Source organism: Peromyscus maniculatus, chromosome 5 (genome assembly GCF_049852395.1).
Source record: "Peromyscus maniculatus bairdii isolate BWxNUB_F1_BW_parent chromosome 5, HU_Pman_BW_mat_3.1, whole genome shotgun sequence".
Taxonomy (NCBI): domain Eukaryota; kingdom Metazoa; phylum Chordata; class Mammalia; order Rodentia; family Cricetidae; genus Peromyscus; species Peromyscus maniculatus.
In genome coordinates, this window is record NC_134856.1 from 36,868,147 (window position 1) to 36,939,898 (window position 71,752).

A 71,752-nucleotide genomic window follows, 5' to 3' on the forward strand; every position below is an offset into this window, starting at 1 on the left:
GTTTCTCAAAAGCAGAGTGTTTTTCTTGTAAGGCCAACTGGGGTTCAATACAACTTCCTAAACGGAGTTGAATCACATTCAGTTTCACGTTCTAGCATTTAGTGTTAATTCAGGGTAAGAACACCACTATTTTGCTATTGTATCCATAAACCGTGCAAATAGCACTCGTGTCTGTTCTCAGCGAGTACAGAGTACTGGACTGAAGAGAAACTCCTGTTTTACTTAGTTTCCAATATTGAGTTGAACTAGACATGCCCCGTTTGTGTAGGAAGCACAGTTCTTTTGTTCTGAGCTAGCTCACTGTACTGGCCCTATAGGAAACACAGTAGAGTGCAAGAGTGCCTTTTTCTCAAATTCAGAGTGTTTTTCTTGTAAGGCCAACTGGGGTTCAATACAACTTCCTAAACGGAGTTGAATCACATTCAGTTGCACATTCTAGCATTTAGTGTTAATTCAGGGTAAGAACACCACTATTGTGCTATTCTGGCCATAAACAGTGCAAATATCACTCGCGTCTGTTCCCAGCGAGTACAGTGTATTGGACTGAAGAGAAGCTCCTGTTTGCTTAGTGTCCAATACTGAGTTCAACTATATATGCCCCGTTTGTGTAGGAAGCACAGTTTTTTGTTCTGAGCTAGCTCACTGTACTGGCCCTATAGGAAACACAGTAGAGTGCAAGAATGCCTGTTTCTCAAAAGCAGAGTGTTTTTCTTGTAAGGCCAATTGGGGTTCAATACAACTTCCTAAATGGAGTTGAATCACATTCAGTTTCACGTTCTAGCATTTAGTGTTAATTCAGGGTAAGAACACCACTATTGTGCTATTCTGGACATAAACAGTGGAAATAGCACTCGCGTATGTTCCCAGCGAGTACAGTGTACTGGACTGAAGAGAAGCTCCTGTTTTACTTAGTTTCCAATACTGAGTTGAACTAGATATGCCCCGTTTGTGTAGGAAGCACAATTCTTTTGTTCTGAGCTAGCTCACTGAACTGGCCCTATAGGAAACACATTAGAGTGCAAGGGTGCCTGTTTCTCAAAAGCAGAGTGTTTTTCTTGTAAGGCCAACTGGGGTTCAATACAACTTCCTAAACGGAGTTGATTCACATTCAGTTTCACGTTCTAGCATTTAGTGTTAATTCAGGGAAGACCACGACTATTGTGCTATTCTGGCCATAAACAGTGCAAATAGCACTCGCGTCTGTTCCCAGCAAGTGCAGTGTATTAGACTGAAGAGAAGCTCCTGTTTTACTTAGTTTCCAATTCTGAGTTGAACTAGATATGCCCCATTTCTGTAGGACGCACAGTTCTTTTGTTCTGAGCTAGCTCACTGTACTGGCCCTATAGGAAACACAATAGAGTGCAAGAGTGCCTGTTTCTCAAAAGCAGAGTGTTTTTCTTGTTAGGCCAACTGGGGTTCAATACAACTTCCTAAACTGAGTTCAATCACATTCAGTTTTACGTTCTAGCATTTAGTGTTAATTCAGGGTAAGAACACCACTATTGTGCTATTCTGGCCATAAACAGTGCAAATAGCACTCGCGTCTGTTCCCAGCGAGTACAGAGTACTGGACTGAAGAGAAGCTCCTGTTTTACTTAGTTTCCAATACTGAGTTGTACTAGATATGCCCCGTTTGTGTAGGAAGCACAGTTCTTTTGTTCTGAGCTAGCTCACTGTACTGGCCCTATAGGAAACACAGTAGAGGGCAAGAGTTCCTGTTTCTCAAAAGCAGAGTGTTTTTCTTGTAAGGCCAAATGAGGTTCAATACAACTTCCTAAATGGAGTTGAATCACATTCAGTTTCACGTTCTAGCATTTAGTGTTAATTCAGGGTAAGAACACCACTATTGTGGTATTCTGGCCATAAACAGTGCAAATAGCACTCGCGTCTGTTCCCAGCGAGTACAGTGTATTGGACTGAAGAGAAGCTCCTGTTTTACTTATTGTCCAATACTGAGTTCAACTAAATATGCCCCGTTTGTGTAGGAAGCACAGTTTTTTGTTCTGAGCTAATTCACTGTACTGGCCCTATAGGAAACACAGTAGAGTGCAAGAGTGCCTGTTTCTCAAAAGCAGAGTGTTTTTCTTGTAAGGCCAACTGGGGTTCAATACAACTTCCTAAACGGAGTTGAATCACATTCAATTTCACGTTCTAGCATTTAGTGTTAATTCAGGGTAAGAACACCACTACTGTGCTATTCTGGCCATAAACAGTGCAAATAGCACTCGCGTCTGTTCCCAGCAAGTGCAGTGTGTTGGACTGAAGAGAAGCTCCTGTTTGCTTAGTGTCCAATACTGAGTTCAACTAGATATGCCCTGTGTGTGTAGGAAGCACAGTTTTTTGTTCTGAGCTAGCTCACTGTACTGGCCCTATAGGAAACGCAGTAGAGGGCAAGAGTGCCTGTTTCTCAAAAGCAGAGTGTTTTTCTTGTAAGGCCGACTGGGGTTCAATACAACTTCCTAAACGGAGTTGAATCACATTCAGTTTCACGTTCTAGCATTTAGTGTTAATTCAGGGAAAGAACACCACTATTTTGCTATTGTATCCATAAACCGTGCAAATAGCACTCGCGTCTGTTCCCAGCGAGTACAGAGTACTGGACTGAAGAGAAACTCCTGTTTTACTTAGTTTCCAATATTGAGTTGAACTAGATATGCCCCGTTTGTGTAGGAAGCACAGTTCTTTTGTTCTGAGCTAGCTCACTGTACTGGCCCTATAGGAAACACAGTAGAGTGCAAGAGTGCCTGTTTCTCAAAAGCAGTGTGTTTTTCTTTTAAGGCCAACTGGGGTTCAATACAACTTCCTAAACGGAGTTGAATCACATTCAGTTTCACATTCTAGCATTTAGTGTTAATTCAGGGTAAGAACACCACTATTGTGCTATTCTGGCCATGGAACAGTGCAAATAGCACTCGCGTCTGTTCCCAGCGAGTACAGTGTATTGGACTGAAGAGAAGCTCCTGTTTGCTTAGTGTCCAATACTGAGTTCAACTATATATGCCCCGTTTGTGTAGGAAGCACAGTTCTTTTGTTCTGAGCTAGCTCACTGTACTGGCCCTATAGGAAACACAATAGAGTGCAAGAGTGCCTGTTTCTCAAAAGCAGAGTGTTTTTCTTGTAAGGCCAACCGGGGTTCAATACAACTTCCTAAACGGAGTTGAATCACATTCAGTTTCACGTTCTAGCATTTAGTGTTAATTCAGGGTAAGAACACCACTATTGTGCTATTCTGGCCATAAACAGTGCAAATAGCACTCGCGTCTGTTCCCAGCAAGTGCAGTGTATTGTACTGAAGAGAGGCTCCTGTTTTACTTAGTTTCCAATACTGAGTTGAACTAGATATGCCCCGTTTGTGTAGGAAGCACAATTCTTTTGTTCTGAGCTAGCTCACTGAACTGGCCCTATAGGAAACACATTAGAGTGCAAGGGTGCCTGTTTCTCAAAAGCAGAGTGTTTTTCTTGTAAGGCCAACTGGGGTTCAATACAACTTCCTAAACGGAGTTGAATCACATTCAGTTTCACATTCTAGCATTTAGTGTTAATTCAGGGTAAGAACACCAATATTGTGCTATTCTGGCCATAAACAGTGCAAATAGCACTCCCGTCTGTTCCCAGCGAGTACAGTGTATTGGACTGAAGAGAAGCTCCTGTTTGCTTAGTGTCCAATACTGAGTTCAACTATGTATGCCCCGTTTGTGTAGGAAGCACAGTTTTTTGTTCTGAGCTAGCTCACTGTACTGGCCCTATAGGAAACACAGTAGAGTGCAAGAATGCCTGTTTCTCAAAAGCAGAGTGTTTTTCTTGTAAGGCCAACTGGGGTTCAATACAACTTCCTAAATGGAGTTGAATCACATTCAGTTTCACGTTCTAGCACTTAGTGTTAATTCAGGGTAAGAACACCACTATTTTGCTATTGTATCCATAAACCGTGCAAATAGCACTCGTGTCTGTTCTCAGCGAGTACAGAGTACTGGACTGAAGAGAAACTCCTGTTTTACTTAGTTTCCAATATTGAGTTGAACTAGATATGCCCCGTTTGTGTAGGAAGCACAGTTCTTTTGTTCTGAGCTAGCTCACTGTACTGGCCCTATAGGAAACACAGTAGAGTGCAAGAGTGCCTGTTTCTCAAATCAGAGTGTTTTTCTTGTAAGGCCAACTGGGGTTCAATACAACTTCCTAAACGGAGTTGAATCACATTCAGTTTCACATTCTAGCATTTAGTGTTAATTCAGGGTAAGAACACCACTATTGTGCTATTCTGGCCATAAACAGTGCAAACAGCACTCGCGTCTGTTCCCAGCGAGTACTGTGTATTGGACTGAAGAGAAGCTCCTGTTTGCTTAGTGTCCAATACTGAGTTCAACTATATATGCCCCGTTTGTGTAGGAAGCACAGTTTTTTGTTCTGAGCTAGCTCACTGTACTGGCCCTATAGGAAACACAGTAGAGTGCAAGAATGCCTGTTTCTCAAAAGCAGAGTGTTTTTCTTGTAAGGCCAACTGGGGTTCAATACAACTTCCTAAATGGAGTTGAATCACATTCAGTTTCACGTTCTAGCATTTAGTGTTAATTCAGGGTAAGAACACCACTATTGTGCTATTCTGGACATAAACAGTGGAAATAGCACTCGCGTATGTTCCCAGCGAGTACAGTGTACTGGACTGAAGAGAAGCTCCTGTTTTACTTAGTTTCCAATACTGAGTTGAACTAGATATGCCCCGTTTGTGTAGGAAGCACAATTCTTTTGTTCTGAGCTAGCTCACTGAACTGGCCCTATAGGAAACACATTAGAGTGCAAGGGTGCCTGTTTCTCAAAAGCAGAGTGTTTTTCTTGTAAGGCCAACTGGGGTTCAATACAACTTCCTAAACGGAGTTGATTCACATTCAGTTTCACGTTCTAGCATTTAGTGTTAATTCAGGGAAGACCACGACTATTGTGCTATTGTGTCCATAAACAGTGCAAATAGCACTCGCGTCTGTTCCCAGCAAGTGCAGTGTATTAGACTGAAGAGAAGCTCCTGTTTTACTTAGTTTCAAATTCTGAGTTGAACTAGATATGCCCCATTTCTGTAGGACGCACAGTTCTTTTGTTCTGAGCTAGCTCACTGTACTGGCCCTATAGGAAACACAGTAGAGTGCAAGAGTGCCTGTTTCTCAAAAGCAGAGTGTTTTTCTTGTAAGGCCAACTTGGGTTCAATACAACTTCCTAAACGGAGTTGAATCACATTCAATTTCACGTTCTAGCATTTAGTGTTAATTCAGGGTAAGAACACCACTACTGTGCTATTCTGGCCATAAACAGTGCAAATAGCACTCGCGTCTGTTCCCAGCAAGTGCAGTGTGTTGGACTGAAGAGAAGCTCCTGTTTGCTTAGTGTCCAATACTGAGTTCAACTAGATATGCCCTGTTTGTGTAGGAAGCACAGTTTTTTGTTCTGAGCTAGCTCACTGTACTGGCCCTATAGGAAACGCAGTAGAGGGCAAGAGTGCCTGTTTCTCAAAAGCAGAGTGTTTTTCTTGTAAGGCCAACTGGGGTTCAATACAACTTCCTAAACGGAGTTGAATCACATTCAGTTTCACGTTCTAGCATTTAGTGTTAATTCAGGGAAAGAACACCACTATTTTGCTACTGTATCCATAAACCGTGCAAATAGCACTCGCGTCTGTTCCCAGCGAGTACAGAGTACTGGACTGAAGAGAAACTCCTGTTTTACTTAGTTTCCAATATTGAGTTGAACTAGATATGCCCCGTTTGTGTAGGAAGCACAGTTCTTTTGTTCTGAGCTAGCTCACTGTACTGGCCCTATAGGAAACACAGTAGAGTGCAAGAGTGCCTGTTTCTCAAATCAGAGTGTTTTTCTTGTAAGGCCAACTGGGGTTCAATACAACTTCCTAAACGGAGTTGAATCACATTCAGTTTCACATTCTAGCATTTAGTGTTAATTCAGGGTAAGAACACCACTATTGTGCTATTCTGGCCATAAACAGTGCAAATAGCACTCGCGTCTGTTCCCAGCGAGTACAGTGTATTGGACTGAAGAGAAGCTCCTGTTTTCTTAGTGTCCAATACTGAGTTCAACTATATATGCCCCGTTTGTGTAGGAAGCACAGTTTTTTGTTCTGAGCTAGCTCACTGTACTGGCCCTATAGGAAACACAGTAGAGTGCAAGAATGCCTGTTTCTCAAAAGCAGAGTGTTTTTCTTGTAAGGCCAAGTGGGGTTCAATACAACTTCCTAAATGGAGTTGAATCACATTCAGTTTCACGTTCTAGCATTTAGTGTTAATTCAGGGTAAGAACACCACTACTGTGCTATTCTGGACATAAACAGTGCAAATAGCACTCGCGTCTGTTCCCAGCAAGTGCAGTGTGTTGGACTGAAGAGAAGCTCCTATTTGCTTAGTGTCCAATACTGAGTTCAACTAGATATGCCCTGTTTGTGTAGGAAGCACAGTTTTTTGTTCTGAGCTAGCTCACTGTACTGGCCCTATAGGAAACACAGTAGAGGGCAAGAGTGCCTGTTTCTCAAAAGCAGAGTGTTTTTCTTGTAAGGCCAACTGGGGTTCAATACAACTTCCTAAACGGAGTTGAATCACATTCAGTTTCACGTTCTAGCATTTAGTGTTAATTCAGGGTAAGAACACCACTATTTTGCTATTGTATCCATAAACCATGCAAATAGCACTCGTGTCTGTTCTCAGCGAGTACAGAGTACTGGACTGAAGAGAAACTCCTGTTTTACTTAGTTTCCAATATTGAGTTGAACTAGATATGCCCCGTTTGTGTAGGAAGCACAGTTCTTTTGTTCTGAGCTAGCTCACTGTACTGGCCCTATAGGAAACACAGTAGAGTGCAAGAGTGCCTGTTTCTCAAATCAGAGTGTTTTTCTTGTAAGGCCAACTGGGGTTCAATACAACTTCCTAAACGGAGTTGAATCACATTCAGTTTCACATTCTAGCATTTAGTGTTAATTCAGGGTAAGAACACCACTATTGTGCTATTCTGGCCATGGAACAGTGCAAATAGCACTCGCGTCTGTTCCCAGCGAGTACAGTGTATTGGACTGAAGAGAAGCTCCTGTTTGCTTAGTGTCCAATACTGAGTTCAACTATATATGCCCCGTTTGTGTAGGAAGCACAGTTCTTTTGTTCTGAGCTAGCTCACTGTACTGGCCCTATAGGAAACACAATAGAGTGCAAGAGTGCCTGTTTCTCAAAAGCAGAGTGTTTTTCTTGTAAGGCCAACCGGGGTTCAATACAACTTCCTAAACGGAGTTGAATCACATTCAGTTTCACGTTCTAGCATTTAGTGTTAATTCAGGGTAAGAACACCACTATTGTGCTATTCTGGCCATAAACAGTGCAAATAGCACTCGCGTCTGTTCCCAGCAAGTGCAGTGTATTGTACTGAAGAGAGGCTCCTGTTTTACTTAGTTTCCAATACTGAGTTGAACTAGATATGCCCCGTTTGTGTAGGAAGCACAATTCTTTTGTTCTGAGCTAGCTCACTGAACTGGCCCTATAGGAAACACATTAGAGTGCAAGGGTGCCTGTTTCTCAAAAGCAGAGTGTTTTTCTTGTAAGGCCAACTGGGGTTCAATACAACTTCCTAAACGGAGTTGAATCACATTCAGTTTCACATTCTAGCATTTAGTGTTAATTCAGGGTAAGAACACCACTATTGTGCTATTCTGGCCATAAACAGTGCAAATAGCACTCCCGTCTGTTCCCAGCGAGTACAGTGTATTGGACTGAAGAGAAGCTCCTGTTTGCTTAGTGTCCAATACTGAGTTCAACTATGTATGCCCCGTTTGTGTAGGAAGCACAGTTTTTTGTTCTGAGCTAGCTCACTGTACTGGCCCTATAGGAAACACAGTAGAGTGCAAGAATGCCTGTTTCTCAAAAGCAGAGTGTTTTTCTTGTAAGGCCAACTGGGGTTCAATACAACTTCCTAAATGGAGTTGAATCACATTCAGTTTCACGTTCTAGCATTTAGTGTTAATTCAGGGTAAGAACACCACTACTGTGCTATTCTGGACATAAACAGTGCAAATAGCACTCGCGTCTGTTCCCAGCAAGTGCAGTGTGTTGGACTGAAGAGAAGCTCCTATTTGCTTAGTGTCCAATACTGAGTTCAACTAGATATGCCCTGTTTGTGTAGGAAGCACAGTTTTTTGTTCTGAGCTAGCTCACTGTACTGGCCCTATAGGAAACGCAGTAGAGGGCAAGAGTGCCTGTTTCTCAAAAGCAGAGTGTTTTTCTTGTAAGGCCAACTGGGGTTCAATACAACTTCCTAAACGGAGTTGAATCACATTCAGTTTCACGTTCTAGCACTTAGTGTTAATTCAGGGTAAGAACACCACTATTTTGCTATTGTATCCATAAACCGTGCAAATAGCACTCGTGTCTGTTCTCAGCGAGTACAGAGTACTGGACTGAAGAGAAACTCCTGTTTTACTTAGTTTCCAATATTGAGTTGAACTAGATATGCCCCGTTTGTGTAGGAAGCACAGTTCTTTTGTTCTGAGCTAGCTCACTGTACTGGCCCTATAGGAAACACAGTAGAGTGCAAGAGTGCCTGTTTCTCAAATCAGAGTGTTTTTCTTGTAAGGCCAACTGGGGTTCAATACAACTTCCTAAACGGAGTTGAATCACATTCAGTTTCACATTCTAGCATTTAGTGTTAATTCAGGGTAAGAACACCACTATTGTGCTATTCTGGCCATAAACAGTGCAAACAGCACTCGCGTCTGTTCCCAGCGAGTACAGTGTATTGGACTGAAGAGAAGCTCCTGTTTGCTTAGTGTCCAATACTGAGTTCAACTATATATGCCCCGTTTGTGTAGGAAGCACAGTTTTTTGTTCTGAGCTAGCTCACTGTACTGGCCCTATAGGAAACATAGTAGAGTGCAAGAATGCCTGTTTCTCAAAAGCAGAGTGTTTTTCTTGTAAGGCCAACTGGGGTTCAATACAACTTCCTAAATGGAGTTGAATCACATTCAGTTTCACGTTCTAGCATTTAGTGTTAATTCAGGGTAAGAACACCACTATTGTGCTATTCTGGACATAAACAGTGGAAATAGCACTCGCGTATGTTCCCAGCGAGTACAGTGTACTGGACTGAAGAGAAGCTCCTGTTTTACTTAGTTTCCAATACTGAGTTGAACTAGATATGCCCCGTTTGTGTAGGAAGCACAATTCTTTTGTTCTGAGCTAGCTCACTGAACTGGCCCTATAGGAAACACAGTGGAGTACAAGAGTGCCTGTTTCTCAAAAGCAGAGTGTTTTTCTTGTAAGGCCAACTGGGGTTCACTACAACTTCCTAAACGGAGTTGATTCACATTCAGTTTCACGTTCTAGCATTTAGTGTTAATTCAGGGAAGACCACGACTATTGTGCTATTGTGGCCATAAACAGTGCAAATAGCACTCGCGTCTGTTCCCAGCAAGTGCAGTGTATTAGACTGAAGAGAAGCTCCTGTTTTACTTAGTTTCCAATTCTGAGTTGAACTAGATATGCCCCATTTCAGTAGGACGCACAGTTCTTTTGTTCTGAGCTAGCTCACTGTACTGGCCCTATAGGAAACACAGTAGAGTGCAAGAGTGCCTGTTTCTCAAAAGCAGAGTGTTTTTCTTGTAAGGCCAACTTGGGTTCAATACAACTTCCTAAACGGAGTTGAATCACATTCAATTTCACGTTCTAGCATTTAGTGTTAATTCAGGGTAAGAACACCACTACTGTGCTATTCTGGCCATAAACAGTGCAAATAGCACTCGCGTCTGTTCCCAGCAAGTGCAGTGTGTTGGACTGAAGAGAAGCTCCTGTTTGCTTAGTGTCCAATACTGAGTTCAACTAGATATGCCCTGTTTGTGTAGGAAGCACAGTTTTTTGTTCTGAGCTAGCTCACTGTACTGGCCCTATAGGAAACGCAGTAGAGGGCAAGAGTGCCTGTTTCTCAAAAGCAGAGTGTTTTTCTTGTAAGGCCAACTGGGGTTCAATACAACTTCCTAAACGGAGTTGAATCACATTCAGTTTCACGTTCTAGCATTTAGTGTTAATTCAGGGAAAGAACACCACTATTTTGCTATTGTATCCATAAACCGTGCAAATAGCACTCGCGTCTGTTCCCAGCGAGTACAGAGTACTGGACTGAAGAGAAACTCCTGTTTTACTTAGTTTCCAATATTGAGTTGAACTAGATATGCCCCGTTTGTGTAGGAAGCACAGTTCTTTTGTTCTGAGCTAGCTCACTGTACTGGCCCTATAGGAAACACAGTAGAGTGCAAGAGTGCCTGTTTCTCAAATCAGAGTGTTTTTCTTGTAAGGCCAACTGGGGTTCAATACAACTTCCTAAACGGAGTTGAATCACATTCAGTTTCACATTCTAGCATTTAGTGTTAATTCAGGGTAAGAACACCACTATTGTGCTATTCTGGCCATAAACAGTGCAAATAGCACTCGCGTCTGTTCCCAGCGAGTACAGTGTATTGGACTGAAGAGAAGCTCCTGTTTTCTTAGTGTCCAATACTGAGTTCAACTATATATGCCCCGTTTGTGTAGGAAGCACAGTTTTTTGTTCTGAGCTAGCTCACTGTACTGGCCCTATAGGAAACACAGTAGAGTGCAAGAATGCCTGTTTCTCAAAAGCAGAGTGTTTTTCTTGTAAGGCCAACTGGGGTTCAATACAACTTCCTAAATGGAGTTGAATCACATTCAGTTTCACGTTCTAGCATTTAGTGTTAATTCAGGGTAAGAACACCACTACTGTGCTATTCTGGACATAAACAGTGCAAATAGCACTCGCGTCTGTTCCCAGCAAGTGCAGTGTGTTGGACTGAAGAGAAGCTCCTATTTGCTTAGTGTCCAATACTGAGTTCAACTAGATATGCCCTGTTTGTGTAGGAAGCACAGTTTTTTGTTCTGAGCTAGCTCACTGTACTGGCCCTATAGGAAACACAGTAGAGGGCAAGAGTGCCTGTTTCTCAAAAGCAGAGTGTTTTTCTTGTAAGGCCAACTGGGGTTCAATACAACTTCCTAAACGGAGTTGAATCACATTCAGTTTCACGTTCTAGCATTTAGTGTTAATTCAGGGTAAGAACACCACTATTTTGCTATTGTATCCATAAACCATGCAAATAGCACTCGTGTCTGTTCTCAGCGAGTACAGAGTACTGGACTGAAGAGAAACTCCTGTTTTACTTAGTTTCCAATATTGAGTTGAACTAGATATGCCCCGTTTGTGTAGGAAGCACAGTTCTTTTGTTCTGAGCTAGCTCACTGTACTGGCCCTATAGGAAATACAGTAGAGTGCAAGAGTGCCTGTTTCTCAAATCAGAGTGTTTTTCTTGTAAGGCCAACTGGGGTTCAATACAACTTCCTAAACGGAGTTGAATCACATTCAGTTTCACATTCTAGCATTTAGTGTTAATTCAGGGTAAGAACACCACTATTGTGCTATTCTGGCCATAAACAGTGCAAATAGCACTCGTGTCTGTTCCCAGCGAGTACAGTGTATTGGACTGAAGAGAAGCTCCTGTTTGCTTAGTGTCCAATACTGAGTTCAACTATATATGCCCCGTTTGTGTAGGAAGCACAGTTTTTTGTTCTGAGCTAGCTCACTGTACTGGCCCTATAGGAAACACAGTAGAGTGCAAGAATGCCTGTTTCTCAAAAGCAGAGTGTTTTTCTTGTAAGGCCAACTGGGGTTCAATACAACTTCCTAAATGGAGTTGAATCACATTCAGTTTCACGTTCTAGCATTTAGTGTTAATTCAGGGTAAGAACACCACTATTGTGCTATTCTGGACATAAACAGTGGAAATAGCACTCGCGTATGTTCCCAGCGAGTACAGTGTACTGGACTGAAGAGAAGCTCCTGTTTTACTTAGTTTCCAATACTGAGTTGAACTAGATATGCTCCGTTTGTGTAGGAAGCACAGTTCTTTTGTTCTGAGCTAGCTCACTGTACTGGCCCTATAGGAAACACAGTAGAGTGCAAGAGTGCCTGTTTCTCAAAAGCAGAGTGTTTTTCTTGTAAGGACAACTGGGGTTCAATACAACTTCCTAAACGGAGTTGAATCACATTCAGTTTCACGTTCTAGCATTTAGTGTTAATTCAGGGTAAGAACACCACTATTGTGCTATTCTGGCCATAAACAGTGCAAATAGCACTCGCGTCTGTTCCCAGCGAGTGCAGTGTATTGGACTGAAGAAAAGCTCCTGTTTTACGTAGTTTCCAATACTGAGTTGAACTAGATATGCCCCGTTTGTGTAGGACGCACAGTTCTTTTGTTCTGAGCTAGCTCACTGTACTGGCCCTATAGGAAACACAGTAGAGTGCAAGAGTGCCTATTTCTCAAAAGCAGAGTGTTTTTCTTGTAAGGCCAACTGGGGTTCAATACAACTTCCTAAACTGAGTTCAATCACATTCAGTTTTACGTTCTAGCATTTAGTGTTAATTCAGGGTAAGAACACCACTATTGTGCTATTCTGGCCATAAACAGTGCAAATAGCACTCGCGTCTGTTCCCAGCAAGTGCAGTGTATTGTACTGAAGAGAAGCTCCTGATTTACTTAGTTTCAAATACTGAGTTGAACTAGATATGTCCCGTTTGTGTAGGAAGCACAATTCTTTTGTTCTGAGCTAGCTCACTGAACTGGCCCTATAGGAAACACAGTAGAGTGCAAGGGTGCCTGTTTCTCAAAAGCAGAGTGTTTTTCTTGTAAGGCCAACTGGGGTTCAATACAACTTCCTAAACGGGGTTGAATCACATTCAGTTTCACGTTCTAGCATTTAGTGTTAATTCAGGGAAGACCACGACTATTGTGCTATTGTGGCCATAAACAGTGCAAATAGCACTCGCGTCTGTTCCCAGCGAGTACAGAGTACTGGACTGAAGAGAAGCTCCTGTTTTACTTAGTTTCCAATACTGAGTTGAACTAGATATGCCCCGTTTGTGTAGGAAGCACAGTTCTTTTGTTCTGAGCTAGCTCACTGTACTGGCCCTATAGGAAACACAGTAGAGTGCAAGAGTGCCTGTTTCTCAAATCAGAGTGTTTTTCTTGTAAGGCCAACTGGGGTTCAATACAACTTCCTAAACGGAGTTGAATCACATTCAGTTTCACATTCTAGCATTTAGTGTTATTTCAGGGTAAGAACACCACTATTGTGCTATTCTGGCCATAAACAGTGCAAATAGCACTCGCGTCTGTTCCCAGCGAGTACAGTGTATTGGACTGAAGAGAAGCTCCTGTTTGCTTAGTGTCCAATACTGAGTTCAACTATATATGCCCCGTTTGTGTAGGAAGCACAGTTTTTTGTTCTGAGCTAGCTCACTGTACTGGCCCTATAGGAAACACAGTAGAGTGCAAGAATGCCTGTTTCTCAAAAGCAGAGTGTTTTTCTTGTAAGGCCAACTGGGGTTCAATACAACTTCCTAAATGGAGTTGAATCACATTCAGTTTCACGTTCTAGCATTTAGTGTTAATTCAGGGTAAGAACACCACTACTGTGCTATTCTGGACATAAACAGTGCAAATAGCACTCGCGTCTGTTCCCAGCAAGTGTAGTGTGTTGGACTGAAGAGAAGCTCCTATTTGCTTAGTGTCCAATACTGAGTTCAACTAGATATGCCCTGTTTGTGTAGGAAGCACAGTTTTTTGTTCTGAGCTAGCTCACTGTACTGGCCCTATAGGAAACGCAGTAGAGGGCAAGAGTGCCTGTTTCTCAATAGCAGAGTGTTTTTCTTGTAAGGCCAACTGGGGTTCAATACAACTTCCTAAACGGAGTTGAATCACATTCAGTTTCACGTTCTAGCATTTAGTGTTAATTCAGGGAAAGAACACCACTATTTTGCTATTGTATCCATAAACCGTGCAAATAGCACTCGCGTCTGTTCCCAGCGAGTACAGAGTACTGGACTGAAGAGAAACTCCTGTTTTACTTAGTTTCCAATATTGAGTTGAACTAGATATGCCCCGTTTGTGTAGGAAGCACAGTTCTTTTGTTCTGAGCTAGCTCACTGAACTGGCCCTATAGGAAACACAGTAGAGTGCAAGGGTGCCTGTTTCTCAAAAGCAGAGTGTTTTTCTTGTAAGGCCAACTGGGGTTCAATACAACTTACTAAACGGAGTTGAATCATATTCAGTTTCACGTTCTATCATTTAGTGTTAATTCAGGGTAAGAACACCACTATTGTGCTATTCTGGCAATAAACACTTCAAATAGCTCTCGCGTCTGTTCCCAGCGAGTGCAATGTATTGGACTGAAGAGAAGCTCCTGTTTTACTTAGTTTCCAATACTGAGTTGAACTAGATATGCCCCGTTTGTGTAGGAAGCACAGTTCTTTTGTTCTGAGCTAGCTCACTGTAATGGCCCAATAGGAAACACAGTAGAGTGCAAGAGTGTCTGTATCTCAAAAGCAGAGTGTTTTTCTTGTAAGGCCAACTGGGGTTCAATACAAATTACTAAACGGAGTTGAATCACATTCAGTTTCACGTTCTAGCATTTAGTGTTAATTCAGGGTAAGAACACCACTGTTGTGCTCTTCTGGCCTTAAACAGTGCAAATAGCACTCGCGTCTGTTCCCAGCGAGTGCAGTGTATTGGACTGAAGAGAAGCTCCTGTTTTACTTAGTTTCCAATACTGAGTTGAACTAGATATGCCCCGTTTGTGTAGGAAGCACAGTTCTTTTGTTCTGAGCTAGCTCACTGTACTGGCCCTATAGGAAACACAGTAGAGTGCAAGAGTGCCTGTTTCTCAAATGCAGAGTGTTTTTCTTGTAAGGCCAACTGGGGTTCAATACAACTTCCTAAACGGAGTTGAATCACATTCAGTTTCACGTTCTAGCATTTAGTGTTAATTCAGGGTAAGAACACCACTATTGTGCTATTCTGGCCATAAACAGTGCAAATAGCACTCGCGTCTGTTCCCAGCGAGTACAGAGTACTGGACTGAAGAGAAGCTCCTGTTTTACTTAGTTTCCAATACTGAGTTGAACTAGATATGCCCCGTTTGTGTAGGAAGCACAGTTCTTTTGTTCTGAGCTAGCTCACTGTACTGGCCCAATAGGAAACACAGTAGAGTGCAAGAGTGCCTGTTTCTCAAAAGCAGAGTGTTTCTCTTGTAAGGCCGACTGGGGTTCAATACAACTTCCTACAAGGAGTTGAATCACATTCAGTTTCACGTTCTAGCATTTAGTGTTAATTCAGAGTAAGAACACCACTGTTGTGCTCTTCTGGCCTTAAACAGTGCAAATAGCACTGGCGTCTGTTCCCAGCGAGTGCAGAGTTCTGGAATGAAGAGAAGCTCCTGTTTTACTTAGTTTCTAATACTGAGTTGAACTAGATATGCCCCGTTTGTGTAGGAAGCACAGTTCTTTTGTTCTGAGCTAGCTCACTGTACTGGCCCTATAGGAAACACAGTGGAGTACAAGAGTGCCTGTTTCTCAAAAGCAGAGTGTTTTTCTTGTAAGGCCAACTGGGGTTCAATACAACTTCCTAAACGGAGTTGAATCACATTCAGTTTCACGTTCTAGCATTTATTGTTAATTCAGGGTAAGAACACCACTATTGTGCTATTCTGGCCATAAACAGTGCAAATAGCTCTCGCGTCTGTTCCCAGGGAGTGCAGTGTATTGGACTGAGGAGAAGCTCCTGTTTTACTTAGTTTCCAATACTGAGTTGAACTAGATATGCCCCGTTTGTGTAGGAAGCACAGTTCTTTTGTCTGTGCTAGCTCACTGTACTGGCCCTATAGGAAACACAGTAGAGTGCAAGAGTGCCTGTTTCTCAAAAGCAGAGTGTTTTTCTTGTAAGGCCAACTGGGGTTCAATACAACTTCCTAAACGGAGTTGAATCACATTCAGTTTCACGTTCTAGCATTTAGTGTTAATTCAGGGAAGACCACGACTATTGTGCTATTCTGGCCATAAACAGTGCAAATAGCACTCGCGTCTGTTCCCAGCGAGTGCAGTGTATTGGACTGAAGAGAAGCTCCTGTTTTACTTAGTTTCCAATACTGAGTTGAACTACATATGCCCCGTTTGTGTAGGAAGCACAGTTCTTTTGTCTGTGCTAGCTCACTGTACTGGCCCTATAGGAAACACAGTAGAGTGCAAGAGTGCCTGTTTCTCAAAAGCAGAGTGTTTTTCTTGTAAGGCCAACTGGGGTTCAATACAACTTCCTAAACGGAGTTGAATCACATTCAGTTTCACGTTCTAGCATTTAGTGTTAATTCAGGGTAAGAACACCACTGTTGTGCTATTCTGGCCTTAAACAGTGCAAATAGCACTCGCGTCTGTTCCCAGCGAGTGCAGTGTATTGGACTGAAGAGAAGCTCCTGTTTTACTTAGTTTCCAATACTGAGTTGAACTAGATATGCCCCGTTTGTGTAGGAAGCACAGTTCTTTTGTTCTGAGCTAGTTCACTGTACTGGCCCTATAGGAAACACAGTAGAGTGCAAGAGTGACTGTTTCTCAAAAGCAGAGTGTTTTTCTTGTAAGGCCAACTGGGGTTCAATACAACTTCCTAAACGGAGTTGAATCACATTCAGTTTCACGTTCTAGCATTTAGTGTTAATTCAGGGTAAGAACACCACTATTGTGCTATTCTGGCCATAAACAGTGCAAATAGCACTCGCGTCTGTTCCCAGCGAGTACAGAATACTGGACTGAAGAGAAGCTCCTGTTTTACTTAGTTTCCAATACTGAGTTGAACTAGATATGCCCCGTTTGTGTAGGAAGCACAGTTCTTTTGTTCTGAGCTAGCTCACTGTACTGGCCCAATAGGAAACACAGTAGAGTGCAAGAGTGCCTGTTTCTGAAAAGCAGAGTGTTTTTCTTGTAAGGCCAATTGGGGTTCAATACAACTTCCTAAACGGAGTTGAATCACATTCAGTTTCACGTTCTAGCATTTAGTGTTAATTCAGGGTAAGAATAACATATTGTGCTATTCTGGCCATAAACAGTGCAAATAGCCCTCGCGTCTGTTCCCAGCGACTACAGAGTTCTGGAATGAAGAGAAGCTCCTGTTTTACTTAGTTTCTAATACTGAGTTGAACTAGATATGCCCCGTTTGTGTAGGAAGCACAGTTCTTTTGTTCTGAGCAAGCTCACTGTACTGGCCCTATAGGAAACACAGTAGAGTGCAAGAGTGCCTGTTTCTCAAAAGCAGAGTGTTTTTCTTGTAAGGCCAACTGGGGTTCAATACAACTTCCTAAACGGAGTTGAATCACATTCAGTTTCACGTTCTAGCATTTAGTGTTAATTCAGGGTAAGAACACCACTATTGTGCTATTCTGGCCATAAACAGTGCTAATAGCTCTCGCGTCTGTTCCCAGGGAGTGCAGTGTATTGGACTGAGGAGAAGCTCCTGTTTTACTTAGTTTCCAATACTGAGTTGAACTAGATATGCCCCGTTTGTGTAGGAAGCACAGTTCTTTTGTTCTGAGCTAGCTCACTGTACTGGCCCTATAGGAAACACAGTAGAGTGCAAGAGTGTCTGTTTCTCAAAAGCAGAGTGTTTTTCTTGTAAGGCAAACTGGGGTTCAATACAAATTCCTTAACGGAGTCGAATCACATTCAGTTTCACGTTCTAGCATTTAGTGTTAATTCAGGGTAAGAACACCACTATTGTGCTATTCTGGCCATAAACAGTGCAAATAGCACTCGCGTCTGTTCCCAGCGAGTACAGAGTACTGGACTGAAGAGAAGCTCCTGTTTTACTTAGTTTCCAATACTGAGTTGAACTAGATATGCCCCGTTTGTGTAGGAAGCACAGTTCTTTTGTTCTGAGCTAGCTCACTGTACTGGCCCTATAGGAAACACAGTAGAGTGCAAGAGTGCCTGTTTCTCAAAAGCAGAGTGTTTTTCTTGTAAGGCCAATTGGGGTTCAATACAACTTCCTAAACGGAGTTGAATCACATTCAGTTTCACGTTCTAGCATTTAGTGTTAATTCAGGGTAAGAATACCATATTGTGCTATTGTGGCCATAAAAAGTGCAAATAGCCCTCGCGTCTGTTCCCAGCGAGTACAGAGTTCTGGAATGAAGAGAAGCTCCTGTTTTACTTAGTGTCCAATACTGAGTTCAACTAGATATGCCCCGTTTGTGTAGGAAGCACAGTTCTTTTGTTCTGAGCTAGCTCACTGTACTGGCCCTATAGGAAACACAGTAGAGTGCAAGAGTGCCTGTTTCTCAAAAGCAGAGTGTTTTTCTTGTAAGGCCAATTGGGGTTCAATACAACTTCCTAAACGGAGTTGAATCACATTCAGTTTCACGTTCTAGCATTTAGTGTTAATTCAGGGTAAGAATACCATATTGTGCTATTCTGGCCATAAACAGTGCAAATAGCACTCGGGTCTGTTCCCAGCGAGTACAGTGTATTGGACTGAAGAGAAGCTCCTGTTTTACTTAGTTTCCAATACTGAGTTGAACTAGATATGCCCTGTTTGTGTAGGAAGCACAGTTCTTTTGTTCTGAGCTAGCTCACTGTACTGGCCCTATTGGAAACACAGTAGAGTGCAAGAGTGCCTGTTTCTCAAAAGCAGAGTGTTTTTCTTGTAAGGCCAACTGGGTTTCAATACAACTTCCTAAACGGAGTTGAATCACATTCAGTTTCACGTTCTAGCATTTAGTGTTAATTCAGGGTAAGAACACCACTATTGTGCTATTATGGCCATAAACAGTGCAAATAGCACTCGCGTCTGTTTCCAGTGAGTACAGAGTACTGGACTGAAGAGAAGCTCCTGTTTTACTTAGTTTCCAATACTGTGTTGAACTAGATATGCCCCGTTTGTGTAGGAAGCACAGTTCTTTTGTTCTGAGCTAGCTCACTGTACTGGCCCTATAGGAAACACAGTAGAGTGCAAGAGTGCCTGTTTCTCAAAAGCAGAGCGTTTTTCTTGTAAGGCAAATTGGGGTTCAATACAACTTCCTTAACGGAGTTGAATCACATTCAGTTTCACGTTCTAGCATTTAGTGTTAATTCAGGGTAAGAATACCATATTGTGCTATTGTGGCCATAAACAGTGCAAATAGCCCTCGCGTCTGTTCCCAGCGAGTACAGAGTTCTGGAATGAAGAGAAGCTCCTGTTTTACTTAGTTTCCAATACTGAGTTGAACTAGATATGCCCCGTTTGTGTAGGAAGCACAGTTCTTTTGTTCTGAGCTAGCTCACTGTACTGGCCCTATAGGAAACACAGTAGAGTGCAAGAGTGCCTGTTTCTCAAAAGCAGAGTGTTTTTCTTGTAAGGCCAATTGGGGTTCAATACAACTTCCTAAACGGAGTTGAATCACATTCAGTTTCACGTTCTAGCATTTAGTGTTAATTCAGGGTAAGAATACCATATTGTGCTATTGTGGCCATAAACAGTGCAAATAGCCCTCGCGTCTGTGCCCAGCGAGTACAGAGTTCTGGAATGAAGAGAAGCTCCTGTTTTACTTAGTTTCTAATACTGAGTTGAACTAGATATGCCCCGTTTGTGTAGGAAGCACAGTTCTTTTGTTCTGAGATAGCTCACTGTACTGGCCCTATAGGAAACACAGTAGAGTGCAAGAGTGCCTGTTTCTCAAAAGCAGAGTGTTTTTCTTGTAAGGCCAACTGGGGTTCAATACAACTTCCTAAACGGAGTTGAATCACATTCAGTTTCACGTTCTAGCATTTAGTGTTAATTCAGGGTAAGAACACCACTATTGTGCTATTCTGGCCATAAACAGTGCAAATAGCTCTAGCGTCTGTTGCCAGCGAGTGCAGTGTATTGGACTGAAGAGAAGCTCCTGTTTTACTTAGTTTCCAATACTGAGTTGAACTAGATATGCCCCGTATGTGTAGGAAGCACAGTCTTTTGTTCTGAGCTAGCTCACTGTACTGGCCCTATAGGAAACACAGTAGAGTGCAAGAGTGTCTGTTTCTCAAAAGCACAGTGTTTTTCTTGTAAGGCAAACTGGGGTTCAATACAAATTCCTAAACGGAGTTGAATCACATTCAGTTTCAAGTTCTAGCATTTAGTGTTAATTCAGGGTAAGAACACCACTATTGTGCTATTCTGGCCATAAACAGTGCAAATAGCACTCGCGTCTGTTCCCAGGGAGTGCAGAGTACTGGACTGAAGAGAAGCTCCTGTTTTACTTAGTTTCCAATACTGAGTTGAACTACATATGATCCGTTTGTGTAGGAAGCACAGTTCTTTTGTCTGTGCTAGCTAACTGTACTAGCCTTATAGGAAACACAGTAGAGTGCAAGAGTGCCAGTTTCTCAAAAGCAGAGTGTTTTTCTTGTAAGGCCAACTGGGGTTCAATACAACTTCCTAAACGGAGTTGAATCACATTCAGTTTCACGTTCTAGCATTTAGTGTTAATTCAGGATAAGAACACCACTGTTGTGCTCTTCTGGCCTTAAAAAGTGCAAATAGCACTCGCGTCTGTTCCCAGCGACTGCAGTGTATTGGACTGAAGAGAAGCTCCTGTTTTACTTAGTTTCCAATACTGAGTTGAACTAGATATGCCCCGTTTGTGTAGGAAGCACAGTTCTTTTGTTCTGAGATAGCTCACTGTACTGGCCCTATAGGAAACACAGTAGAGTGCAAGAGTGCCTGTTTCTCAAAAGCAGAGTGTTTTTCTTGTAAGGCCAACTGGGGTTCAATACAACTTCCTAAACGGATTTGAATCAAATTCAGTTTCACGTTCTAGCATTTAGTGTTAATTCAGGGTAAGAACACCACTATTGTGCTGTTCTGGCCATAAACAGTGCAAATAGCACTCGCGTCTGTTCCCAGCGAGTACAGAGTACTGGACTGAAGAGAAGCTCCTGTTTTACTTAGTTTCCAATACTGAGTTGAACTAGATATGCCCCGTTTGTGTAGGAAGCACAGTTCTTTTGTTCTGAGCTAGCTCACTGTACTGGCCCAATAGGAAACACAGTAGAGTGCAAGAGTGCCTGTTTCTCAAAAGCAGAGTGTTTTTCTTGTAAGGCCAATTGGGGTTCAATACAACTTCCTAAACGGAGTTGAATCACATTCAGTTTCACGTTCTAGCATTTAGTGTTAATTCAGGGTAAGAATAACATATTGTGCTATTCTGGCCATAAACAGTGCAAATAGCCCTCGCGTCTGTTCCCAGCGACTACAGAGTTCTGAAATGAAGAGAAGCTCCTGTTTTACTTTGTTTCTAATACTGAGTTGAACTAGATATGCCCCGTTTGTGTAGGAAGCACAGTTCTTTTGTTCTGAGCTAGCTCACTGTACTGGCCCTATAGGAAACACAGTAGAGTGCAAGAGTGCCTGTTTCTCAAAAGCAGAGTGTTTTTCTTGTAAGGCCAACTGGGGTTCAATACAACTTCCTAAACGGAGTTGAATCACATTCAGTTTCACGTTCTAGCATTTAGTGTTAATTCAGGGTAAGAACACCACTATTGTGCTATTCTGGCCATAAACAGTGCAAATAGCTCTAGCGTCTGTTGCCAGCGAGTGCAGTGTATTGGACTGAAGAGAAGCTCCTGTTTTACTTAGTTTCCAATACTGAGTTGAACTAGATATGCCCCGTATGTGTAGGAAGCACAGTCTTTTGTTCTGAGCTAGCTCACTGTACTGGCCCTATAGGAAACACAGTAGAGTGCAAGAGTGTCTGTTTCTCAAAAGCAGAGTGTTTTTCTTGTAAGGCAAACTGGGGTTCAATACAAATTCCTAAACGGAGTTGAATCACATTCAGTTTCAAGTTCTAGCATTTAGTGTTAATTCAGGGTAAGAACACCACTATTGTGCTATTCTGGCCATAAACAGTGCAAATAGCACTCGCGTCTGTTCCCAGGGAGTGCAGTGTATTGGACTGAAGAGAAGCTCCTGTTTTACTTAGTTTCCAATACTGAGTTGAACTACATATGATCCGTTTGTGTAGGAAGCACAGTTCTTTTGTCTGTGCTAGCTAACTGTACTAGCCTTATAGGAAACACAGTAGAGTGCAAGAGTGCCAGTTTCTCAAAAGCAGAGTGTTTTTCTTGTAAGGCCAACTGGGGTTCAATACAACTTCCTAAACGGAGTTGAATCACATTCAGTTTCACGTTCTAGCATTTAGTGTTAATTCAGGGTAAGAACACCACTGTTGTGCTCTTCTGGCCTTAAAAAGTGCAAATAGCACTCGCGTCTGTTCCCAGCGAGTGCAGTGTATTGGACTGAAGAGAAGCTCCTGTTTTACTTAGTTTCCAATACTGAGTTGAACTAGATATGCCCCGTTTGTGTAGGAAGCACAGTTCTTTTGTTCTGAGATAGCTCACTGTACTGGCCCTATAGGAAACACAGTAGAGTGCAAGAGTGCCTGTTTCTCAAAAGCAGAGTGTTTTTCTTGTAAGGCCAACTGGGGTTCAATACAACTTCCTAAACGGATTTGAATCACATTCAGTTTCACGTTCTAGCATTTAGTGTTAATTCAGGGTAAGAACACCACTATTGTGCTATTATGGCCATAAACAGTGCAAATAGCACTCGCGTCTGTTTCCAGTGAGTACAGAGTACTGGACTGAAGAGAAGCTCCTGTTTTACTTAGTTTCCAATACTGTGTTGAACTAGATATGCCCCGTTTGTGTAGGAAGCACAGTTCTTTTGTTCTGAGCTAGCTCACTGTACTGGCCCTATAGGAAACACAGTAGAGTGCAAGAGTGCCTGTTTCTCAAAAGCAGAGCGTTTTTCTTGTAAGGCAAATTGGGGTTCAATACAACTTCCTTAACGGAGTTGAATCACATTCAGTTTCACGTTCTAGCATTTAGTGTTAATTCAGGGTAAGAATACCATATTGTGCTATTGTGGCCATAAACAGTGCAAATAGCCCTCGCGTCTGTTCCCAGCGAGTACAGAGTTCTGGAATGAAGAGAAGCTCCTGTTTTACTTAGTTTCCAATACTGAGTTGAACTAGATATGCCCCGTTTGTGTAGGAAGCACAGTTCTTTTGTTCTGAGCTAGCTCACTGTACTGGCCCTATAGGAAACACAGTAGAGTGCAAGAGTGCCTGTTTCTCAAAAGCAGAGTGTTTTTCTTGTAAGGCCAATTGGGGTTCAATACAACTTCCTAAACGGAGTTGAATCACATTCAGTTTCACGTTCTAGCATTTAGTGTTAATTCAGGGTAAGAATACCATATTGTGCTATTGTGGCCATAAACAGTGCAAATAGCCCTCGCGTCTGTGCCCAGCGAGTACAGAGTTCTGGAATGAAGAGAAGCTCCTGTTTTACTTAGTTTCTAATACTGAGTTGAACTAGATATGCCCCGTTTGTGTAGGAAGCACAGTTCTTTTGTTCTGAGATAGCTCACTGTACTGGCCCTATAGGAAACACAGTAGAGTGCAAGAGTGCCTGTTTCTCAAAAGCAGAGTGTTTTTCTTGTAAGGCCAACTGGGGTTCAATACAACTTCCTAAACGGAGTTGAATCACATTCAGTTTCACGTTCTAGCATTTAGTGTTAATTCAGGGTAAGAACACCACTATTGTGCTATTCTGGCCATAAACAGTGCAAATAGCTCTAGCGTCTGTTGCCAGCGAGTGCAGTGTATTGGACTGAAGAGAAGCTCCTGTTTTACTTAGTTTCCAATACTGAGTTGAACTAGATATGCCCCGTATGTGTAGGAAGCACAGTCTTTTGTTCTGAGCTAGCTCACTGTACTGGCCCTATAGGAAACACAGTAGAGTGCAAGAGTGTCTGTTTCTCAAAAGCACAGTGTTTTTCTTGTAAGGCAAACTGGGGTTCAATACAAATTCCTAAACGGAGTTGAATCACATTCAGTTTCAAGTTCTAGCATTTAGTGTTAATTCAGGGTAAGAACACCACTATTGTGCTATTCTGGCCATAAACAGTGCAAATAGCACTCGCGTCTGTTCCCAGGGAGTGCAGTGTATTGGACTGAAGAGAAGCTCCTGTTTTACTTAGTTTCCAATACTGAGTTGAACTACATATGATCCGTTTGTGTAGGAAGCACAGTTCTTTTGTCTGTGCTAGCTAACTGTACTAGCCTTATAGGAAACACAGTAGAGTGCAAGAGTGCCAGTTTCTCAAAAGCAGAGTGTTTTTCTTGTAAGGCCAACTGGGGTTCAATACAACTTCCTAAACGGAGTTGAATCACATTCAGTTTCACGTTCTAGCATTTAGTGTTAATTCAGGGTAAGAACACCACTGTTGTGCTCTTCTGGCCTTAAAAAGTGCAAATAGCACTCGCGTCTGTTCCCAGCGAGTGCAGTGTATTGGACTGAAGAGAAGCTCCTGTTTTACTTAGTTTCCAATACTGAGTTGAACTAGATATGCCCCGTTTGTGTAGGAAGCACAGTTCTTTTGTTCTGAGATAGCTCACTGTACTGGCCCTATAGGAAACACAGTAGAGTGCAAGAGTGCCTGTTTCTCAAAAGCAGAGTGTTTTTCTTGTAAGGCCAACTGGGGTTCAATACAACTTCCTAAACGGATTTGAATCACATTCAGTTTCACGTTCTAGCATTTAGTGTTAATTCAGGGTAAGAACACCACTATTGTGCTCTTCTGGCCATAAACAGTGCAAATAGCACTCGCGTCTGTTCCCAGCGAGTACAGAGTACTGGACTGAAGAGAAGCTCCTGTTTTACTTAGTTTCCAATACTGAGTTGAACTAGATATGCCCCGTTTGTGTAGGAAGCACAGTTCTTTTGTTCTGAGCTAGCTCACTGTACTGGCCCAATAGGAAACACAGTAGAGTGCAAGAGTGCCTGTTTCTCAAAAGCAGAGTGTTTTCCTTGTAAGGCCAATTGGGGTTCAATACAACTTCCTAAACGGAGTTGAATCACATTCAGTTTCACGTTCTAGCATTTAGTGTTAATTCAGGGTAAGAATACCATATTGTGCTATTGTGGCCATAAAAAGTGCAAATAGCCCTCGCGTCTGTTCCCAGCGAGTACAGAGTTCTGGAATGAAGAGAAGCTCCTGTTTTACTTAGTGTCCAATACTGAGTTCAACTAGATATGCCCCGTTTGTGTAGGAAGCACAGTTCTTTTGTTCTGAGCTAGCTCACTGTACTGGCCCTATAGGAAACACAGTAGAGTGCAAGAGTGCCTGTTTCTCAAAAGCAGAGTGTTTTTCTTGTAAGGCCAATTGGGGTTCAATACAACTTCCTAAACGGAGTTGAATCACATTCAGTTTCACGTTCTAGCATTTAGTGTTAATTCAGGGTAAGAATACCATATTGTGCTATTCTGGCCATAAACAGTGCAAATAGCACTCGGGTCTGTTCCCAGCGAGTACAGTGTATTGGACTGAAGAGAAGCTCCTGTTTTACTTAGTTTCCAATACTGAGTTGAACTAGATATGCCCTGTTTGTGTAGGAAGCACAGTTCTTTTGTTCTGAGCTAGCTCACTGTACTGGCCCTATTGGAAACACAGTAGAGTGCAAGAGTGCCTGTTTCTCAAAAGCAGAGTGTTTTTCTTGTAAGGCCAACTGGGTTTCAATACAACTTCCTAAACGGAGTTGAATCACATTCAGTTTCACGTTCTAGCATTTAGTGTTAATTCAGGGTAAGAACACCACTATTGTGCTATTATGGCCATAAACAGTGCAAATAGCACTCGCGTCTGTTTCCAGTGAGTACAGAGTACTGGACTGAAGAGAAGCTCCTGTTTTACTTAGTTTCCAATACTGTGTTGAACTAGATATGCCCCGTTTGTGTAGGAAGCACAGTTCTTTTGTTCTGAGCTAGCTCACTGTACTGGCCCTATAGGAAACACAGTAGAGTGCAAGAGTGCCTGTTTCTCAAAAGCAGAGCGTTTTTCTTGTAAGGCAAATTGGGGTTCAATACAACTTCCTTAACGGAGTTGAATCACATTCAGTTTCACGTTCTAGCATTTAGTGTTAATTCAGGGTAAGAATACCATATTGTGCTATTGTGGCCATAAACAGTGCAAATAGCCCTCGCGTCTGTTCCCAGCGAGTACAGAGTTCTGGAATGAAGAGAAGCTCCTGTTTTACTTAGTTTCCAATACTGAGTTGAACTAGATATGCCCCGTTTGTGTAGGAAGCACAGTTCTTTTGTTCTGAGCTAGCTCACTGTACTGGCCCTATAGGAAACACAGTAGAGTGCAAGAGTGCCTGTTTCTCAAAAGCAGAGTGTTTTTCTTGTAAGGCCAATTGGGGTTCAATACAACTTCCTAAACGGAGTTGAATCACATTCAGTTTCACGTTCTAGCATTTAGTGTTAATTCAGGGTAAGAATACCATATTGTGCTATTGTGGCCATAAACAGTGCAAATAGCCCTCGCGTCTGTGCCCAGCGAGTACAGAGTTCTGGAATGAAGAGAAGCTCCTGTTTTACTTAGTTTCTAATACTGAGTTGAACTAGATATGCCCCGTTTGTGTAGGAAGCACAGTTCTTTTGTTCTGAGATAGCTCACTGTACTGGCCCTATAGGAAACACAGTAGAGTGCAAGAGTGCCTGTTTCTCAAAAGCAGAGTGTTTTTCTTGTAAGGCCAACTGGGGTTCAATACAACTTCCTAAACGGAGTTGAATCACATTCAGTTTCACGTTCTAGCATTTAGTGTTAATTCAGGGTAAGAACACCACTATTGTGCTATTCTGGCCATAAACAGGGCAAATAGCTCTAGCGTCTGTTGCCAGCGAGTGCAGTGTATTGGACTGAAGAGAAGCTCCTGTTTTACTTAGTTTCCAATACTGAGTTGAACTAGATATGCCCCGTATGTGTAGGAAGCACAGTCTTTTGTTCTGAGCTAGCTCACTGTACTGGCCCTATAGGAAACACAGTAGAGTGCAAGAGTGTCTGTTTCTCAAAAGCACAGTGTTTTTCTTGTAAGGCAAACTGGGGTTCAATACAAATTCCTAAACGGAGTTGAATCACATTCAGTTTCAAGTTCTAGCATTTAGTGTTAATTCAGGGTAAGAACACCACTATTGTGCTATTCTGGCCATAAACAGTGCAAATAGCACTCGCGTCTGTTCCCAGGGAGTGCAGAGTACTGGACTGAAGAGAAGCTCCTGTTTTACTTAGTTTCCAATACTGAGTTGAACTACATATGATCCGTTTGTGTAGGAAGCACAGTTCTTTTGTCTGTGCTAGCTAACTGTACTAGCCTTATAGGAAACACAGTAGAGTGCAAGAGTGCCAGTTTCTCAAAAGCAGAGTGTTTTTCTTGTAAGGCCAACTGGGGTTCAATACAACTTCCTAAACGGAGTTGAATCACATTCAGTTTCACGTTCTAGCATTTAGTGTTAATTCAGGATAAGAACACCACTGTTGTGCTCTTCTGGCCTTAAAAAGTGCAAATAGCACTCGCGTCTGTTCCCAGCGACTGCAGTGTATTGGACTGAAGAGAAGCTCCTGTTTTACTTAGTTTCCAATACTGAGTTGAACTAGATATGCCCCGTTTGTGTAGGAAGCACAGTTCTTTTGTTCTGAGATAGCTCACTGTACTGGCCCTATAGGAAACACAGTAGAGTGCAAGAGTGCCTGTTTCTCAAAAGCAGAGTGTTTTTCTTGTAAGGCCAACTGGGGTTCAATACAACTTCCTAAACGGATTTGAATCAAATTCAGTTTCACGTTCTAGCATTTAGTGTTAATTCAGGGTAAGAACACCACTATTGTGCTGTTCTGGCCATAAACAGTGCAAATAGCACTCGCGTCTGTTCCCAGCGAGTACAGAGTACTGGACTGAAGAGAAGCTCCTGTTTTACTTAGTTTCCAATACTGAGTTGAACTAGATATGCCCCGTTTGTGTAGGAAGCACAGTTCTTTTGTTCTGAGCTAGCTCACTGTACTGGCCCAATAGGAAACACAGTAGAGTGCAAGAGTGCCTGTTTCTCAAAAGCAGAGTGTTTTTCTTGTAAGGCCAATTGGGGTTCAATACAACTTCCTAAACGGAGTTGAATCACATTCAGTTTCACGTTCTAGCATTTAGTGTTAATTCAGGGTAAGAATAACATATTGTGCTATTCTGGCCATAAACAGTGCAAATAGCCCTCGCGTCTGTTCCCAGCGACTACAGAGTTCTGAAATGAAGAGAAGCTCCTGTTTTACTTTGTTTCTAATACTGAGTTGAACTAGATATGCCCCGTTTGTGTAGGAAGCACAGTTCTTTTGTTCTGAGCTAGCTCACTGTACTGGCCCTATAGGAAACACAGTAGAGTGCAAGAGTGCCTGTTTCTCAAAAGCAGAGTGTTTTTCTTGTAAGGCCAACTGGGGTTCAATACAACTTCCTAAACGGAGTTGAATCACATTCAGTTTCACGTTCTAGCATTTAGTGTTAATTCAGGGTAAGAACACCACTATTGTGCTATTCTGGCCATAAACAGTGCAAATAGCTCTAGCGTCTGTTGCCAGCGAGTGCAGTGTATTGGACTGAAGAGAAGCTCCTGTTTTACTTAGTTTCCAATACTGAGTTGAACTAGATATGCCCCGTATGTGTAGGAAGCACAGTCTTTTGTTCTGAGCTAGCTCACTGTACTGGCCCTATAGGAAACACAGTAGAGTGCAAGAGTGTCTGTTTCTCAAAAGCAGAGTGTTTTTCTTGTAAGGCAAACTGGGGTTCAATACAAATTCCTAAACGGAGTTGAATCACATTCAGTTTCAAGTTCTAGCATTTAGTGTTAATTCAGGGTAAGAACACCACTATTGTGCTATTCTGGCCATAAACAGTGCAAATAGCACTCGCGTCTGTTCCCAGGGAGTGCAGTGTATTGGACTGAAGAGAAGCTCCTGTTTTACTTAGTTTCCAATACTGAGTTGAACTACATATGATCCGTTTGTGTAGGAAGCACAGTTCTTTTGTCTGTGCTAGCTAACTGTACTAGCCTTATAGGAAACACAGTAGAGTGCAAGAGTGCCAGTTTCTCAAAAGCAGAGTGTTTTTCTTGTAAGGCCAACTGGGGTTCAATACAACTTCCTAAACGGAGTTGAATCACATTCAGTTTCACGTTCTAGCATTTAGTGTTAATTCAGGGTAAGAACACCACTGTTGTGCTCTTCTGGCCTTAAAAAGTGCAAATAGCACTCGCGTCTGTTCCCAGCGAGTGCAGTGTATTGGACTGAAGAGAAGCTCCTGTTTTACTTAGTTTCCAATACTGAGTTGAACTAGATATGCCCCGTTTGTGTAGGAAGCACAGTTCTTTTGTTCTGAGATAGCTCACTGTACTGGCCCTATAGGAAACACAGTAGAGTGCAAGAGTGCCTGTTTCTCAAAAGCAGAGTGTTTTTCTTGTAAGGCCAACTGGGGTTCAATACAACTTCCTAAACGGATTTGAATCACATTCAGTTTCACGTTCTAGCATTTAGTGTTAATTCAGGGTAAGAACACCACTATTGTGCTATTATGGCCATAAACAGTGCAAATAGCACTCGCGTCTGTTTCCAGTGAGTACAGAGTACTGGACTGAAGAGAAGCTCCTGTTTTACTTAGTTTCCAATACTGTGTTGAACTAGATATGCCCCGTTTGTGTAGGAAGCACAGTTCTTTTGTTCTGAGCTAGCTCACTGTACTGGCCCTATAGGAAACACAGTAGAGTGCAAGAGTGCCTGTTTCTCAAAAGCAGAGCGTTTTTCTTGTAAGGCAAATTGGGGTTCAATACAACTTCCTTAACGGAGTTGAATCACATTCAGTTTCACGTTCTAGCATTTAGTGTTAATTCAGGGTAAGAATACCATATTGTGCTATTGTGGCCATAAACAGTGCAAATAGCCCTCGCGTCTGTTCCCAGCGAGTACAGAGTTCTGGAATGAAGAGAAGCTCCTGTTTTACTTAGTTTCCAATACTGAGTTGAACTAGATATGCCCCGTTTGTGTAGGAAGCACAGTTCTTTTGTTCTGAGCTAGCTCACTGTACTGGCCCTATAGGAAACACAGTAGAGTGCAAGAGTGCCTGTTTCTCAAAAGCAGAGTGTTTTTCTTGTAAGGCCAATTGGGGTTCAATACAACTTCCTAAACGGAGTTGAATCACATTCAGTTTCACGTTCTAGCATTTAGTGTTAATTCAGGGTAAGAATACCATATTGTGCTATTGTGGCCATAAACAGTGCAAATAGCCCTCGCGTCTGTGCCCAGCGAGTACAGAGTTCTGGAATGAAGAGAAGCTCCTGTTTTACTTAGTTTCTAATACTGAGTTGAACTAGATATGCCCCGTTTGTGTAGGAAGCACAGTTCTTTTGTTCTGAGATAGCTCACTGTACTGGCCCTATAGGAAACACAGTAGAGTGCAAGAGTGCCTGTTTCTCAAAAGCAGAGTGTTTTTCTTGTAAGGCCAACTGGGGTTCAATACAACTTCCTAAACGGAGTTGAATCACATTCAGTTTCACGTTCTAGCATTTAGTGTTAATTCAGGGTAAGAACACCACTATTGTGCTATTCTGGCCATAAACAGTGCAAATAGCTCTAGCGTCTGTTGCCAGCGAGTGCAGTGTATTGGACTGAAGAGAAGCTCCTGTTTTATTTGGTTTCCAATACTGAGTTGAACTAGATATGCCCCGTATGTGTAGGAAGCACAGTCTTTTGTTCTGAGCTAGCTCACTGTACTGGCCCTATAGGAAACACAGTAGAGTGCAAGAGTGTCTGTTTCTCAAAAGCACAGTGTTTTTCTTGTAAGGCAAACTGGGGTTCAATACAAATTCCTAAACGGAGTTGAATCACATTCAGTTTCAAGTTCTAGCATTTAGTGTTAATTCAGGGTAAGAACACCACTATTGTGCTATTCTGACCATAAACAGTGCAAATAGCACTCGCGTCTGTTCCCAGGGAGTGCAGAGTACTGGACTGAAGAGAAGCTCCTGTTTTACTTAGTTTCCAATACTGAGTTGAACTACATATGATCCGTTTGTGTAGGAAGCACAGTTCTTTTGTCTGTGCTAGCTAACTGTACTAGCCTTATAGGAAACACAGTAGAGTGCAAGAGTGCCAGTTTCTCAAAAGCAGAGTGTTTTTCTTGTAAGGCCAACTGGGGTTCAATACAACTTCCTAAACGGAGTTGAATCACATTCAGTTTCACGTTCTAGCATTTAGTGTTAATTCAGGATAAGAACACCACTGTTGTGCTCTTCTGGCCTTAAAAAGTGCAAATAGCACTCGCGTCTGTTCCCAGCGACTGCAGTGTATTGGACTGAAGAGAAGCTCCTGTTTTACTTAGTTTCCAATACTGAGTTGAACTAGATATGCCCCGTTTGTGTAGGAAGCACAGTTCTTTTGTTCTGAGATAGCTCACTGTACTGGCCCTATAGGAAACACAGTAGAGTGCAAGAGTGCCTGTTTCTCAAAAGCAGAGTGTTTTTCTTGTAAGGCCAACTGGGGTTCAATACAACTTCCTAAACGGATTTGAATCAAATTCAGTTTCACGTTCTAGCATTTAGTGTTAATTCAGGGTAAGAACACCACTATTGTGCTGTTCTGGCCATAAACAGTGCAAATAGCACTCGCGTCTGTTCCCAGCGAGTACAGAGTACTGGACTGAAGAGAAGCTCCTGTTTTACTTAGTTTCCAATACTGAGTTGAACTAGATATGCCCCGTTTGTGTAGGAAGCACAGTTCTTTTGTTCTGAGCTAGCTCACTGTACTGGCCCAATAGGAAACACAGTAGAGTGCAAGAGTGCCTGTTTCTCAAAAGCAGAGTGTTTTTCTTGTAAGGCCAATTGGGGTTCAATACAACTTCCTAAACGGAGTTGAATCACATTCAGTTTCACGTTCTAGCATTTAGTGTTAATTCAGGGTAAGAATAACATATTGTGCTATTCTGGCCATAAACAGTGCAAATAGCCCTCGCGTCTGTTCCCAGCGACTACAGAGTTCTGAAATGAAGAGAAGCTCCTGTTTTACTTTGTTTCTAATACTGAGTTGAACTAGATATGCCCCGTTTGTGTAGGAAGCACAGTTCTTTTGTTCTGAGCTAGCTCACTGTACTGGCCCTATAGGAAACACAGTAGAGTGCAAGAGTGCCTGTTTCTCAAAAGCAGAGTGTTTTTCTTGTAAGGCCAACTGGGGTTCAATACAACTTCCTAAACGGAGTTGAATCACATTCAGTTTCACGTTCTAGCATTTAGTGTTAATTCAGGGTAAGAACACCACTATTGTGCTATTCTGGCCATAAACAGTGCAAATAGCTCTAGCGTCTGTTGCCAGCGAGTGCAGTGTATTGGACTGAAGAGAAGCTCCTGTTTTACTTAGTTTCCAATACTGAGTTGAACTAGATATGCCCCGTATGTGTAGGAAGCACAGTCTTTTGTTCTGAGCTAGCTCACTGTACTGGCCCTATAGGAAACACAGTAGAGTGCAAGAGTGTCTGTTTCTCAAAAGCAGAGTGTTTTTCTTGTAAGGCAAACTGGGGTTCAATACAAATTCCTAAACGGAGTTGAATCACATTCAGTTTCAAGTTCTAGCATTTAGTGTTAATTCAGGGTAAGAACACCACTATTGTGCTATTCTGGCCATAAACAGTGCAAATAGCACTCGCGTCTGTTCCCAGGGAGTGCAGTGTATTGGACTGAAGAGAAGCTCCTGTTTTACTTAGTTTCCAATACTGAGTTGAACTACATATGATCCGTTTGTGTAGGAAGCACAGTTCTTTTGTCTGTGCTAGCTAACTGTACTAGCCTTATAGGAAACACAGTAGAGTGCAAGAGTGCCAGTTTCTCAAAAGCAGAGTGTTTTTCTTGTAAGGCCAACTGGGGTTCAATACAACTTCCTAAACGGAGTTGAATCACATTCAGTTTCACGTTCTAGCATTTAGTGTTAATTCAGGGTAAGAACACCACTGTTGTGCTCTTCTGGCCTTAAAAAGTGCAAATAGCACTCGCGTCTGTTCCCAGCGAGTGCAGTGTATTGGACTGAAGAGAAGCTCCTGTTTTACTTAGTTTCCAATACTGAGTTGAACTAGATATGCCCCGTTTGTGTAGGAAGCACAGTTCTTTTGTTCTGAGATAGCTCACTGTACTGGCCCTATAGGAAACACAGTAGAGTGCAAGAGTGCCTGTTTCTCAAAAGCAGAGTGTTTTTCTTGTAAGGCCAACTGGGGTTCAATACAACTTCCTAAACGGATTTGAATCACATTCAGTTTCACGTTCTAGCATTTAGTGTTAATTCAGGGTAAGAACACCACTATTGTGCTCTTCTGGCCATAAACAGTGCAAATAGCACTCGCGTCTGTTCCCAGCGAGTACAGAGTACTGGACTGAAGAGAAGCTCCTGTTTTACTTAGTTTCCAATACTGAGTTGAACTAGATATGCCCCGTTTGTGTAGGAAGCACAGTTCTTTTGTTCTGAGCTAGCTCACTGTACTGGCCCAATAGGAAACACAGTAGAGTGCAAGAGTGCCTGTTTCTCAAAAGCAGAGTGTTTTCCTTGTAAGGCCAATTGGGGTTCAATACAACTTCCTAAACGGAGTTGAATCACATTCAGTTTCACGTTCTAGCATTTAGTGTTAATTCAGGGTAAGAATAACATATTGTGCTATTCTGGCCATAAACAGTGCAAATAGCCCTCGCGTCTGTTCCCAGCGACTACAGAGTTCTGAAATGAAGAGAAGCTCCTGTTTTACTTAGTTTCTAATACTGAGTTGAACTAGATATGCCCCGTTTGTGTAGGAAGCACAGTTCTTTTGTTCTGAGCTAGCTCACTGTACTGGTCCTATAGGAAACACAGTAGAGTGCAAGAGTGCCTGTTTCTCAAAAGCAGAGTGTTTTTCTTGTAAGGCCAACTGGGGTTCAATACAACTTCCTAAACGGAGTTGAATCACATTCAGTTTCACGTTCTAGCATTTAGTGTTAATTCAGGGTAAGAACACCACTATTGTGCTATTCTGGCCATAAACAGTGCAAATAGCTCTCGCGTCTGTTCCCAGGGAGTGCAGTGTATTGGACTGAGGAGAAGCTCCTGTTTTACTTAGTTTCCAATACTGAGTTGAACTAGATATGCCCCGTTTGTGTAGGAAGCACTGTTCTTTTGTCTGTGCTAGCTCACTGTACTGGCCCTATAGGAAACACAGTAGTGTGCAAGAGTGCCTGTTTCTCAAAAGCAGAGTGTTTTTCTTGTAAGGCCAACTGGGGTTCAATACAACTTCCTAAACGGAGTTGAATCACATTCAGTTTCACGTTCTAGCATTTAGTGTTAATTCAGGGAAGACCATGACTATTGTGCTATTCTGGCCATAAAGAGTGCAAATAGCACTCTCGTCTGTTCCCAGCGAGTGCAGTGTATTAGACTGAAGAGAAGCTCCTGTTTTACTTGGTTTCCAATACTGAGTTGAACTAGATATGCCCCGTTTGTGTAGGAAGCACATTTCTTTTGTTCTGAGCTAGCTCACTGTACTGGCCCTATAGGAAACACAGTAGAGTGCAAGAGTGCCTGTTTCTCAAAAGCAGAGTGTTTTTCTTGTAAGGCCAACTGGGGTTCAATACAACTTCCTAAACGGAGTTGAATCATATTCAGTTTCACGTTCTATCATTTAGTGTTAATTCAGGGTAAGAACACCACTATTGTGCTATTCTGGCCATAAACACTTCAAATAGCTCTCGCGTCTGTTCCCAGCGAGTGCAGTGTATTGGACTGAAGAGAAGCTCCTGTTTTACTTAGTTTCCAATACTGAGTTGAACTAGATATGCCCCGTTTGTGTAGGAAGCACAGTTCTTTTGTTCTGAGCTAGCTCACTGTACTGGCCCTATAGGAAACACAGTAGAGTGCAAGAGTGTCTGTTTCTCAAAAGCAGAGTGTTTTTCTTGTAAGGCCAACTGGGGTTCAATACAAATTACTAAACGGAGTTGAATCACATTCAGTTTCACGTTCTAGCATTTAGTGTTAATTCAGAGTAAGAACACAACTATTGTGCTATTCTGGCCATAAACACTGCAAATAGCACTCGCGTCTGTTCCCAGGGAGTGCAGAGTACTGGACTGAAGAGAAGCTCCTGTTTTACTTAGTTTCCAATACTGAGTTGAACTACATATGCCCCGTTTGTGTAGGAAGCACAGTTCTTTTGTCTGTGCTAGCTCACTGTACTGGCCCTATAGGAAACACAGTAGAGTGCAAGAGTGCCTGTTTCTCAAAAGCAGAGTGTTTTTCTTGTAAGGCCAACTGGGGTTCAATACAACTTCCTAAACGGAGTTGAATCACATTCAGTTTCACGTTCTAGCATTTAGTGTTAATTCAGGGTAAGAACACCACTATTGTGCTATTCTGGCCATAAACAGTGCAAATAGCTCTAGCGTCTGTTGCCAGCGAGTGCAGTGTATTGGACTGAAGAGAAGCTCCTGTTTTACTTAGTTTCCAATACTGAGTTGAACTAGATATGCCCCGTATGTGTAGGAAGCACAGTCTTTTGTTCTGAGCTAGCTCACTGTACTGGCCCTATAGGAAACACAGTAGAGTGCAAGAGTGTCTGTTTCTCAAAAGCAGAGTGTTTTTCTTGTAAGGCAAACTGGGGTTCAATACAAATTCCTAAACGGAGTTGAATCACATTCAGTTTCAAGTTCTAGCATTTAGTGTTAATTCAGGGTAAGAACACCACTATTGTGCTATTCTGGCCATAAACAGTGCAAATAGCACTCGCGTCTGTTCCCAGGGAGTGCAGTGTATTGGACTGAAGAGAAGCTCCTGTTTTACTTAGTTTCCAATACTGAGTTGAACTACATATGATCCGTTTGTGTAGGAAGCACAGTTCTTTTGTCTGTGCTAGCTAACTGTACTAGCCTTATAGGAAACACAGTAGAGTGCAAGAGTGCCAGTTTCTCAAAAGCAGAGTGTTTTTCTTGTAAGGCCAACTGGGGTTCAATACAACTTCCTAAACGGAGTTGAATCACATTCAGTTTCACGTTCTAGCATTTAGTGTTAATTCAGGGTAAGAACACCACTGTTGTGCTCTTCTGGCCTTAAAAAGTGCAAATAGCACTCGCGTCTGTTCCCAGCGAGTGCAGTGTATTGGACTGAAGAGAAGCTCCTGTTTTACTTAGTTTCCAATACTGAGTTGAACTAGATATGCCCCGTTTGTGTAGGAAGCACAGTTCTTTTGTTCTGAGATAGCTCACTGTACTGGCCCTATAGGAAACACAGTAGAGTGCAAGAGTGCCTGTTTCTCAAAAGCAGAGTGTTTTTCTTGTAAGGCCAACTGGGGTTCAATACAACTTCCTAAACGGATTTGAATCACATTCAGTTTCACGTTCTAGCATTTAGTGTTAATTCAGGGTAAGAACACCACTATTGTGCTGTTCTGGCCATAAACAGTGCAAATAGCACTCGCGTCTGTTCCCAGCGAGTACAGAGTACTGGACTGAAGAGAAGCTCCTGTTTTACTTAGTTTCCAATACTGAGTTGAACTAGATATGCCCCGTTTGTGTAGGAAGCACAGTTCTTTTGTTCTGAGCTAGCTCACTGTACTGGCCCAATAGGAAACACAGTAGAGTGCAAGAGTGCCTGTTTCTCAAAAGCAGAGTGTTTTCCTTGTAAGGCCAATTGGGGTTCAATACAACTTCCTAAACGGAGTTGAATCACATTCAGTTTCACGTTCTAGCATTTAGTGTTAATTCAGGGTAAGAATAACATATTGTGCTATTCTGGCCATAAACAGTGCAAATAGCCCTCGCGTCTGTTCCCAGCGACTACAGAGTTCTGAAATGAAGAGAAGCTCCTGTTTTACTTAGTTTCTAATACTGAGTTGAACTAGATATGCCCCGTTTGTGTAGGAAGCACAGTTCTTTTGTTCTGAGCTAGCTCACTGTACTGGTCCTATAGGAAACACAGTAGAGTGCAAGAGTGCCTGTTTCTCAAAAGCAGAGTGTTTTTCTTGTAAGGCCAACTGGGGTTCAATACAACTTCCTAAACGGAGTTGAATCACATTCAGTTTCACGTTCTAGCATTTAGTGTTAATTCAGGGTAAGAACACCACTATTGTGCTATTCTGGCCATAAACAGTGCAAATAGCTCTCGCGTCTGTTCCCAGGGAGTGCAGTGTATTGGACTGAGGAGAAGCTCCTGTTTTACTTAGTTTCCAATACTGAGTTGAACTAGATATGCCCCGTTTGTGTAGGAAGCACTGTTCTTTTGTCTGTGCTAGCTCACTGTACTGGCCCTATAGGAAACACAGTAGTGTGCAAGAGTGCCTGTTTCTCAAAAGCAGAGTGTTTTTCTTGTAAGGCCAACTGGGGTTCAATACAACTTCCTAAACGGAGTTGAATCACATTCAGTTTCACGTTCTAGCATTTAGTGTTAATTCAGGGAAGACCACGACTATTGTGCTATTCTGGCCATAAAGAGTGCAAATAGCACTCTCGTCTGTTCCCAGCGAGTGCAGTGTATTAGACTGAAGAGAAGCTCCTGTTTTACTTGGTTTCCAATACTGAGTTGAACTAGATATGCCCCGTTTGTGTAGGAAGCACATTTCTTTTGTTCTGAGCTAGCTCACTGTACTGGCCCTATAGGAAACACAGTAGAGTGCAAGAGTGCCTGTTTCTCAAAAGCAGAGTGTTTTTCTTGTAAGGCCAACTGGGGTTCAATACAACTTCCTAAACGGAGTTGAATCATATTCAGTTTCACGTTCTATCATTTAGTGTTAATTCAGGGTAAGAACACCACTATTGTGCTATTCTGGCCATAAACACTTCAAATAGCTCTCGCGTCTGTTCCCAGCGAGTGCAGTGTATTGGACTGAAGAGAAGCTCCTGTTTTACTTAGTTTCCAATACTGAGTTGAACTAGATATGCCCCGTTTGTGTAGGAAGCACAGTTCTTTTGTTCTGAGCTAGCTCACTGTACTGGCCCTATAGGAAACACAGTAGAGTGCAAGAGTGTCTGTTTCTCAAAAGCAGAGTGTTTTTCTTGTAAGGCCAACTGGGGTTCAATACAAATTACTAAACGGAGTTGAATCACATTCAGTTTCACGTTCTAGCATTTAGTGTTAATTCAGAGTAAGAACACAACTATTGTGCTATTCTGGCCATAAACACTGCAAATAGCACTCGCGTCTGTTCCCAGGGAGTGCAGAGTACTGGACTGAAGAGAAGCTCCTGTTTTACTTAGTTTCCAATACTGAGTTGAACTACATATGCCCCGTTTGTGTAGGAAGCACAGTTCTTTTGTCTGTGCTAGCTCACTGTACTGGCCCTATAGGAAACACAGTAGAGTACAAGAGTGCCTGTTTCTCAAAAGCAGAGTGTTTTTCTTGTAAGGCCAACTGGGGTTCAATACAACTTCCTAAACGGAGTTGAATCACATTCAGTTTCACGTTCTAGCATTTAGTGTTAATTCAGGGTAAGAACACCACTGTTGTGCTCTTCTGGCCTTAAACAGTGCAAATAGCACTCGCGTCTGTTCCCAGCGAGTGCAGTGTATTGGACTGAAGAGAAGATCCTGTTTTACTTAGTTTCCAATACTATGTTGAACTAGATATGCCCCGTTTGTGTAGGAAGCACAGTTCTTTTGTTCTGAGCTAGCTCACTGTACTGGCCCTATAGGAAACACAGTAGAGTGCAAGAGTGACTGTTTCTCAAAAGCAGAGTGTTTTTCTTGTAAGGCCAATTGGGGTTCAATACAACTTCCTAAACGGAGTTGAATCACATTCAGTTTCATGTTCTAGCATTTAGTGTTAATTCAGGGTAAGAACACCACTATTGTGCTATTCTGGCCATAAATAGTACAAATAGCACTCGCGTCTGTTCCCAGCGAGTACAGAGTACTGGACTGAAGAGAAGCTCCTGTTTTACTTAGTTTCCAATACTGAGTTGAACTAGATATGCCCCGTTTGTGTAGGAAGCACTGTTCTTTTGTCTGTGCTAGCTCACTGTACTGGCCCTATAGGAAACACAGTAGTGTGCAAGAGTGCCTGTTTCTCAAAAGCAGAGTGTTTTTCTTGTAAGGCCAACTGGGGTTCAATACAACTTCCTAAACGGAGTTGAATCACATTCAGTTTCACGTTCTAGCATTTAGTGTTAATTCAGGGTAAGAACACCACTATTGTGCTATTCTGGCCATAAACAGTGCAAATAGCTCTAGCGTCTGTTGCCAGCGAGTGCAGTGTATTGGACTGAAGAGAAGCTCCTGTTTTACTTAGTTTCCAATACTGAGTTGAACTAGATATGCCCCGTATGTGTAGGAAGCACAGTCTTTTGTTCTGAGCTAGCTCACTGTACTGGCCCTATAGGAAACACAGTAGAGTGCAAGAGTGTCTGTTTCTCAAAAGCAGAGTGTTTTTCTTGTAAGGCAAACTATGGTTCAATACAAATTCCTAAACGGAGTTGAATCACATTCAGTTTCAAGTTCTAGCATTTAGTGTTAATTCAGGGTAAGAACACCACTATTGTGCTATTCTGGCCATAAACAGTGCAAATAGCACTCGCGTCTGTTCCCAGGGAGTGCAGAGTACTGGACTGAAGAGAAGCTCCTGTTTTACTTAGTTTCCAATACTGAGTTGAACTACATATGATCCGTTTGTGTAGGAAGCACAGTTCTTTTGTCTGTGCTAGCTAACTGTACTAGCCTTATAGGAAACACAGTAGAGTGCAAGAGTGCCAGTTTCTCAAAAGCAGAGTGTTTTTCTTGTAAGGCCAACTGGGGTTCAATACAACTTCCTAAACGGAGTTGAATCACATTCAGTTTCACGTTCTAGCATTTAGTGTTAATTCAGGGTAAGAACACCACTGTTGTGCTCTTCTGGCCTTAAAAAGTGCAAATAGCACTCGCGTCTGTTCCCAGCGAGTGCAGTGTATTGGACTGAAGAGAAGCTCCTGTTTTACTTAGTTTCCAATACTGAGTTGAACTAGATATGCCCCGTTTGTGTAGGAAGCACAGTTCTTTTGTTCTGAGATAGCTCACTGTACTGGCCCTATAGGAAACACAGTAGAGTGCAAGAGTGCCTGTTTCTCAAAAGCAGAGTGTTTTTCTTGTAAGGCCAATTGGGGTTCAATACAACTTCCTAAACGGAGTTGAATCACATTCAGTTTCACTTTCTAGCATTTAGTGTTAATTCAGGGTAAGAATAACATATTGTGCTATTCTGGCCATAAACAGTGCAAATAGCCCTCGCGTCTGTTCCCAGCGACTACAGAGTTCTGAAATGAAGAGAAGCTCCTGTTTTACTTAGTTTCTAATACTGAGTTGAACTAGATATGCCCCGTTTGTGTAGGAAGCACAGTTCTTTTGTTCTGAGCTAGCTCACTGTACTGGCCCTATAGGAAACACAGTAGAGTGCAAGAGTGCCTGTTTCTCAAAAGCAGAGTGTTTTTCTTGTAAGGCCAACTGGGGTTCAATACAACTTCCTAAACGGAGTTGAATCACATTCAGTTTCACGTTCTAGCATTTAGTGTTAATTCAGGGTAAGAACACCACTATTGTGCTATTCTGGCCATAAACAGTGCAAAGAGCTCTCGCGTCTGTTCCCAGGGAGTGCAGTGTATTGGACTGAGGAGAAGCTCCTGTTTTACTTAGTTTCCAATACTGAGTTGAACTAGATATGCCCCGTTTGTGTAGGAAGCACTGTTCTTTTGTCTGTGCTAGCTCACTGTACTGGCCCTATAGGAAACACAGTAGTGTGCAAGAGTGCCTGTTTCTCAAAAGCAGAGTGTTTTTCTTGTAAGGCCAACTGGGGTTCAATACAACTTCCTAAACGGAGTTGAATCACATTCAGTTTCACGTTCTAGCATTTAGTGTTAATTCAGGGTAAGAACACCACTATTGTGCTATTCTGGCCATAAACAGTGCAAATAGCTCTAGCGTCTGTTGCCAGCAAGTGCAGTGTATTGGACTGAAGAGAAGCTCCTGTTTTACTTAGTTTCCAATACTGAGTTGAACTAGATATGCCCCGTATGTGTAGGAAGCACAGTCTTTTGTTCTGAGCTAGCTCACTGTACTGGCCCTATAGGAAACACAGTAGAGTGCAAGAGTGTCTGTTTCTCAAAAGCAGAGTGTTTTTCTTGTAAGGCAAACTGGGGTTCAATACAAATTCCTAAACGGAGTTGAATCACATTCAGTTTCAAGTTCTAGCATTTAGTGTTAATTCAGGGTAAGAACACCACTATTGTGCTATTCTGGCCATAAACAGTGCAAATAGCACTCGCGTCTGTTCCCAGGGAGTGCAGAGTACTGGACTGAAGAGAAGCTCCTGTTTTACTTAGTTTCCAATACTGAGTTGAACTACATATGATCCGTTTGTGTAGGAAGCACAGTTCTTTTGTCTGTGCTAGCTAACTGTACTAGCCTTATAGGAAACACAGTAGAGTGCAAGAGTGCCAGTTTCTCAAAAGCAGAGTGTTTTTCTTGTAAGGCCAACTGGGGTTCAATACAACTTCCTAAACGGAGTTGAATCACATTCAGTTTCACGTTCTAGCATTTAGTGTTAATTCAGGGTAAGAACACCACTGTTGTGCTCTTCTGGCCTTAAAAAGTGCAAATAGCACTCGCGTCTGTTCCCAGCGAGTGCAGTGTATTGGACTGAAGAGAAGCTCCTGTTTTACTTAGTTTCCAATACTGAGTTGAACTAGATATGCCCCGTTTGTGTAGGAAGCACAGTTCTTTTGTTCTGAGATAGCTCACTGTACTGGCCCTATAGGAAACACAGTAGAGTGCAAGAGTGCCTGTTTCTCAAAAGCAGAGTGTTTTTCTTGTAAGGCCAACTGGGGTTCAATACAACTTCCTAAACGGATTTGAATCACATTCAGTTTCACGTTCTAGCATTTAGTGTTAATTCAGGGTAAGAACACCACTATTGTGCTGTTCTGGCCATAAACAGTGCAAATAGCACTCGCGTCTGTTCCCAGCGAGTACAGAGTACTGGACTGAAGAGAAGCTCCTGTTTTACTTAGTTTCCAATACTGAGTTGAACTAGATATGCCCCGTTTGTGTAGGAAGCACAGTTCTTTTGTTCTGAGCTAGCTCACTGTACTGGCCCAATAGGAAACACAGTAGAGTGCAAGAGTGCCTGTTTCTCAAAAGCAGAGTGTTTTTCTTGTAAGGCCAATTGGGGTTCAATACAACTTCCTAAACGGAGTTGAATCACATTCAGTTTCACGTTCTAGCATTTAGTGTTAATTCAGGGTAAGAATAACATATTGTGCTATTCTGGCCATAAACAGTGCAAATAGCCCTCCCGTCTGTTCCCAGCGACTACAGAGTTCTGAAATGAAGAGAAGCTCCTGTTTTACTTAGTTTCTAATACTGAGTTGAACTAGATATGCCCCGTTTGTGTAGGAAGCACAGTTCTTTTGTTCTGAGCTAGCTCACTGTACTGGCCCTATAGGAAACACAGTAGAGTGCAAGAGTGCCTGTTTCTCAAAAGCAGAGTGTTTTTCTTGTAAGGCCAACTGGGGTTCAATACAACTTCCTAAACGGAGTTGAATCACATTCAGTTTCACGTTCTAGCATTTAGTGTTAATTCAGGGTAAGAACACCACTATTGTGCTATTCTGGCCATAAACAGTGCAAATAGCTCTCGCGTCTGTTCCCAGGGAGTGCAGTGTATTGGACTGAGGAGAAGCTCCTGTTTTACTTAGTTTCCAATACTGAGTTGAACTAGATATGCCCCGTTTGTGTAGGAAGCACTGTTCTTTTGTCTGTGCTAGCTCACTGTACTGGCCCTATAGGAAACACAGTAGTGTGCAAGAGTGCCTGTTTCTCAAAAGCAGAGTGTTTTTCTTGTAAGGCCAACTGGGGTTCAATACAACTTCCTAAACGGAGTTGAATCACATTCAGTTTCACGTTCTAGCATTTAGTGTTAATTCAGGGTAAGAACACCACTATTGTGCTATTCTGGCCATAAACAGTGCAAATAGCTCTAGCGTCTGTTGCCAGCGAGTGCAGTGTATTGGACTGAAGAGAAGCTCCTGTTTTACTTAGTTTCCAATACTGAGTTGAACTAGATATGCCCCGTATGTGTAGGAAGCACAGTCTTTTGTTCTGAGCTAGCTCACTGTACTGGCCCTATAGGAAACACAGTAGAGTGCAAGAGTGTCTGTTTCTCAAAAGCAGAGTGTTTTTCTTGTAAGGCAAACTGGGGTTCAATACAAATTCCTAAACGGAGTTGAATCACATTCAGTTTCAAGTTCTAGCATTTAGTGTTAATTCAGGGTAAGAACACCACTATTGTGCTATTCTGGCCATAAACAGTGCAAATAGCACTCGCGTCTGTTCCCAGGGAGTGCAGAGTACTGGACTGAAGAGAAGCTCCTGTTTTACTTAGTTTCCAATACTGAGTTGAACTACATATGATCCGTTTGTGTAGGAAGCACAGTTCTTTTGTCTGTGCTAGCTAACTGTACTAGCCTTATAGGAAACACAGTAGAGTGCAAGAGTGCCAGTTTCTCAAAAGCAGAGTGTTTTTCTTGTAAGGCCAACTGGGGTTCAATACAACTTCCTAAACGGAGTTGAATCACATTCAGTTTCACGTTCTAGCATTTAGTGTTAATTCAGGGTAAGAACACCACTGTTGTGCTCTTCTGGCCTTAAAAAGTGCAAATAGCACTCGCGTCTGTTCCCAGCGAGTGCAGTGTATTGGACTGAAGAGAAGCTCCTGTTTTACTTAGTTTCCAATACTGAGTTGAACTAGATATGCCCCGTTTGTGTAGGAAGCACAGTTCTTTTGTTCTGAGATAGCTCACTGTACTGGCCCTATAGGAAACACAGTAGAGTGCAAGAGTGCCTGTTTCTCAAAAGCAGAGTGTTTTTCTTGTAAGGCCAACTGGGGTTCAATACAACTTCCTAAACGGATTTGAATCACATTCAGTTTCACGTTCTAGCATTTAGTGTTAATTCAGGGTAAGAACACCACTATTGTGCTGTTCTGGCCATAAACAGTGCAAATAGCACTCGCGTCTGTTCCCAGCGAGTACAGAGTACTGGACTGAAGAGAAGCTCCTGTTTTACTTAGTTTCCAATACTGAGTTGAACTAGATATGCCCCGTTTGTGTAGGAAGCACAGTTCTTTTGTTCTGAGCTAGCTCACTGTACTGGCCCAATAGGAAACACAGTAGAGTGCAAGAGTGCCTGTTTCTCAAAAGCAGAGTGTTTTTCTTGTAAGGCCAATTGGGGTTCAATACAACTTCCTAAACGGAGTTGAATCACATTCAGTTTCACGTTCTAGCATTTAGTGTTAATTCAGGGTAAGAATAACATATTGTGCTATTCTGGCCATAAACAGTGCAAATAGCCCTCGCGTCTGTTCCCAGCGACTACAGAGTTCTGAAATGAAGAGAAGCTCCTGTTTTACTTAGTTTCTAATACTGAGTTGAACTAGATATGCCCCGTTTGTGTAGGAAGCACAGTTCTTTTGTTCTGAGCTAGCTCACTGTACTGGCCCTATAGGAAACACAGTAGAGTGCAAGAGTGCCTGTTTCTCAAAAGCAGAGTGTTTTTCTTGTAAGGCCAACTGGGGTTCAATACAACTTCCTAAACGGAGTTGAATCACATTCAGTTTCAAGTTCTAGCATTTAGTGTTAATTCAGGGTAAGAACACCACTATTGTGCTATTCTGGCCATAAACAGTGCAAATAGCTCTCGCGTCTGTTCCCAGGGAGTGCAGTGTATTGGACTGAGGAGAAGCTCCTGTTTTACTTAGTTTCCAATACTGAGTTGAACTAGATATGCCCCGTTTGTGTAGGAAGCACTGTTCTTTTGTCTGTGCTAGCTCACTGTACTGGCCCTATAGGAAACACAGTAGTGTGCAAGAGTGCCTGTTTCTCAAAAGCAGAGTGTTTTTCTTGTAAGGCCAACTGGGGTTCAATACAACTTCCTAAACGGAGTTGAATCACATTCAGTTTCACGTTCTAGCATTTAGTGTTAATTCAGGGAAGACCACGACTATTGTGCTATTCTGGCCATAAAGAGTGCAAATAGCACTCTCGTCTGTTCCCAGCGAGTGCAGTGTATTAGACTGAAGAGAAGCTCCTGTTTTACTTGGTTTCCAATACTGAGTTGAACTAGATATGCCCCGTTTGTGTAGGAAGCACATTTCTTTTGTTCTGAGCTAGCTCACTGTACTGGCCCTATAGGAAACACAGTAGAGTGCAAGAGTGCCTGTTTCTCAAAAGCAGAGTGTTTTTCTTGTAAGGCCAACTGGGGTTCAATACAACTTCCTAAACGGAGTTGAATCATATTCAGTTTCACGTTCTATCATTTAGTGTTAATTCAGGGTAAGAACACCACTATTGTGCTATTCTGGCCATAAACACTTCAAATAGCTCTCGCGTCTGTTCCCAGCGAGTGCAGTGTATTGGACTGAAGAGAAGCTCCTGTTTTACTTAGTTTCCAATACTGAGTTGAACTAGATATGCCCCGTTTGTGTAGGAAGCACAGTTCTTTTGTTCTGAGCTAGCTCACTGTACTGGCCCTATAGGAAACACAGTAGAGTGCAAGAGTGTCTGTTTCTCAAAAGCAGAGTGTTTTTCTTGTAAGGCCAACTGGGGTTCAATACAAATTACTAAACGGAGTTGAATCACATTCAGTTTCACGTTCTAGCATTTAGTGTTAATTCAGGGTAAGAACACAACTATTGTGCTATTCTGGCCATAAACACTGCAAATAGCACTCGCGTCTGTTCCCAGGGAGTGCAGAGTACTGGACTGAAGAGAAGCTCCTGTTTTACTTAGTTTCCAATACTGAGTTGAACTACATATGCCCCGTTTGTGTAGGAAGCACAGTTCTTTTGTCTGTGCTAGCTCACTGTACTGGCCCTATAGGAAACACAGTAGAGTGCAAGAGTGCCTGTTTCTCAAAAGCAGAGTGTTTTTCTTGTAAGGCCAACTGGGGTTCAATACAACTTCCTAAACGGAGTTGAATCACATTCAGTTTCACGTTCTAGCATTTAGTGTTAATTCAGGGTAAGAACACCACTGTTGTGCTCTTCTGGCCTTAAACAGTGCAAATAGCACTCGCGTCTGTTCCCAGCGAGTGCAGTGTATTGGACTGAAGAGAAGATCCTGTTTTACTTAGTTTCCAATACTATGTTGAACTAGATATGCCCCGTTTGTGTAGGAAGCACAGTTCTTTTGTTCTGAGCTAGCTCACTGTACTGGCCCTATAGGAAACACAGTAGAGTGCAAGAGTGACTGTTTCTCAAAAGCAGAGTGTTTTTCTTGTAAGGCCAATTGGGGTTCAATACAACTTCCTAAACGGAGTTGAATCACATTCAGTTTCATGTTCTAGCATTTAGTGTTAATTCAGGGTAAAAACACCACTATTGTGCTATTCTGGCCATAAATAGTACAAATAGCACTCGCGTCTGTTCCCAGCGAGTACAGAGTACTGGACTGAAGAGAAGCTCCTGTTTTACTTAGTTTCCAATACTGAGTTGAACTAGATATGCCCCGTTTGTGTAGGAAGCACAGTTCTTTTGTTCTGAGCTAGCTCACTGTACTGGCCCTATAGGAAACACAGTAGAGTGCAAGAGTGCCTGTTTCTCAAAAGCAGAGTGTTTTTCTTGTAAGGCCAATTGGGGTTCAATACAACTTCCTAAACGGAGTTGAATCACACTCAGTTTCACGTTCTAGCATTTAGTGTTAATTCAGGGTAAGAATACCATATTGTGCTATTGTGGCCATAAACAGTGCAAATAGCCCTCGCGTCTGTGCCCAGCGAGTACAGAGTTCTGGAATGAAGAGAAGCTCCTGTTTTACTTAGTTTCCAATACTGAGTTGAACTAGATATGCCCCGTTTGTGTAGGAAGCACAGTTCTTTTGTTCTGAGATAGCTCACTGTACTGGCCCTATAGGAAACACAGTAGAGTGCAAGAGTGCCTGTTTCTCAAAAGCAGAGTGTTTTTCTTGTAAGGCCAACTGGGGTTCAATACAACTTCCTAAACGGAGTTGAATCATATTCAGTTTCACGTTCTATCATTTAGTGTTAATTCAGGGTAAGAACACCACTATTGTGCTATTCTGGCCATAAACACTTCAAATAGCTCTCGCGTCTGTTCCCAGCGAGTGCAGTGTATTGGACTGAAGAGAAGCTCCTGTTTTACTTAGTTTCCAATACTGAGTTGAACTAGATATGCCCCGTTTGTGTAGGAAGCACAGTTCTTTTGTTCTGAGCTAGCTCACTGTACTGGCCCTATAGGAAACACAGTAGAGTGCAAGAGTGTCTGTTTCTCAAAAGCAGAGTGTTTTTCTTGTAAGGCCAACTGGGGTTCAATACAAATTACTAAACGGAGTTGAATCACATTCAGTTTCACGTTCTAGCATTTAGTGTTAATTCAGGGTAAGAACACAACTATTGTGCTATTCTGGCCATAAACAGTGCAAATAGCACTCGCGTCTGTTCCCAGGGAGTGCAGAGTACTGGACTGAAGAGAAGCTCCTGTTTTACTTAGTTTCCAATACTGAGTTGAACTACATATGCCCCGTTTGTGTAGGAAGCACAGTTCTTTTGTCTGTGCTAGCTCACTGTACTGGCCCTATAGGAAACACAGTAGAGTGCAAGACTGCCTGTTTCTCAAAAGCAGAGTGTTTTTCTTGTAAGGCCAACTGGGGTTCAATACAACTTCCTAAACGGAGTTGAATCACATTCAGTTTCATGTTCTAGCATTTAGTGTTAATTCAGGGTAAGAACACCACTATTGTGCTATTCTGGCCATAAACAGTGCAAATAGCTCTCGCGTCTGTTCCCAGGGAGTGCAGTGTATTGGACTGAGGAAAAGCTCCTGTTTTACTTAGTTTCCAATACTGAGTTGAACTAGATATGCCCCGTTTGTGTAGGAAGCACAGTTCTTTTGTTCTGAGCTAGCTCACTGTACTGGCCCTATAGGAAACACAGTAGAGTGCAAGAGTGTCTGTTTCTCAAAAGCAGAGTGTTTTTCTTGTAAGGCAAACTGGGGTTCAATACAAATTCCTTAACGGAGTCGAATCACATTCAGTTTCACGTTCTAGCATTTAGTGTTAATTCAGGGTAAGAATACCATATTGTGCTATTGTGGCCATAAAAAGTGCAAATAGCCCTCGCGTCTGTTCCCAGCGAGTACAGAGTTCTGGAATGAAGAGAAGCTCCTGTTTTACTTAGTGTCCAATACTGAGTTCAACTAGATATGCCCCGTTTGTGTAGGAAGCACAGTTCTTTTTTCTGAGCTAGCTCACTGTACTGGCCCTATAGGAAACACAGTAGAGTGCAAGAGTGCCTGTTTCTCAAAAGCAGAGTGTTTTTCTTGTAAGGCCAATTGGGATTCAATACAACTTCCTAAAGAGAGTTGAATCACATTCAGTTTCACGTTCTAGCATTTAGTGTTAATTCAGGGTAAGAACACCACTATTGTGCTCTTCTGGCCTTAAACAGTGCAAATAGCACTCGCGTCTCTTCCCAGCGAGTGCAGTGTATTGGACTGAAGAGAAGCTCCTGTTTTACTTAGTTTCCAATACTGAGTTGAACTAGATATGCACCGTTTGTGTAGGAAGCGCAGTTCTTTTGTTCTGAGCTAGCTCACTGTACTGGCCCTATAGGAAACACAGTAGAGTGCAAGAGTGCCTGTTTCTCAAAAGCAGAGTGTTTTTCTTGTAAGGCCAACTGGGGTTCAATACAACTTCCTTAACGGAGTCGAATCACATTCAGTTTCACGTTCTAGCATTTAGTGTTAATTCAGGGTAAGAACACCACTATTGTGCTATTCTGGCCATAAACAGTGCAAATAGCACTCGCGTCTTTTCCCAGCGAGTACAGAGTACTGGACTGAAGAGAAGCTCCTGTTTTACTTAGTTTCCAATACTGAGTTGAACTAGATATGCCCTGTTTGTGTAGGAAGCACAGTCTTTTGTTCTGAGCTAGCTCACTGTACTGGCCCTATAGGAAACACAGTAGAGTGCAAGAGTGTCTGTTTCTCAAAAGCAGAGTGTTTTTCTTGTAAGGCCAACTGGGGTTCAATACAAATTCCTAAACGGAGTTGAATCACATTCAGTTTCAAGTTCTAGCATTTAGTGTTAATTCAGGGTAAGAATACCACTATTGTGCTATTGTGGCCATAAACAGTGCTAATAGCACTCGCGTCTGTTCCCAGCGAGTACAGAGTACTGGACTGAAGAGAAGCTCCTGTTTTACTTAGTTTCCAATACTGAGTTGAACTAGATATGCCCCGTTTGTGTAGGAAGCACAGTTCTTTTGTTCTGAGCTAGCTCACTGTTCTGGCCCTATAGGAAACACAGTAGAGTGCAAGAGTGCCTGTTTCTCAAAAGCAGAGTGTTTTTCTTGTAAGGCAAATTGGGGTTCAATACAACTTCCCAAACGGAGTTGAATCACATTCAGTTTCACGTTCTAGCATTTAGTGTTAATTCAGGGTAAGAATACCATATTGTGCTATTGTGGCCATAAACAGTGCAAATAGCCCTCGCGTCTGTTCCCAGCGAGTACAGAGTACTGGAATGAAGAGAAGCTCCTGTTTTACTTAGTTTCCAATACTGAGTTGAACTAGATATGCCCCGTTTGTGTAGAAAGCACAGTTCTTTTTTTCTGAGCTAGCTCACTGTACTGGCCCTATAGGAAACACAGTAGAGTGCAAGAGTGCCTGTTTCTCAAAAGCAGAGTGTTTTTCTTGTAAGGCAAATTGGGGTTCAATACAACTTCCTAAACGGAGTTGAATCACATTCAGTTTCACGTTCTAGCATTTAGTGTTAATTCAGGGTAAGAACACCACTATTGTGCTATTCTGGACATAAACAGTGCAAATAGCTCTAGCGTCTGTTCCCAGCGAGTGCAGTGTATTGGACTGAAGAGAAGCTCCTGTTTTACTTAGTTTCCAATACTGAGTTGAACTAGATATGCCCCGTTTGTGTAGGAAGCACAGTTCTTTTGTTCTGAGCTAGCTCAATGTACTGGCCCTATAGGAAACACAGTAGAGTGCAAGAGTGTCTGTTTCTCAAAAGCAGAGTGTTTTTCTTGTAAGGCCAACTGGGGTTCAATACAAATTCCTAAACGGAGTTGAATCACATTCAGTTTCAAGTTCTAGCATTTAGTGTTAATTCAGGTTAAGAATACCACTATTGTGCTATTGTGGCCATAAAGAGTGCAAATAGCACTCGCGTCTGTTCCCAGCGAGTACAGAGTACTGGACTGAAGAGAAGCTCCTGTTTTACTTAGTTTCCAATACTGAGTTGAACTAGATATGCCCCGTTTGTGTAGGAAGCACAGTTCTTTTGTTCTGAGCTAGCTCACTGTACTGGCCCTATAGGAAACACAGTAGAGTGCAAGAGTGCCTGTTTCTCAAAAGCAGAGTGTTTTTCTTGTAAGGCCAACTGGGGTTCAATACAACTTCCTAAACGGAGTTGAATCACATTCAGTTTCACGTTCTAGCATTTAGTGTTAATTCAGGGTAAGAACACCACTATTGTGCTATTGTGGCCATAAACAGTGCAAATAGCACTCGCGTCTGTTTCCAGCGAGTACAGAGTACTGGACTGAAGAGAAGCTCCTGTTTTACTTAGTTTCCAATACTGTGTTGAACTAGATATGCCCCGTTTGTGTAGGAAGCACAGTTCTTTTGTTCTGAGCTAGCTCACTGTACTGGCCCTATAGGAAACACAGTAGAGTGCAAGAGTGCCTGTTTCTCAAAAGCAGAGTGTTTTTCTTGTAAGGCAAATTGGGGTTCAATACAACTTCCTAAACGGAGTTGAATCACATTCAGTTTCACGTTCTAGCATTTAGTGTTAATTCCGGGTAAGAACACCACTATTGTGCTCTTCTGTCCTTAAACAGTGCAAATAGCACTCGCGTCTGTTCCTAGCGAGTGCAGTGTATTGGACTGAAGAGAAGCTCCTGTTTTACTTAGTTTCCAATACTGAGTTGAACTAGATATGCCCCGTTTGTGTAGGAAGCACCGTTCTTTTGTTCTGAGCTAGCTCACTGTACTGGCCCTATAGGAAACACAGTAGAGTGCAAGAGTGCCTGTTTCTCAAAAGCAGAGTGTTTTTCTTGTAAGGCCAACTGGGGTTCAATACAACTTCCTTAACGGAGTCGAATCACATTCAGTTTCACGTTCTAGTATTTAGTGTTAATTAAGGGTAAGAACACCACTATTGTGCTATTCTGGCCATAAACAGTGCAAATAGCACTCGCGTCTGTTCCCAGCGAGTACAGTGTACTGGATTGAAGAGAAGCTCCTGTTTTACTTAGTTTCCAATACTGAGTTGAACTAGATATGCCCCGTTTTTTAGGAAGCACAGTTCTTTTGTTCTGAGCTAGTTCACTGTACTGGCCCTATAGGAAACACAGTAGAGTGCAAGAGTGCCTGTTTCTCAAAAGCAGAGTGTTTTTCTTGTAAGGCCAACTGGGGTTCAATACAACTTCCTAAACGGAGTTGAATCACATTCAGTTTCACCTTCTAGCATTTAGTGTTAATTCAGGGTAAGAATACCACTATTGTGCTATTGTGGCCATAAAGAGTGCAAATAGCACTCGCGTCTGTTCCCAGCGAGTACAGAGTACTGTCCTGAAGAGAAGCTCCTGTTTTACTTAGTTTCCAATACTGAGTCGAACTTATATGCCCCGTTTGTGTAGGAAGCACAGTTCTTTTGTTCTGAGCTAGCTCACTGTACTGGCCCTATAGGAAACACGGTAGAGTGCAAGAGTGCCTGTTTCTCAAAAGCAGAGTGTTTTTCTTGTAAGGCCAACTGGGGTTCAATACAACTTCCTAAACGGAGTTGAATCACATTCAATTTCACGTTCTAGCATTTAGTGTTAATTCAGGGTAAGAACACCACTATTGTGATATTGTGGCCATAAACAGTGCAAATAGCACTCGCGTCTGTTCCCAGCAAATGCAGTGTACATGAGTGAAGAGACGCTCCTGTTTTACTTAGTTTCCAATACTGAGTAAACAAGATATGCCCCGTTTGTGTAGGAAGCACAGTTCTTTTTTTCTGAGCTAGCTCACTGTACTGGCCCTATAGGAAACACAGTAGAGTGCAAGAGTGCCTGTTTCTCAAAAGCAGAGTGTTTTTCTTGTAAGGCCAACTGGGGTTCAATACAACTTCCTAAACGGAGTTGAATCACATTCAGTTTCACGTTCTAGCATTTAGTGTTAATTCAGGGTAAGAACACCACTATTGTGCTATTCTTGCATTAAACAGTGCAAATAGCACTCGCGTCTGTTCCCAGCGAGTACAGTGTATTGGACTGAAGAGAAGCTCCTGTTTTACTTAGTTTCCAATATGAGTTGAACTGATATGTCCCGTTTGTGTAGGAAGCACAGTTCTTTTATACTGAGCTAGCTCACTGTACTGGCCCTATAGGAAACACAGTAGAGTGCAATTGTGCCTGTTTCTAAAAAGCAGAGTGTTTTTCTTTAAGGCCAACTGGGGTTCAATACAACTTCCTAAACGGAGTTGAATCACATTCAGTTTCACGTTCTAGCATTTAGTGTTAATTCAGGGTAAGAACACCACTAGTGTGCTATTCTGGCCATAAACAGTGCAAATAGCACTCGCGTCTGTTCCTAGCGAGTACAGTGTATTGGACTGAAGAGAAGCTCCTGTTTTACTTAGTTTCCAATACTGAGTTGAACTAGATATGCCCCGTTTGTGTAGGAAGCACAGTTCTTTTGTTCTGAGCTAGCTGACTGTACTGGCCCTATAGGAAACACAGTAGAGTGCAAGAGTACCTGTTTCTCAAAAGCAGAGTGTTTTTCTTATAAGGCCAACTGGGGTTCAATACAACTTCCTAAACGGAGTTGAATCACATTCAGTTTCACGTTCTAGCATTTAGTGTTAATTCAGGGTAAGAACACCACTATTGTGCTATTCTGGCCATAAACAGTGCAAATAGCTCTAGCGTCTGTTCCCAGCGAGTGCAGTGTATTGGACTGAAGAGAAGCTCCTGTTTTACTTAGTTTCCAATACTGAGTTGAACTAGATATGCCCCGTTTGTGTAGGAAGCACAGTCTTTTGTTCTGAGCTAGCTCACTGTACTGGCCCTATAGGAAACACAGTAGAGTGCAAGAGTGTCTGTTTCTCAAAAGCAGAGTGTTTTTCTTGTAAGGCAAACTGGGGTTCAATACAAATTCCTAAACGGAGTTGAATCACATTCAGTTTCATGTTCTAGCATTTAGTGTTAATTCAGGGTAAGAATACCACTATTGTGCTATTGTGGCCATAAAGAGTGCAAATAGCACTCGCGTCTGTTCCCAGCGAGTACAGAGTACTGGACTGAAGAGAAGCTCCTGTTTTACTTAGTTTCCAATACTGAGTTGAACTAGATATGCCCCGTTTGTGTAGGAAGCACAGTTCTTTTGTTCTGAGCTAGCTCACTGTACTCCCCCTATAGGAAACACAGTAGAGTGCAAGAGTGCCTGTTTCTCAAAAGCAGAGTGTTTTTCTTGTAAGGCCAACTGGGGTTCAATACAAATTCCTAAACGGAGTTGAATCACATTCAGTTTCAAGTTCTAGCATTTAGTGTTAATTCAGGGTAAGAATACCACTATTGTGCTATTGTGGCCATAAACAGTGCAAATAGCACTCGCGTCTGTTTCCAGCGAGTACAGAGTACTGGACTGAAGAGAAGCTCCTGTTTTACTTAGTTTCCAATACTGTGTTGAAATAGATATGGCCCGTTTGTGTAGGAAGCACAGTTCTTTTGTTCTGAGCTAGCTCACTGTACTGGCCCTATAGGAAACACAGTAGAGTGCAAGAGTGCCTGTTTCTCAAGAGCAGAGTGTTTTTCTTGTAAGGCAAATTGGGGTTCAATACAACTTCCTAAACGGAGTTGAATCACATTCAGTTTCACGTTCTAGCATTTAGTGTTAATTCAGGGTAAGAACACCACTATTGTGCTATTCTGGACATAAACAGTGCAAATAGCTCTAGCGTCTGTTCCCAGCGAGTGCAGTGTATTGGACTGAAGAGAAGCTCCTGTTTTACTTAGTTTCCAATACTGAGTTGAACTAGATATGCCCCGTTTGTGTAGGAAGCACAGTTCTTTTGTTCTGAGCTAGCTCAATGTACTGGCCCTATAGGAAACACAGTAGAGTGCAAGAGTGCCTGTTTATCAAAAGCAGAGTGTTTTTCTTGTAAGGCAAATTGGGGTTCAATACAACTTCCTAAACGGAGTTGAATCACATTCAGTTTCACGTTCTAGCATTTAGTGTTAATTCCGGGTAAGAACACCACTATTGTGCTCTTCTGTCCTTAAACAGTGCAAATAGCACTCGCGTCTGTTCCTAGCGAGTGCAGTGTATTGGACTGAAGAGAAGCTCCTGTTTTACTTAGTTTCCAATACTGAGTTGAACTAGATATGCCCCGTTTGCGTAGGAAGCACCGTTCTTTTGTTCTGAGCTAGCTCACTGTACTGGCCCTATAGGAAACACAGTAGAGTGCAAGAGTGCCTGTTTCTCAAAAGCAGAGTGTTTTTCTTGTAAGGCCAACTGGGGTTCAATACAACTTCCTTAACGGAGTCGAATCACATTCAGTTTCACGTTCTAGCATTTAGTGTAAATTAAGGGTAAGAAAACCACTATTGTGCTATTCTGGCCATAAACAGTGCAAATAGCACTCGCGTCTGTTCCCAGCGAGTACAGAGTACTGTCCTGAAGAGAAGCTCCTGTTTTACTTAGTTTCCAATACTGAGTCGAACTTATATGCCCCGTTTGTGTAGGAAGCACAGTTCTTTTGTTCTGAGCTAGCTCACTGTACTCGCCCTATAGGAAACACGGTAGAGTGCAAGAGTGCCTGTTTCTCAAAAGCAGAGTGTTTTTCTTGTAAGGCCAACTGGGGTTCAATACAACTTCCTAAACGGAGTTGAATCACATTCAATTTCACGTTCTAGCATTTAGTGTTAATTCAGGGTAAGAACACCACTATTGTGATATTGTGGCCATAAACAGTGCAAATAGCACTCGCGTCTGTTCCCAGCAAATGCAGTGTACATGACTGAAGAGACGCTCCTGTTTTACTTAGTTTCCAATACTGAGTAAACAAGATATGCCCCGTTTGTGTAGGAAGCACAGTTCTTTTGTTCTGAGCTAGCTCACTGTACTGGCCCTATAGGAAACACGGTAGAGTGCAAGAGTGCCTGTTTCTCAAAAGCAGAGTGTTTTTCTTGTAAGGCCAACTGGGGTTCAATACAACTTCCTAAACGGAGTTGAATCACATTCAATTTCACGTTCTAGCATTTAGTGTTAATTCAGGGTAAGAACACCACTATTGTGATATTGTGGCCATAAACAGTGCAAATAGCACTCGCGTCTGTTCCCAGCAAATGCAGTGTACATGAGTATAGAGACGCTCCTGTTTTACTTAGTTTCCAATACTGAGTAAACAAGATATGCCCCGTTTGTGTAGGAAGCACAGTTCTTTTTTTCTGAGCTAGCTCACTGTACTGGCCCTATAGGAAACACAGTAGAGTGCAAGAGTGCCTGTTTCTCAAAAGCAGAGTGTTTTTCTTGTAAGGCCAACTGGGGTTCAATACAACTTCCTAAACGGAGTTGAATCACATTCAGTTTCACGTTCTAGCATTTAGTGTTAATTCAGGGTAAGAACACCACTATTGTGCTATTCTTGCATTAAACAGTGCAAATAGCACTCGCGTCTGTTCCCAGCGAGTACAGTGTATTGGACTGAAGAGAAGCTCCTGTTTTACTTAGTTTCCAATATGAGTTGAACTGATATGTCCCGTTTGTGTAGGAAGCACAGTTCTTTTATACTGAGCTAGCTCACTGTACTGGCCCTATAGGAAACACAGTAGAGTGCAATTGTGCCTGTTTCTAAAAAGCAGAGTGTTTTTCTTTAAGGCCAACTGGGGTTCAATACAACTTCCTAAACGGAGTTGAATCACATTCAGTTTCACGTTCTAGCATTTAGTGTTAATTCAGGGTAAGAACACCACTAGTGTGCTATTCTGGCCATAAACAGTGCAAATAGCACTCGCGTCTGTTCCTAGCGAGTACAGTGTATTGGACTGAAGAGAAGCTCCTGTTTTACTTAGTTTCCAATACTGAGTTGAACTAGATATGCCCCGTTTGTGTAGGAAGCACAGTTCTTTTGTTCTGAGCTAGCTGACTGTACTGGCCCTATAGGAAACACAGTAGAGTGCAAGAGTACCTGTTTCTCAAAAGCAGAGTGTTTTTCTTATAAGGCCAACTGGGGTTCAATACAACTTCCTAAACGGAGTTGAATCACATTCAGTTTCACGTTCTAGCATTTAGTGTTAATTCAGGGTAAGAACACCACTATTGTGCTATTCTGGCCATAAACAGTGCAAATAGCTCTAGCGTCTGTTCCCAGCGAGTGCAGTGTATTGGACTGAAGAGAAGCTCCTGTTTTACTTAGTTTCCAATACTGAGTTGAACTAGATATGCCCCGTTTGTGTAGGAAGCACAGTCTTTTGTTCTGAGCTAGCTCACTGTACTGGCCCTATAGGAAACACAGTAGAGTGCAAGAGTGTCTGTTTCTCAAAAGCAGAGTGTTTTTCTTGTAAGGCAAACTGGGGTTCAATACAAATTCCTAAACGGAGTTGAATCACATTCAGTTTCATGTTCTAGCATTTAGTGTTAATTCAGGGTAAGAATACCACTATTGTGCTATTGTGGCCATAAAGAGTGCAAATAGCACTCGCGTCTGTTCCCAGCGAGTACAGAGTACTGGACTGAAGAGAAGCTCCTGTTTTACTTAGTTTCCAATACTGAGTTGAACTAGATATGCCCCGTTTGTGTAGGAAGCACAGTTCTTTTGTTCTGAGCTAGCTCACTGTACTCCCCCTATAGGAAACACAGTAGAGTGCAAGAGTGCCTGTTTCTCAAAAGCAGAGTGTTTTTCTTGTAAGGCCAACTGGGGTTCAATACAAATTCCTAAACGGAGTTGAATCACATTCAGTTTCAAGTTCTAGCATTTAGTGTTAATTCAGGGTAAGAATACCACTATTGTGATATTGTGGCCATAAACAGTGCAAATAGCACTCGCGTCTGTTTCCAGCGAGTACAGAGTACTGGACTGAAGAGAAGCTCCTGTTTTACTTAGTTTCCAATACTGTGTTGAAATAAATATGGCCCGTTTGTGTAGGATGCACAGTTCTTTTGTTCTGAGCTAGCTCACTGTACTGGCCCTATAGGAAACACAGTAGAGTGCAAGAGTGCCTGTTTCTCAAGAGCAGAGTGTTTTTCTTGTAAGGCAAATTGGGGTTCAATACAACTTCCTAAACGGAGTTGAATCACATTCAGTTTCACGTTCTAGCATTTAGTGTTAATTCAGGGTAAGAACACCACTATTGTGCTATTCTGGACATAAACAGTGCAAATAGCTCTAGCGTCTGTTCCCAGCGAGTGCAGTGTATTGGACTGAAGAGAAGCTCCTGTTTTACTTAGTTTCCAATACTGAGTTGAACTAGATATGCCCCGTTTGTGTAGGAAGCACAGTTCTTTTGTTCTGAGCTAGCTCAATGTACTGGCCCTATAGGAAACACAGTAGAGTGCAAGAGTGCCTGTTTCTCAAAAGCAGAGTGTTTTTCTTGTAAGGCAAATTGGGGTTCAATACAACTTCCTAAACGGAGTTGAATCACATTCAGTTTCACGTTCTAGCATTTAGTGTTAATTCCGGGTAAGAACACCACTATTGTGCTCTTCTGTCCTTAAACAGTGCAAATAGCACTCGCGTCTGTTCCTAGCGAGTGCAGTGTATTGGACTGAAGAGAAGCTCCTGTTTTACTTAGTTTCCAATACTGAGTTGAACTAGATATGCCCCGTTTGCGTAGGAAGCACCGTTCTTTTGTTCTGAGCTAGCTCACTGTACTGGCCCTATAGGAAACACAGTAGAGTGCAAGAGTGCCTGTTTCTCAAAAGCAGAGTGTTTTTCTTGTAAGGCCAACTGGGGTTCAATACAACTTCCTTAACGGAGTCGAATCACATTCAGTTTCACGTTCTAGCATTTAGTGTAAATTAAGGGTAAGAAAACCACTATTGTGCTATTCTGGCCATAAACAGTGCAAATAGCATTCGCGTCTGTTCCCAGCGAGTACAGAGTACTGTCCTGAAGAGAAGCTCCTGTTTTACTTAGTTTCCAATACTGAGTCGAACTTATATGCCCCGTTTGTGTAGGAAGCACAGTTCTTTTGTTCTGAGCTAGCTCACTGTACTCGCCCTATAGGAAACACGGTAGAGTGCAAGAGTGCCTGTTTCTCAAAAGCAGAGTGTTTTTCTTGTAAGGCCAACTGGGGTTCAATACAACTTCCTAAACGGAGTTGAATCACATTCAATTTCACGTTCTAGCATTTAGTGTTAATTCAGGGTAAGAACACCACTATTGTGCTATTGTGGCCATAAACAGTGCAAATAGCACTCGCGTCTGTTCCCAGCAAATGCAGTGTACATGACTGAAGAGACGCTCCTGTTTTACTTAGTTTCCAATACTGAGTAAACAAGATATGCCCCGTTTGTGTAGGAAGCACAGTTCTTTTTTTCTGAGCTAGCTCACTGTACTGGCCCTATAGGAAACACAGTAGAGTGCAAGAGTGCCTGTTTCTCAAAAGCAGAGTGTTTTTCTTGTAAGGCCAACTGGGGTTCAATACAACTTCCTAAACCGAGTTGAATCACATTCAGTTTCACGTTCTAGCATTTAGTGTTAATTCAGGGTAAGAACACCACTATTGTGCTATTCTTGCCTTAAACAGTGCAAATAGCACTCGCGTCTGTTCCCAGCGAGTACAGTGTATTGGACTGAAGAGAAGCTCCTGTTTTACTTAGTTTCCAATATGAGTTGAACTGATATGTCCCATTTGTGTAGGAAGCACAGTTCTTTTATACTGAGCTAGCTCACTGTACTGGCCCTATAGGAAACACAGTAGAGTGCAATTGTGCCTGTTTCTAAAAAGCAGAGTGTTTTTCTTTAAGGCCAACTGGGGTTCAATACAACTTCCTAAACGGAGTTGAATCACATTCAGTTTCACGTTCTAGCATTTAGTGTTAATTCAGGGTAAGAACACCACTATTGTGCTATTCTGGCCATAAACAGTGCAAATAGCACTCGCGTCTGTTCCTAGCGAGTACAGTGTTGGACTGAAGAGAAGCTCCTGTTTTACTTAGTTTCCAATACTGAGTTGAACTAGATATGCCCCGTTTGTGTAGGAAGCACAGTTCTTTTGTTCTGAGCTAGCTCACTGTACTGGCCCTATAGGAAACACAGTAGAGTGCAAGAGTACCTGTTTCTCAAAAGCACAATGTTTTTCTGGTAACGCCAACTGGGGTTCAATACAACTTCCTAAACGGAGTTGAATCACATTCAGTTTCACGTTCTAGCATTTAGTGTTAATTGAGGGTAAGAATACCACTATTGTGCTATTGTGGACATAAACAGTGCAAATAGCACTCGCGTCTGTTCCCAGCGAGTACAGTGTATTGGACTGAAGAGAAGCTCCTGTTTTACTTAGTTTCCAATACTGAGTTGAACTAGATATGCCCCGTTTGTGTAGGAAGTACAGTTCTTTTGTTCTGAGCTAGCTCACTCTACTGGCCCAATAGGAAACACAGTAGAGTGCAAGAGTGTCTGTTTCTCAAAAGCAGAGTGTTTTTCTTGTAAGGCCAACTGGGGTTCAATACAACTTCCTAAACGGAGTTGAATCACATTCAGTTTCACGTTCTAGCATTTAGTGTTAATTCAGGGTAAGAACACCACTATTGTGCTATTCTGGCCATAAACAGTGCAAATAGCACTCGCGTCTGTTCCCAGCGAGTACAGTGTATTGGACTGAAGAGAAGCTCCTGTTTTATTTAGTTTCCAATACTGAGTTGAACTAGATATGCCCCGTTTGTGTAGGAAGCACAGTTCTTTTGTTCTGAGCTAGCTGACTGTACTGGCCCTATAGGAAACACAGTAGAGTGCAAGAGTACCTGTTTCTCAAAAGCAGAGTGTTTTTCTTGTAAGGCCAACTGGGGTTCAATACAACTTCCTAAACGGAGTTGAATCACATTCAGTTTCACGTTCTAGCATTTAGTGTTAATTCAGGGTAAAACACCACTATTGTGCTATTGTGGCCATAAACAGTGCAAATAGCACTCGCGTCTGTTCCCAGCGAGCACAGTGTATTGGACTGAAGAGAAGCTCCTGTTTTACTTAGTTTCCAATACTGAGTTCAACTAGATATGCCCCGTTTGTGTAGGAAACACAGTTCTTTTGTTCTGAGCTAGCTCACTGTACTGGCCCTATAGGAAACACAGTAGAGTGCAAGTGTGCCTGTTTCTCAAAAGCAGAGTGTTTTTCTTGTAAGGCCAACTGGGGTTCAATACAACTTCCTAAACTGAGTTGAATCACATTCAGTTTCACGTTCTAGCATTTAGTTTTAATTCAGGGTAAGAACACCACTATTGTGCTCTTCTGGCCTTAAACAGTGCAAATAGCACTCGCGTCTGTTCCCAGGGAGTGCAGTGTATTGGACTGAAGAGAAGCTCCTGTTTTACTTAGTTTCCAATACTGAGTTGAACTAGATATGCCCCGTTTGTGTAGGAAGCACAGTTCTTTTGTTCTGAGCTAGCTCACTGTACTGGCCCTATAGGAAACACAGTAGAGTGCAAGAGTGCCTGTTTCTCAAAAGCAGAGTGTTTTTCTTGTAAGGCCAACTGGGGTTCAATACAACTTCCTAAACGGAGTTGAATCACATTCAGTTTCACGTTCTAGCATTTATTGTTAACTCAGGGTAAGAACACCACTATTGTGCTATTCTGGCCATAAACAGTGCAAATACCACTCGTGTCTGTTCCCAGCGAGTACAGTGTACTGGATTGAAGAGAAGCTCCTGTTTTACTTAGTTTCCAATACTGAGTTGAACTAGATATGCCCCGTTTGTGTAGGAAGCACAGTTCTTTTGTTCTGAGCTAACTCACTGTACTGGCCCTATAGGAAACACAGTAGAGTGCAAGAGTGCCTGTTTCTCAAAAGCAGAGTGTTTTTCTTGTAAGGCCAACTGGGGTTCAATACAACTTCCTAAACGGAGTTGAATCACATGCAGTTTCACGTTCTAGCATTTAGTGTTAATTCAGGGTAAGAACACCACTATTGTGCTATTCTGGCCATAAACAGTGCAAATAGCACTCGCGTCTCTTCCCAGCGAGTACAGAGTTCTGGAATGAAGAGAAGCTCCTGTTTTACTTAGTTTCCAATACTGAGTTGAACTAGATATGCCCCGTTTGTGTAGGAAGCACAGTTCTTTTGTTCTGAGCTAGCTCACTGTACTGGCCCTATAGGAAACACAGTAGAGTGCAAGAGTGCCTGTGTCTCAAAAGCAGAGTGTTTTTCTTGTAAGGCCAACTGGGGTTCAATACAACTTCCTAAACGGAGTTGAATCACATTCAGTTTCACGTTCTAGCATTTAGTGTTAATTCAGGGTAATAATACCACTATTGTGCTATTGTGGCCATAAACAGTGCAAATAGCACTCGCGTCTGTTCCCAGCGAGTACAGAGTACTGGACTGAAGAGAAGCTCCTGTTTTACTTAGTTTCCAATACTGAGTTGAACTTATATGCCCCGTTTGTGTAGGAAGCACAGTTCTTTTGTTCTGAGCTAGCTCACTGTACTCGCCCTATAGGAAACAGAGTAGAGTGCAAGAGTGCCTGTTTCTCAAAAGCAGAGTGTTTTTCTTGTAAGGCCAACTGGGGTTCAATACAACTTCCTAAACGGAGTTGAATCACATTCAGTTTCACGTTCTAGCATTTAGTGTTAATTCAGGGTAAGAACACCACTATTGTGCTATTCTTGCCATAAACAGTGCAAATAGCACTCGCGTCTGTTCCCAGCGAGTACAGTGTATTGGACTGAAGAGGAGCTCCTGTTTTACTTAGTTTCCAATATGAGTTGAACTCATATGTCCCGTTTGTGTAGGAAGCACAGTTCCTTTGTTCTGAGCTAGCTCACTGTACTGGCCCTATAGGAAACACAGTAGAGTGCAATTGTGCCTGTTTCTCAAAAGCAGAGTGTTTTTCTTTAAGGCCAACTGGGGTTCAATACAACTTCCTAAACGGAGTTGAATCACATTCAGTTTCACGTTCTAGCATTTAGTGTTAATTCAGGGTAAGAACACCACTATTGTGCTATTCTGGCCATAAACAGTGCAAATAGCACTCGCGTCTGTTCCTAGCGAGTACAGTGTATTGGACTGAAGAGAAGCTCCTGTTTTACGTAGTTTCCAATACTGAGTTGAACTAGATATGCCCCGTTTGTGTAGGAAGCACAGTTCTTTTGTTCTGAGCTAGCTCACTGTACTGGCCCTATAGGAAACACAGTAGAGTGCAAGAGTACCTGTTTCTCAAAAGCACAATGTTTTTTTGGTAACGCCAACTGGGGTTCAATACAACTTCCTAAACGGAGTTGAATCACATTCAGTTTCACGTTCTAGCATTTAGTGTTAATTCAGGGTAAGAACACCACTAGTGTGCTATTCTGGCCATAAACAGTGCAAATAGCACTCGCGTCTGTTCCCAGGGAGTGCAGTGTATTGGACTGAAGAGAAGCTCCTGTTTTACTTAGTTTCCAATACTGAGTTGAACTAGATATGCCCCGTTTGTTGTGGAAGCACAGTTCTTTTGTTCTGAGCTAGCTCACTGTACTGGCCCTATAGGAAACACAGTAGAGTGCAAGAGTGTCTGTTTCTCAAAAGCAGAGTGTTTTTCTTGTAAGGCCAACTGGGGTTCAATACAACTTCCTAAACGGAGTTGAATCACATTCAGTTTCACGTTCTAGCATTTAGTGTTAATTCAGGGTAAGAACACCACTATTGTGCTATTCTGGCCATAAACAGTGCAAATAGCACTCGCGTCTGTTCCCAGCGAGTACAGTGTATTGGACTGAAGAGAAGCTCCTGTTTTACTTAGTTTCCAATACTGAGTTGAACTAGATATGCCCCGTTTGTGTAGGAAGCACAGTTCTTTTGTTCTGAGCTAGCTCTGTGTACTGACCCTATAGGAAACACAGTAGAGTGCAAGAGTGCCTGTTTCTCAAAAGCAGAGTGTTTTTCTTGTAAGGCCAACTGGGGTTCAATACAACTTCGTAAACGGAGTTGAATCACATTCAGTTTCACGTTCTAGCATTTAGTGTTAATTCAGGGTAAGAACACCACTATTGTGATATTGTGGCCATAAACAGTGCAAATAGCACTCGCGTCTGTTCCCAGCAAATGCAGTGTACTTGACTGAAGAGACGCTCCTGTTTTACTTAGTTTCCAATACTGAGTAAACAAGATATGCCCCGTTTGTGTAGGAAGCACAGTTCTTTTTTTCTGAGCTAGCTCACTGTACTGGCCCTATAGGAAACACAGTAGAGTGCAATAGTGCCTGTTTCTCAAAAGCAGAGTGTTTTTCTTGTAAGGCCAACTGGGGTTCAATACAACTTCCTAAACGGAGTTGAATCACATTCAGTTTCACGTTCTAGCATTTAGTGTTAATTCAGGGTAAGAACACCACTATTGTGCTATTCTTGCCATAAACAGTGCAAATAGCACTCGCGTCTGTTCCCAGCGAGTACAGTGTATTGGACTGAAGAGGAGCTCCTGTTTTACTTAGTTTCCAATATGAGTTGAACTCATATGTCCCGTTTGTGTAGGAAGCACAGTTCCTTTGTTCTGAGCTAGCTCACTGTACTGGCCCTATAGGAAACACAGTAGAGTGCAATTGTGCCTGTTTCTCAAAAGCAGAGTGTTTTTCTTTAAGGCCAACTGGGGTTCAATACAACTTCCTAAACGGAGTTGAATCACATTCAGTTTCACGTTCTAGCATTTAGTGTTAATTCAGGGTAAGAACACCACTATTGTGCTATTCTGGCCATAAACAGTGCAAATAGCACTCGCGTCTGTTCCTAGCGAGTACAGTGTATTGGACTGAAGAGAAGCTCCTGTTTTACTTGGTTTCCAATACTGAGTTGAACTAGATATGCCCCGTTTGTGTAGGAAGCACAGTTCTTTTGTTCTGAGCTAGCTCACTGTACTGGCCCTATAGGAAACACAGTAGAGTGCAAGAGTACCTGTTTCTCAAAAGCACAATGTTTTTTTGGTAACGCCAACTGGGGTTCAATACAACTTCCTAAACGGAGTTGAATCACATTCAGTTTCACGTTCTAGCATTTAGTGTTAATTCAGGGTAAGAACACCACTAGTGTGCTATTCTGGCCATAAACAGTGCAAATAGCACTCGCGTCTGTTTCCAGCGAGTGCAGTGTATTGGACTGAAGACAAGCTCCTGTTTTACTTAGTTTCCAATACTGAGTTGAACTAGATATGCCCCGTTTGTGTAGGAAGCACAGTTCTTTTGTTCTGAGCTAGCTCACTGTACTGGCCCTATAGGAAACACAGTAGAGTGCAAGAGTGCCTGTTTCTCAAAAGCAGAGTGTTTTTCTTGTAAGGCCAACTGGGGTTCAATACAACTTCCTAAACGGAGTTGAATCACATTCAGTTTCACGTTCTAGCATTTAGTGTTAATTCAGGGTAAGAACACCACTATTGTGCTATTCTTGCCATAAACAGTGCAAATAGCACTCGTGTCTGTTCCCAGCGAGTACAGTGTATTGGACTGAAGAGGAGCTCCTGTTTTACTTAGTTTCCAATATGAGTTGAACTCATATGTCCCGTTTGTGTAGGAAGCACAGTTCCTTTGTTCTGAGCTAGCTCACTGTACTGGCCCTATAGGAAACACAGTAGAGTGCAATTGTGCCTGTTTCTCAAAAGCAGAGTGTTTTTCTTTAAGGCCAACTGGGGTTCAATACAACTTCCTAAACGGAGTTGAATCACATTCAGTTTCACGTTCTAGCATTTAGTGTTAATTCAGGGTAAGAACACCACTATTGTGCTATTCTGGCCATAAACAGTGCAAATAGCACTCGCGTCTGTTCCTAGCGAGTACAGTGTATTGGACTGAAGAGAAGCTCCTGTTTTACTTAGTTTCCAATACTGAGTTGAACTAGATATGCCCTGTTTGTGTAGGAAGCACAGTTCTTTTGTTCTGAGCTAGCTCACTGTACTGGCCCTATAGGAAACACAGTAGAGTGCAAGAGTACCTGTTTCTCAAAAGCACAATGTTTTTTTGGTAACGCCAACTGGGGTTCAATACAACTTCCTAAACGGAGTTGAATCACATTCAGTTTCACGTTCTAGCATTTAGTGTTAATTCAGGGTAAGAACACCACTAGTGTGCTATTCTGGCCATAAACAGTGCAAATAGCACTCGCGTCTGTTCCCAGGGAGTGCAGTGTATTGGACTGAAGAGAAGCTCCTGTTTTACTTAGTTTCCAATACTGAGTTGAACTAGATATGCCCCGTTTGTGTAGGAAGCACAGTTCTTTTGTTCTGAGCTAGCTCTGTGTACTGGCCCTATAGGAAACACAGTAGAGTGCAAGAGTGCCTGTTTCTCAAAAGCAGAGTGTTTTTCTTGTAAGGCCAACTGGGGTTCAATACAACTTCGTAAACGGAGTTGAATCACATTCAGTTTCAAGTTCTAGCATTTAGTGTTAATTCAGGGTAAGAACACCACTATTGTGATATTGTGGCCATAAACAGTGCAAATAGCACTCGCGTCTGTTCCCAGCAAATGCAGTGTACTTGACTGAAGAGACGCTCCTGTTTTACTTAGTTTTCAATACTGAGTAAACAAGATATGCCCCGTTTGTGTAGGAAGCACAGTTCTTTTTTTCTGAGCTAGCTCACTGTACTGGCCCTATAGGAAACACAGTAGAGTGCAAGAGTGCCTGTTTCTCAAAAGCAGAGTGTTTTTCTTGTAAGGCCAACTGGGGTTCAATACAACTTCCTAAACGGAGTTGAATCACATTCAGTTTCACGTTCTAGCATTTAGTGTTAATTCAGGGTAAGAACACCACTATTCTGCTATTCTTGCCATAAACAGTGCAAATAGCACTCGCGTCTGTTCCCAGCGAGTACAGTGTATTGGACTGAAGAGGAGCTCCTGTTTTACTTAGTTTCCAATATGAGTTGAACTCATATGTCCCGTTTGTGTAGGAAGCACAGTTCCTTTGTTCTGAGCTAGCTCACTGTACTGGCCCTATAGGAAACACAGTAGAGTGCAATTGTGCCTGTTTCTCAAAAGCAGAGTGTTTTTCTTTAAGGCCAACTGGGGTTCAATACAACTTCCTAAACGGAGTTGAATCACATTCAGTTTCACGTTCTAGCATTTAGTGTTAATTCAGGGTAAGAACACCACTATTGTGCTATTCTGGCCATAAACAGTGCAAATAGCACTCGCGTCTGTTCCTAGCGAGTACAGTGTATTGGACTGAAGAGAAGCTCCTGTTTTACTTAGTTTCCAATACTGAGTTGAACTAGATATGCCCCGTTTGTGTAGGAAGCACAGTTCTTTTGTTCTGAGCTAGCTCACTGTACTGGCCCTATAGGAAACACAGTAGAGTGCAAGAGTACCTGTTTCTCAAAAGCACAATGTTTTTTTGGTAACGCCAACTGGGGTTCAATACAACTTCCTAAACGGAGTTGAATCACATTCAGTTTCACGTTCTAGCATTTAGTGTTAATTCAGGGTAAGAACACCACTAGTGTGCTATTCTGGCCATAAACAGTGCAAATAGCACTCGCGTCTGTTCCCAGGGAGTGCAGTGTATTGGACTGAAGAGAAGCTCCTGTTTTACTTAGTTTCCAATACTGAGTTGAACTAGATATGCCCCGTTTGTGTAGGAAGCACAGTTCTTTTGTTCTGAGCTAGCTCTGTGTACTGGCCCTATAGGAAACACAGTAGAGTGCAAGAGTGCCTGTTTCTCAAAAGCAGAGTGTTTTTCTTATAAGGCCAACTGGGGTTCAATACAACTTCGTAAACGGAGTTGAATCACATTCAGTTTCAAGTTCTAGCATTTAGTGTTAATTCAGGGTAAGAACACCACTATTGTGATATTGTGGCCATAAACAGTGCAAATAGCACTCGCGTCTGTTCCCAGCAAATGCAGTGTACTTGACTGAAGAGACGCTCCTGTTTTACTTAGTTTTCAATACTGAGTAAACAAGATATGCCCCGTTTGTGTAGGAAGCACAGTTCTTTTTTTCTGAGCTAGCTCACTGTACTGGCCCTATAGGAAACACAGTAGAGTGCAAGAGTGCCTGTTTCTCAAAAGCAGAGTGTTTTTCTTGTAAGGCCAACTGGGGTTCAATACAACTTCCTAAACGGAGTTGAATCACATTGAGTTTCACGTTCTAGCATTTAGTGTTAATTCAGGGTAAGAACACCACTATTGTGCTATTCTGGCCATAAACAGTGCAAATAGCACTCGCGTCTGTTCCCAGCGAGTACAGAGTACTGGACTGAAGAGAAGCTCCTCTTTTACTTAGTTTCCAATTCTGAGTTGAACTTATATGCCCCGTTTGTGTAGGAAGCACAGTTCTTTTGTTCTGAGCTAGCTCACTGTACTGGCCCTATAGGAAACACAGTAGAGTGCAAGAGTGCCTGTTTCTCAAAAGCAGAGTGTTTTTCTTGTAAGGCCAACTGGGGTTCAATACAACTTCCTAAACGGAGTTGAATCACATTCAGTTTCAGGTTCTAGCATTTAGTGTTAATTCAGGGTAAGAACACCACTATTGTGCTATTCTGGCCATAAACAGTGCAAATAGCACTCGCGTCTCTTCCCAGCAAATGCAGTGTACTGGACTGAAGAGACGCTCCTGTTTTACTTAGTTTCCAATACTGAGTTGAACAAGATATGCCCCGTTTGTGTAGGAAGCACAGTTCTTTTGTTCTGAGCTAGCTCACTGTACTGGCCCTATAGGAAACACAGTAGAGTGCAAGAGTGCCTGTTTCTCAAAAGCAGAGTGTGTTCCTTGTAAGGCCAACTGGGGTTCAATACAACTTCCTAAACGGAGTTGAATCACATTCAGTTTCACGTTCTAGCATTTAGTGTTAATTCAGGGTAAGAACACCACTATTGTGCTATTCTGGCCATAAACAGTAAATAGCACTCGCGTCTGTTCCCAGGGAGTGCAGTGTATTGGACTGAAGAGAAGCTCCTGTTTTACTTAGTTTCCAATACTGAGTTCAACTAGATATGCCCCGTTTGTGTAGGAAGCACAGTTCTTTTGTTCTGAGCTAGCTGACTGTACTGGCCCTATAGGAAACACAGTAGAGTGCAAGAGTACCTGTTTCTCAAAAGCAGAGTGTTTTTCTTGTAAGGCCAACTGGGGTTCAATACAACTTCCTAAACGGAGTTGAATCACATTCAGTTTCACGTTCTAGCATTTAGTGTTAATTCAGGGTAAAACACCACTATTGTGCTATTGTGGCCATAAACAGTGCAAATAGCACTCGCGTCTGTTCCCAGCGAGCACAGTGTATTGGACTGAAGAGAAGCTCCTGTTTTACTTAGTTTCCAATACTGAGTTCAACTAGATATGCCCCGTTTGTGTAGGAAGCACAGTTCTTTTGTTCTGAGCTAGCTCTCTGTACTGGCCCTATAGGAAACACAGTAGAGTACAAGTGTGCCTGTTTCTCAAAAGCAGAGTGTTTTTCTTGTAAGGCCAACTGGGGTTCAATACAACTTCCTAAACTGAGTTGAATCACATTCAGTTTCACGTTCTAGCATTTAGTTTTAATTCAGGGTAAGAACACCACTATTGTGCTCTTCTGGCCTTAAACAGTGCAAATAGCACTCGCGTCTGTTCCCAGGGAGTGCAGTGTATTGGACTGAAGAGAAGCTCCTGTTTTACTTAGTTTCCAATACTGAGTTGAACTAGATATGCCCCGTTTGTGTAGGAAGCACAGTTCTTTTGTTCTGAGCTAGCTCTGTGTACTGGCCCTATAGGAAACACAGTAGAGTGCAAGAGTGCCTGTTTCTCAAAAGCAGAGTGTTTTTCTGGTAACGCCAACTGGGGTTCAATACAACTTCCTAAACGGAGTTGAATCACATTCAGTTTCACGTTCTAGCATTTAGTGTTAATTCAGGGTAAGAACACCACTATTGTGCTATTGTGGCCATAAACAGTGCAAATAGCACTCGCGTCTGTTCCCAGGGAGTGCAGTGTATTGGACTGAAGAGAAGCTCCTGTTTTACTTAGTTTCCAATACTGAGTTGAACTAGATATGCCCCGTTTGTTGTGGAAGCACAGTTCTTTTGTTCTGAGCTAGCTCACTGTACTGGCCATATAGGAAACACAGTAGAGTGCAAGAGTGTCTGTTTCTCAAAAGCAGAGTGTTTTTCTTGTAAGGCCAACTGGGGTTCAATACAACTTCCTAAACGGAGTTGAATCACATTCAGTTTCACGTTCTAGCATTTAGTGTTAATTCAGGGTAAGAACACCACTATTGTGCTATTCTGGCCATAAACAGTGCAAATAGCACTCGCGTCTGTTCCCAGCGAGTACAGTGTATTGGACTGAAGAGAAGCTCCTGTTTTACTTAGTTTCCAATACTGAGTTGAACTAGATATGCCCCGTTTGTGTAGGAAGCACAGTACTTTTGTTCTGAGCTAGCTGACTGTACTGGCCCTATAGGAAACACAGTAGAGTGCAAGAGTACCTGTTTCTCAAAAGCAGAGTGTTTTTCTTGTAAGGCCAACTGGGGTTCAATACAACTTCCTAAACGGAGTTGAATCATATTCAGTTTCACGTTCTAGCATTTAGTGTTAATTCAGGGTAAAACACCACTATTGTGCTATTGTGGCCATAAACAGTGCAAATAGCACTCGCGTCTGTTCCCAGCGAGCACAGTGTATTGGACTGAAGAGAAGCTCCTGTTTTACTTAGTTTCCAATACTGAGTTCAACTAGATATGCCCCGTTTGTGTAGGAAGCACAGTTCTTTTGTTCTGAGCTAGCTCACTGTACTGGCCCTATAGGAAACACAGTAGAGTGCAAGTGTGCCTGTTTCTCAAAAGCAGAGTGTTTTTCTTGTAAGGCCAACTGGGGTTCAATACAACTTCCTAAACTGAGTTGAATCACATTCAGTTTCACGTTCTAGCATTTAGTTTTAATTCAGGGTAAGAACACCACTATTGTGCTCTTCTGGCCTTAAACAGTGCAAATAGCACTCGCGTCTGTTCCCAGCGAGTGCAGTGTATTGGACTGAAGAGAAGCTCCTGTTTTACTTAGTTTCCAATACTTAGTTGAACTAGATATGCCCCGTTTGTGTAGGAAGCACAGTTCTTTTGTTCTGAGCTAGCTCACTGTACTGGCCCTATAGGAAACACAGTAGAGTGCAAGAGTACCTGTTTCTCAAAAGCAGAGTGTTTTTCTGGTAACGCCAACTGGGGTTCAATACAACTTCCTAAACGGAGTTGAATCACATTCAGTTTCACGTTCTAGCATTTAGTGTTAATTCAGGGTAAGAACACCACTATTGTGCTATTCTGGCATAAACAGTGCAAATAGCACTCGCGTCTCTTCCCAGCGAGTACAGAGTACTGGACTGAAGAGAAGCTCCTGTTTTACTTAGTTTCCAATACTGAGTTGAACTTATATGCCCCGTTTGTGTAGGAAGCACAGTTCTTTTGTTCTGAGCTAGCTCACTGTACTCGCCCTATAGGAACCACAGTAGAGTGCAAGAGTGCCTGTTTCTCAAAAGCAGAGTGTTTTTCTTGTAAGGCCAACTGGGGTTCAATACAACTTCGTAAACGGAGTTGAATCACATTCAGTTTCACGTTCTAGCATTTAGTGTTAATTCAGGGTAAGAACACCACTATTGTGCTATTGTGGCCATAAACAGTGAAAATAGCACTCGCGTCTGTTCCCAGCAAATGCAGTGTACTTGACTGAAGAGACGCTCCTGTTTTACTTAGTTTCCAATACTGAGTTGAACAAGATATGCCCCGTTTGTGTAGGAAGCACAGTTCTTTTTTTCTGAACTAGCTCACTGTACTGGCCCTATAGGAAACACAGTAGAGTGCAAGAGTGCCTGTTTCTCAAAAGCAGAGTGTTTTTCTTGTAAGGCCAACTGAGGTTCAATACAACTTCCTAAACGGAGTTGAATCACATTCAGTTTCACGTTCTAGCATTTATTGTTAACTCAGGGTAAGAACACCACTATTGTGCTATTCTGGCCATAAAGAGTGCAAATACCACTCGTGTCTGTTCCCAGCGAGTACAGTGTACTGGATTGAAGAGAAGCTCCTGTTTTACTTAGTTTCCAATACTGAGTTGAACTAGATATGCCCCGTTTGTGTAGGAAGCACAGTTCTTTTGTTCTGAGCTAGTTCACTGTACTGGCCCTATAGGAAACACAGTAGAGTGCAAGAGTGCCTGTTTCTCAAAAGCAGAGTGTTTTTCTTGTAAGACCAATTGGGGTTCAATACAACGTCCTTAACGGAGTTAAATCACATTCAGTGACACGTTCTAGCATTTAGTGTTAATTCAGGGTAAGAACACCACTATTGTGCTATTCTGGCCATAAACAGTGCAAATAGCACTCGCGTCTGTTCTCAGCGAGTACAGTGTACTGGACTGAAGAGAAGCTCCTTTTTTACTTAGTTTCCAATACTGAGTTGAACTAGATATGCCCCGTTTGTGTAGGAAGCACAGTTCTTTTGTTCTGAGCTAGCTCACTGTACTGGCCCTATAGGAATCACAGTAGAGTGCAATTGTGCCTGTTTCTCAAAAGCAGAGTGTTTTTCTTTAAGGCCAACTGGGGTTCAATACAACTTCCTAAACGGAGTTGAATCACATTCAGTTTCACGTTCTAGCATTTAGTGTTAATTCAGGGTAAGAACACCACTATTGTGCTAATCTGGCCATAAACAGTGCAAATAGCACTCGCGTCTGTTCCCAGCGAGTACAGTGTATTGGACTGAAGAGAAGCTCCTGTTTTACTTAGTTTCCAATACTGAGTTGAACTAGATATGCCCCGTTTGTGTAGGAAGCACAGTTCTTTTGTTCTGAGCTAGCTCACTGTACTGGCCCTATAGGAAACACAGTAGAGTGCAAGAGTACCTGTTTCTCAAA